Genomic DNA, 72089 nt, shown 5'->3' with positions numbered 1-72089 from the left:
TGCTCACGCCATTTACCCCTTCCTTATCCCCATTAGAGTCCCCAGAGTCTCTATCCCATGGAGTGAATTACTCATATGGATTGTCAGTTTCTCCTGATTTCTTTTCTTCTTTGTGGACACGTATCCCCATAGAGTATTACCCTTTTTGCATGCCTACATTTGCATCATGAGGTCTCTTAGGTACCAAAATTCGTCTCTTTGTTATTATTTAAGCCCATTCTACCTCGTCGAGACGAAGATTTTAACCTTCACTTCTCCGGCTAGAATGATCTTAAATAGGGGCATCTGTAAGACCCTAATTTTGACCCTAAGATCCCTCATGGCATCATAGCATTGCATTTACATAACCTCAAGGATCATAAGCATCTTGGTTCCCTTTGCCTTTGGATGGGACCTCTTGTGAGTTGGTTTGAGATCACCAAGCATGCTTGAATTATATATTATTGCTTTTATCATTTTTATTCACTAACCAAAAGCATAAAAATATGTCACTAATATCTTTTGTTTGTAGCTTGAACAGTCACAAGGTCAAAAGCTTCTAGGAGATCCTTTGTGCAATGATATGGTCAAGAGGAGATGAAAATAAGCATGGTAATGGTTCCCAAAGCTCTCATCCATCAAATATGCCTCCAAGTACCTCAATTCATCATGTTGATCAAAATAAGTCAAGGGGTTTGAGGTTTGTTTCCCAAGGAAACCCTAATTCATCTGTGCACTAACTGTGCCTTACCCATGAAGCAACCTCAGCCCATGGTCAAATACAATAAAGGGAAGTTCTTTAATTCATCATTTCATGAATATTTGAACTTATTTGAGTGTACTCAATCATCAATTCATCAAGATATGAGTTGTGGACTTGAGAAGTTGATCAGTCAATTCATTTGATCATCTTGAAATGCACTGAGACCTAACTTTTTATGTGTTAATCAAATGGAGATGACCCTAAGAGAAAAAAATGTTATTAAGGACAATATGAAAAACTTTCATGTTCATAAAAATTTTATTTGAAGCTTGGAAAGTCATCTTCCATTCCAAAACATTATAGGTCATTTTGACTGGAACCCTAATTTTAGGTCAACTTCCCAAGAACATAACTCATTCATTTTTTATGATTTTGAGGTGGGACCAAATTAATTGGAAATCTTAATATGTCTACTTCAAATGTTATGTTGGACAAAATTTCATAATCCCAAAATAAATACATGTGATAATGCAAAACATTATAGGTCACCTTGGACCAAATGCATTGAAATGTGAAAAAGTCCAACTTCAAGTGCCCATAACTTCTTCATAAAAAATTCAAATGATGCAAAATTCAAGTTCAAATTGATTGTCTTGAAAAGATATACAACTTTGATGTTGGAGTTTTTTCCATTTGAAGCTTTCATCATCAAAACAGAAGGGCTTGAAGTTGTTTCATTTAGACAAAATTCTCAAAGGCATATTTTGTACATTGAACTTCATGGCCTGTTTTCATAAAATTCCACACTCCAAATGAGTTTTTGTCCAACATAACATTTGTTCCTTATGTCCTTTCCAACCATTACCCATATGCCTATGTTTCCCTTTTGCAAAAGGGATTTTCAAAGACTTGAAGTTTTGTGACCATTTATGCATTTCATGATGAATCTTCATGCACAAGCCAATGCCTTTCAATTTACACGTCCAAAGTTGATTCATTTGAGTTCAGCATGCAAAACCATTTGATTTTGGGCCTCACATGCGCCTGTACAGGCCCATGCATGGAGGACCCAATTCTCATGCACACGGATTCATCACACTCTCCTTGCAGCTTCAACTATAAATAGAATGCATTGCTCCACTTGAAAGGTAACCTGAAGGCGCCTGAAATGCTGCAAGATTGAATCCATAGCCATACCTAAAGGAACAACTCCATTTTTCTCCAAATTTTCAGATCTGAAATTCAATTGCATTTGATTGAATTTTAAGATCTAAAGTTCCTAGACCTTCATCATTTGATCCATTAAAACTTCTGTTTGCAAAAGGAACCAAAGAGAGTGACTAAATTCTTCACAATCCAAAGGTTTTCCTCGACTGAAGTTTGCTTCGAATCTCATTATACTTTGCTCCATATGCCTTGATCTTGTGTTGTCTGAAGTCCTCTCTAAAGAGGCATCATTATTGTGTGTTTAATTGTTGGAATCGAGCAAGTTCAGTTGAACACCACCAAACTTCCATCTCTGATTTCTCTCTTAATAGGAATCTAGAATGGAATTGAGTGGCATAGGAGTGATGTACATCACTTCACCTTTCGAATGGTGCCTGGATCGTGCATTTTAGTTAACATTTGAAGCTTTGCATTTTTTGGTCTCCACCAGAGCTCACCGGAGAAGACGGTGGCGCTGGCCACCGTCTGTTTGCCAGATTCAATCTGAGCCACACAATGCATTTTCCAGATTTAATCTCCATGCTCCATTGTTATGACTTTTTCTTGGTATCCATGTGGTTGCATTGACTGTGGACTACACTAGGCGCGCACTTGTGGATCCTTGGATCTGTCAGCTCAATTAATGAGCTAAGATCCAAGAGCTCGTGCTTTTTCCATTTTTTTAATTCTGATTTTATTTTCTATTTCATTTTTAAATTACATTTCATTTTCTAAAATCCATATCTCTTTTATTATTGGTCCAAAAAACATGGGACCAATTGCATTATTTCTCTTTTAATTTCTAGTTTCTAAAAATGATTTTTAATATTTTTTATTTTATCATTTGCTATTTTTTAATAATTTTCTCTTTTCTGGTTATTTTTAATTCAATTTTAAATAGTTTTTGTTATTCAAAAAATACAAAAATATTTTCCTAACTTCTTTGAATGATGATGGATCTATGGAAAATAATCTCATCAATTTATTAATTGATTTGAGATTTATTTGAGATTTTAGTTCAATTAGGTTATTTTTATTCATTTTTAATTGATTAAAAATAGTTTCTGACTTTTAAAAATGCTGAAATTTTTTGTCAAACTTTGTTTGACCTTGTTGAACTTGGGATAATTCACTTGGACTTTTCAAAGTTGATTTGAAGTCTGACCTTTCTTTAATATTTTAATTCAAGTTTATTTTCAAATATTAAAAATGCAAAAAATATTTTGTTTATTTCTTGACTTCCAATCTTCATCTCACTTCTGTTTTTTATTGTTTGACTTTGATATTCCCTATCTTTGGTCAATATTTGTGGATTGGTACATTCCATTTCATTTAATGCACTTTATTTTTTCTTCATTTCCATTATCCATCTTCTTCTTCTTCTTCTTTTCTCTTTGATCAATGAGTTAAAGGTTGATAGTTAGCATTGATTAGGGAGGTTTAATCTTCCTTGATTCAAATCTAATTCATCTTGATCAATTGATCAAGTGAATGGCTTTGCATTAAGGATATATTGCTTCTTAAATCATGCAAAGGACTTAAACCAATACAAGATCATTTCTCATCTTCTTTTTTGGCATGGCAAGTTGTTGGAACTTCGTTCACTAATCAAGACTTCTAACTTGTGTTGTTGCCTACATTATTATCGAACGGCCTCAGATAGTTGTGACTTCTACATAAGTTCAATTACGATTGCTTAACATAGCGCTAAATTTTCCTTATGGCACACTAACCACTAACACTAATCACTAACTATTAACATTTGCTTTTTGCTCTTTACATTTATGCAATTTATTATTCTTGTACGTATTATTCATTTGCTTTTCCCTTTGCTCACTTGAGCACATGTTTATGTTAATGCAATTTGCCTTTTGCTCACTTGAGCACATAATTGTGTATATATCATTGTGTTTATGTTTTGTTTTGATTGTTGTGGACCAAATGCAAAGAAATGGACAAATGGACTTAGACTTAGGACTTTTCCTATGCAAATTTGGAGTTAAAGAGCAACTAGGCCTCATGCCTTTAGAATGCTATAAAAGTCAAAGAGCAACTAGACAATTGAGCCTTTAGAATGCTATGAATGTTGAAGAGGACTTTGAAAGGACAAATCTCTAAACTCCTTCTTGTTTATTCTTTGTTTGTTTGATAGAACTTTTTGATATGTGTGTTCTTGTGCTAGGAATTCCGACATTGAGCCAAATTGAGGAACCATTGCCATAAGCTTCTAAGAGAGAGAGATCTAAGAACCATTGAGGAAGTCTCCAAGAGCTTGTTTGATTGTGTTGCTTGCTTAAGCTTACTATTGTTTTGCTTGCATATTCCAAAGGATGGGAGCTACTTGGATCATCAATATGATCTCAAGAGAGGAACTCCATTTGTGGTTTTGTTTCTTACCCCTTATCTCTTGTATGATTAGGACTTTAGTCATTCTTCTTCTTCCCTCCACTCTAACCCAAGCCAAAACATTTGTGCAAACATTTAACACTTGTTTTCAAACATTAGAAACCTAAGCCTTATGCTTTTGATTTTCAAACTTTTTCATAACACTTATTTTGAATTGAACTTCTAAGCCAACTTTGACCATATTTTGTATATACTTTTCATTGGTAAATATAACCCATTCAAATACTTTATGGTTTCAATGGCCACTCTCTTAAGCAAAAAATTTCATAACCTTTAGCTATTAGGTTTGAGTTATCCTTGAGGTAGATGTAATACTCACATATATCCTTAGTGATGGACAATGAGTCTTCCATGCTTATTATAGGGTTAACCCCTCACTAGCATGTCGAAGTTATCCTCACATGGTGGATTTGTGGTTTTAGGTTGAGTTTTCTCTCTTGGATAACAAAAGACCTTAAGACCAATCAATTCACCAACTTGTTTTGAGATTTTTACACCGAACTACGAGGTTTTGATCCTAATCTTTTTAAGATGGTACGTAGGCAATGGGTTTCATCCATTCAAACACAAAAAAATGTAAATAAACTTGTATATTCTTTCCTCATCTCTTTAATCATGTTTGCAAAAAATAATTTTTCACAAAATACCAACCTTACAACAAATATGAGAAGGGCTCCCTAGGAGTACCTATGATGTTTTGGGTGCTTAAAACCTTCCCATTGCATAACCAACCCCCTTACCCAGATCTCTGACATTTTTACTAGTTTTTGATTCAATAAAACTTTTAGGTTTTTGTTCGCTCTCTAACCATTCCTTTGGATAAATAGAAGTGCGGTGGCGACTCGACTTGTATGGTTTACCTTAGATTTAGTCAATATCTCTAATGGTAACGAATACCCCGCTACACAAATATAAAAGTGTTCAACATAAAAGTTTTTCCCCTTGATGTCACCTTTCCAAAAAGTCTAAGATCACTTCATTTGGACAAGAATTGAGGGACTTGCGTATGGGTTCTTTACATGGTCTCATTTGGTAAGATCAATGTCTAATTTCCATTTCCATAATGCATGATTACATGATATTATTTCAGGTTGATTAGCATACAATGTTGGACCTTTTGGAATCATTCAATGGGCCTTGTACACACTCATGCAACCATGCAACCAAGGTTGCTATTTTTGACAAATTTTGAAAGTGTGTGAAAAGCAATACAAGAGCCTATATATACATGCCTTCCTGCTCATAATCAAGGACCCTTGGTCCAAGCTTTGAACTGCAAATACCCTCACCTCTATTAAAGGATAATCTTGAAGTTTTTCATTTGAAAATCGAGTTTCCATTTCATTTCCTGCAAGCAATCAGAAGCAAGCCAAGCCAATTGTGATCCAGATCGAGCTTCATCACTGCCCAATAGAAGGTGAATCTTCTCATTTTTCTCTTATTTAATTCTCCCTCAATTCTCAACTATTTTGATTAATTTTTGGTTGGATGAAGTCCTACCAATGTATGCAACAAGATTGAGTTGCTTTGAGGTTAAATCGAAGCAACTCAGATCACGCACCTCAAATTTCAAATCCATGTATCTTTCAATATACTTGGAATTGGAAGAAATTGAAGCCAAATTCGAGCTCCTGAGCATTTTACCTTTAAAATAGTGTCCTCACTTTTCATTTTCTGATTGGTTGAGGGTGGACCAGTCCGGTGAGGTCCATCGAACAAGACAATCGGAGTTAGGGCTTCAATGATGTGTTGACAAGGTTTTAACCCTTGGATCTTGTGTCCACGTTTTAATCTTGACCGCTCCTTCTAATTACCACTTGTGCAATGCATTGTCTGCAATGCACCATGAAACGCGCACGCCTGACCATCAGATCTGCCACCTGAATTAATGAGGGAGATATGATGGCCCTCGATTTTTCTAATTTCTATTTTAATTCTGATTTTTGATTTAATTCCTTTATTTTATTTAATTTATATTAATTTCATTTTTAATCCAAAAAATATGGGACTTTCACCAAAAATCTTTAAATATTTTTCTATTTCATATTTTGAATTAAAATTATTTTTTGGATTAATTTTGATATTTTTCATGAATTAAATGTTTTTGCACATATTTTTAATTATTTTAAAATACTTATGACTTTCCAAAAATCATGAAATTTTTGTCTAAGGTCCTTTGCCCTTGTTTGACTTAAGATAAATCTCTTGGTCATTTATTTGGTGTTTTGAAGGGATTTGGGGTTTTGTTCATTTAATAATGCATTTTAATTCACTTTTAATTTAATTTTTAATTGATTAAATGTTTAAAAATTATGTTGAACCATTTTTATGGTCTTGTGATGTTTGACCTTCTGTTTGGGCCTCTGTCATGGTTGATTTGACTTTTGTATGATCAATACCATTGGATTTAGAGGATTGATGAAATGTATATTTCATCTCCCAAAATGAATGGATGGTATTGATTAGATGAAATTCCTCTCATGATCAATTTATATTTCTATTTCCCTTTCCCTCTTCATCTTCATCCCTATTCTTCCCCAATCCATCTTGGACCAATAATTTCTCTAATGTCTAAATGCTAGTTGATTCATCAATGACCCTGTGTCAGATGAATCAACACAAGTCTGACTAAGATAGGTATGTATTTCCCATTTCTTTTAGTGTGTGGTATACTTTAGGAGTTTGGTTCCTTGTACCAAATATCTAACATGCTTTAACACACATATTTTTATTACCCGACCTCAGATAGTTGTGACTTCTACATAAGTCCAATTACGATTGCTTAACATAGAGCTAAATTTGACCCTTAAGGCATAGAATTCTAGTAAGTGAGATTGTAAGTCTCCAATTGTTCATGGCATTGTGTGGGAACTTGAGCTTTTTTCCATTCATGAGAGCTAATGGCATACCTGTTGATTTATCCAAGTTAGAGCTCTTCTCATGGATGATGTATTGGTTCAAGGATTCATACTTGTGAATGGATGGTTGAATGTTCTCCAAAGAATGACTTAATAAATTAAAACTCACCACTAACATTTGACTAACCATTGAATAAATTCTTAAGTAATGTTGTTTTATTTTCAAGTCATTTATTTTATGCAATTTAAATTTCAGTACCTTTATCATTCATTGCCATTTATATCTCATGCAATTTACAAGTCCTTTTCACTTTGCCCATTTGAGCCATATCCTGTGATTGTATATATTTTGTTTGCTTTGTTTTGATTTTTTTTATGGTCTTAGGACCTTAAAACACCTAATAACAACAAAAAAAAATGTAAAAAATATCTTGGTGGACTATTGGATTTGATTTGAACTTTTGGACTTAGAATTAGGCAACATTTCTTGTGCTAAAGGACTTGGCCAATGCCAACATCTGAGCTTGAGCTATCTTTGACTATGCATTCATCTGATGCAAGACCCTCGGTCCCTTTGACTCATCTGTTACTCTGTCTTATATTATTATTATTGCCTATGTCTGATGTTTGTTCTGAGTTGATCAAGGGAATATTTCATCTGATATATTGGAAGATACTGAAGACTGCTAGCTATTGGAAGGCTTGCTTGGGTATTATGGTTACATTTATTTGATGTCTTGGTCTTCATATGATGCTTGGATATTGTTCATTGCTTATTGCTTATTGTCTGCTAAAGTCCAAAGGAAATGGGTTTCTATATGACATTCTTGTTTGTTGGATTACATCTCATTGGTTAGATCTTTTCAACTTTTAACTTTTAATTTTGTCTAGGGTAGTCTCTTAATATCCTCCCACTTCTTAAATTTCAAAATCTCTCTCTCTTTTCAAAAACTCTATTTGCTTGTGATTTAAAACCTATACATGTTTGAATGATTAGAAACTTTGGCCTTATGCCATTGAGTTTTCAAACTTTTTCTTATATCAAACTTGTAAATAAACTTAACCATATTGTCTTTAATTTAAAAAAAAAGGACAAAAAGAACTAACAACCTCATTCAAGTCTTTGGCCTTTTGTTCCTTTTCTTTTAAACTTTTAATTAAAATCAGTTCACCAACTTCTTCGAAATTTTTACCACGAACTACAAGATTTTGATCCCTCATTTTTATGTTGGTACGTAGGCATAAGACCGAAGGTCTTGTCAAACACAAAAATATAATTAATGAATTCTTTTCTCATCCCTTCACTCTATATTTTGTCAAACATCATTTATACCAAAAAAACATATACACAAAAAAAGGGCTCCCTAGGAGTACCTAGGACACTTTGGGTGATAATACCTTCCCTTCGAGTAACCAACCCCCTTACCTGTAATCTCTGGCATTTGATTAGTTTTGATTTAAAAACTTCTTATCTTTGGGTTTTGTTCGTACTTTTACCTTTCCCTTTGGAAACAATAAAAGCGCGCTGGCGACTCTGGTTTTGCTGACGTCAAGTTTATCCATAGCTCGATGATCACGAATTTACCGCTACAAACGTATATGAAAATTAAACCTTTTTTAGCAAATTTCCACTTATCCATAAACAAAGTAATGCACTAGAAATGTATGAACCAAATGAGGCTTATAATGACTCTAAACCAACCATGAATCAAAGACACGTGTTATGATCAAATGCTAATATGAGTAAATAATAATTCAAGTATGACTCAAACTATGCTCAATATAAGACCAAGTGGGAGCACAATGATATGAGGACTTAATGAGCAAAGCTAACACAAGGCCTAGACATGAATAACCATGGCCAAGGACATAATGGTTTCCTATGAATGCACATGAGAATCCAGATCAAAGTAGATAGTATTATGCAATGAAATAGGTTTAAATGAATGCATAGTAGGAGAATATTGAAGTATGATGTCTGTCGTATGTTGAACTGGCTGGTAGGGGACATCTTCCCGTAATGGCTGGTGGTGAACTGGTGTATGAGCTTCCTCGTCGGTTCTTGATAACTGGCGATGGAGGCTCAGGGTAGAACCATATACCATTTTAAGGTTGCATCCTTGAAGGTGATAAAAAACAATTTACACTTCAGGGAGTCAAGCATTCCAATGATGGCCATCTATGTGTTGATGGAGTCAACATGTTCATAGGGATCACTGCACCCGTCAAACTTGGCCAAAGAGGGAGGTTTGAATCATTCAGGGATAAACACTTACAATATTTCATCCAAGAGGTTATGGGGATCCAACACTTCCATATCATCTAGGGGATTGGACTCTTACTGGAACTGTTTGATATTGTTGATGTTATTCTCTAGTGTTTGATTGTGATAAAATAATTTGTCCATGGCGACACACATCTCTATTAGGGCATTGACATCACTGCTACCACTGTTATCCCTTGAAATAGGGGATTGAGCTCTCCTGTTAACCATGTCTAAGGATGGATAGGTATATAAGTGGAGGGTATCATTGAGTATGCTAACTATAATGAAGAAGGTGTGACCCATGTTAGTTTTACTAGGGCCTCATGGTACGCGTCACTCTACTGGTAAAAAAAATACATGTGTTCATGGTATCCCTACAAGGGTAGGGAATACTCATAGGATTTAGTAGGTTTATAATAGTTTATGGTGTTAGGGCTTGCCCACGGAGAAGAGAAACACTATAAGGTGGTTTTACGGTGTTTATGGTGGTATGAGATGCCAACTCATGTGAGGTGAGATGCTTTGTGTCTTATGCGATATATGGTTCATTTATGATTTTTCCTTTCTCTTGTTAGAGGAAAAGATATTTATGGAGGCCATTGAGCTTAAAACTTAGGAAACCCTAAGAGGTGGTCACTGCTCCCTTTTGACTGAGGGAGGTTGTTAACTACCTATTCTTTAGGAAGTCGTGGTATGACTCAGTTTGCATAAATAATAGAAGGATATTTGCATTTTGCATGTGTATTATTAGGAGGGAAGGTCCCCCATACTATAAGGGTAGTTCCCAAGCATCACCTAATGGGGTGAGAACCCTTGCGTCGCCCTTATTGGTGACTTTCACAAATATAACATTACACACTCCCCCAAGCATGAGGCTTGTAAATGGAAAAATGTTTTAATGTTTCTTTCGGATTGCGTCCCGCAGTCTAGGGCGAGACTTTCGATAAGAGGTATGTTTAATATTTTGGGGTGCGTCCTCTTTAAATGGGAGGGGATTCCCTCAAGTAAATGTGGATTTTTTTAAATGGGAGGTGAGCCCCTCAGCTGAAGGAAACCTTTTTAATATGAGGCAAGTCCCTTAGCTTGGGGTGAGTCCCTCAATTGAAGGTGACCTTTTTAATGGGAGACGAGTCCCTTAGCTTAGGGAAAGTCCCTCAGCTGAATGAGGCCTTTTAATGGGAGGAGATTCCCTCGACTTGGGGTGAGTCCCTCAGCTGAATGAGGTATTTTTAATGGGAGATGAGTCCATCATCTTTGAGAAAGTCCCTTAGGGGAAGACAACATTTTTAATTGGAGGCAAGTCCCTCGACTCGGGGAGAGTCCCTTAGCTTAAGACGACCTTTTAAATGGGAGGTGAGTCCATCATCTCAGGGCAAGTCCCTCAGCTGAAGGAAACCTTTTTAATGGGATGCGCAACTTGGCGCCAGTCCCTCAATTGACGGCGACCTTTTTAATGGGAGGTGAGTTCCTCAAATTAGGGCGAGTCCTTCAACTATCCTTTTTAATATGAGGTGATTCCCTTCTTGTTTTATTGGTGTAAGTCCCCTAATTGGGGGTGAGCCGCCTTCCCTTGCTAGATGTCTCTTAATTAATCAGGATGTTAGCTAGGAATGTCGGTCAATCATTCAGATGATAATGCTTACTTCTATTTAATGTAAATAATGATGACATATTTTTTGAGACGTTAAAAGCCAATGCCATGTGTTATAACTATGCCGAGCCTTTTAAAATTATGAGGGGAGTCTAAAAAGGTTAGTGATTTTAACTCCCTTGTAAATTCTTCTCCTTTCACTTTTTTTTCTCTATTTTGTTCTAAAAACTTCTACAAGCTCATTCAAACTGCATAGTTTCCCTACAGACCATCGAATCTTCGTTTACAACCTTCTCATGTATGTATTCCTTCTTTTATACCTTCCCTCTAGAGTATTTATGAGTAGGGATTATAAATAAATTTTTGAGATAAGCTTTAGCTTGACATAAAGTTGTAAGATTTGAGGATTACAATCATCCCCTTTGACGATTATGACGGTGGTGGTGATTTCTTTTTTTTTCTTCTTCTATTTTCCTAAGAACAAAAAGTTAATGGTTCCCCCCTCCGTTGTGACAAAGGACGCCAAGGACATTGGGCCTTACTATACTTTATATGAACAAATCCTTTTTTCTTAATAGAAGTGGGGATTTCTTCCTCAAAAGACAAAGAGATTGTTATACTAGAGGATTTTTCATCATCGAAGAGAGTGACCATACCGGTCTCTTATGATCCTCCTTCCCCAATTTTTACTTCTACCTCCCATTTTTAAGGATATGAGGGTTCTCCTTCCCCCTTTTCCCTTTCCCCGTGAAGGTCTTAAAGGTCCTTAATATTGCAACCTCCCAATTGTTTCCTAACAATTAGGGTTTTACTAGGGCTTTTAAGATGGTTTGTGAGAAGCTGAAGATTTCTCTTATTGTACGGGTTTTTTTCTTCTTATTTTATGCTACCAGACCTATGAAAGGTGGTTATGCGTCTTTAGGTAGTCTTCCAGGAAGGGATCCTTTTACATTTCACTCCAACCAGTACAAAAATTGGAGAGACAAATTCGCCCGCGTGAGAGGGCAAAAGGGTTTTCTCGTAGTGTTGGGGATGATGACGCCCCCCTCTTTCCCTTATCCTGAATGGATGATCCTGTTGAAATCACATGATATGAAAATAAATATCTTACCTTTGAATATGTGAGGATTGTTAGCCTCCTCGGAAAGTTTGAGTTTATGGAATCATGCACAATATTCAAATTGTGGCTAAAGGGCGATGATCACCTCGCTGATTACTTAGGTTAGTTTTGAATGACCTGACCATTCTATGGGTATTTTTAAATAACGTATGTGAAATTTATGCATTTTTTTGCAGATCATATGGTGCAGATCTCTATAGAGGAAAAGAGAAAAATATGCGAGAAGATCCAGGTTGCTCGTGGGGAGACTGATAGCCTCTAGAGTCACCTAGAAGGCTTTATCATCAAATGGAGAAAAGGGCAAGCTGAGGAACCAACTCCTAATTTTCCCAATCTGAAGGCCTAGAGGCCGAAAGAGGGCTCTTCTAAATCTGTTGGTATCATCTCACCTGCTCAAAGAGAGGCGATGATTCAAACGCCACCTGAAGGAGAAACTCTCCCACCTCCTCCTACTTTGTGGAGTGACACTGACTTCAATACACTCCAATTCGTGAGTTCTCATCTTGATTTCTCTAAAGAACTTCCCATTGACTACCGGGGCCTATAATTTAAGTCACTCCTATAATTATAGCCACAAAGGATAACCTTTTGCTGAGGGTGTTGATTTTGGAGGATGTCGACTAGTGGAGGTGAGATGAGATTGGGATGGACATGGAGGTGAAGCTTAAGAAGTATAAATATGGTTATATCGAAATTCGGAGGTTGCAGGAGGCCTTGTAGAAAGACAAGGATACATGTGAGGAAAAGCTGGGAATATGAAGGCAACAGTTTCAGAGGTCGTCGCTAAGGAGAAATCCTTGCAAGAGTATCTAAATTTGCTCTCTTTATATATCAAGATGGTTCAATGATCAATATGTTCTTTGTGATATCAAATGTCAAGCTACTTCAATGATGACAACATCTTAAGGCAAACGACATTTAGGGAAGTCTTTGGTGACAATTGTCCAACAATCTCTGGTGATGACATCTGATCAATAAGCTATGTAAAACCTCATCAACTATAAAAGAAAAGTTCCAATTGAATTTTTAAATCATTGATGAATCTGGCAAAGTGACTTGAAGCTCCCAAGATGTGAAAGAGAGGAAGTGTAAAATCTCTCTTAGCGCATGTCTAAGTGATCAGTTTAATGTAAAGGTATAAAAGTAATTCTCAAGATACTAAGGCAACTTTCAATCACACACACAAAGATATTTTAAAGCCTATCTTATTCCACAAAAAAACCTATAAAACTTTGTATACACGTACTTAATTGATTAAGGATTTGTTCAATCAATTAAGAGTGTTTTTTACACTAGTTAACCAATTACCATGTTAAGGTTAATCGTTTAACACATTTGTAATGCCTCCAACCGATTAGAGAAGTCTTTCATCAATTAATGACAATGTAATTAGTAAACTTTTCATATTTGGCTTGACTAATCAATTAACAACTATGGTTAATCAATTAGAACATTAAAGAGGCCCACAAATCATTTCCTTTTTGAGCCAAATATTTTTCTATATAAAGAGGACTTCTCATTTCGTTTCACACAAAAATTCAAATTTAAAGCCTCTCTTTCACTTTATACCCTATTTTTCTACTTTTTATATTCTTTCATCAAAGTTATCTTAGTGTCGAAAGAGTGAAACATATATATGATAATTTTATTGCAGTGGTGATGTGCTAACATTCTATTTTTACTCAATAAGATATTTTCTTTTGTGTAATATTTTTGTAAGATTTGTTATTTGATTCTCGAGTTTAACCATTTAAAATCTCAGTTTGGTTCATGAGCCCAACCTAGTAAAAACTCAATTTGGTTCTTGAACTCAGTCTGGTAAAAACTCTATTTGGTTTTTGAGATTATCTTGTTAACATCTCTGTTTGATTATTGAGTTTAACATGTCAAAAATATGTTTTGATCTAGAGCTCATCTTGGTAAAAGCTCTATTTGCTTTGTGAGATTAAGACGTTAAAATCTATGTTTGGTTTGAAGATTAACCTGTGTAAAATCTCGTGTTTGGTTGTAAGAAGGTTCATGGGCACATCCAGTTAAAAAGTATAAAACAGTTTAATATAAACTCTAGGGAACGAGAGTATGTCAAGTGCTTTAGACCTAACATATAAATCTTTAGTGAACTTCTCCTATCTCTTATCTCTCTATCTTTTTGTGCTTTGTTTCTTTCCGTTGTATTTCTTTCTCTTCATCTCTCTGATATTCCTCTATTTAATTATTCAGTTGCTTAATCTCTGTATATTTTATAAAATTAACTTAAATATTTTTATAAATCAAAGTTTTTGTAATTGAATTTAAATTTTTAACCATCACAATTCATCCCTCATCTCGTGTTTGGAGTCACCTGATCAATATGAACGAATGATTAATTGTCAATTAAATGAGAAATATAATTGTATCCTTTTTTTACAACAATTCATTCATAGACGTGTTTTATTATGCATACTATTTTGATTGTCTTGAATTTAGCTGTTGAGAAAGACATGGAAGTTACAGAAAAACATGTTAAATGGAAACCATGAGTTATGCGATCATATTTGGATGTTTCTCTTACATTTTTTATGGCAAACAAAATGCTACGTTGGAGAGAGATGATAAATGTATATCTTATTTGTTTATCACTATTATATTCACACTTTTACTAACTTACTAGTACACGAAGAAATGCAGAAAACCCTTAATTCATGCTTATTTGAGAAATTGTCTTGAAAAGATGGATTGATCTCGTTTTATTTCATTTTGATCATTTTAGGTTAAAGGATTGGAAAATGGTACACAAATGATCAAATACTGAGTTGAAAAAGGAGAATGGCCCAAAGACTTAAGAGCCAAAGCTAAACAAAACCTAACTCGATAGGTGGATTATATATTGAGCCGCAAACCTGAGCTAACAGCGAACAAATGGAATCAAACACAAATTTGCTAGGTAAATGGATACTCGACTAGCAAATCGAGAACATTGAGTAGAGTTTAAAAATAAAGCAAACTCGATGAACGGACATCCAACTCGAACATTAAATTCAAGGAGGCTTCCAAAGGAGGTATGAAGAAGATATTGACGATAAGTTATCATAACCATTTTAAAGGGGAAGCCTATCCGTTTACACAAACACCATTCGATTAGAAAAATAACTCGTCTCCATCAATCGGACGACCATAATAGACAACTAAATCTTTATATTTTCCACGGAAACATTTGAAAAATATTGAATAATAAACAAATGAGACGATTTCGATCTCTTCTCTCTCAACCAGAATCAAAAGTCATATTAATTCGATAATATTAAAACTCCTAAAAGAGTATTTGTTTGTTCATTATAACCTATTTCGATTTCGAATCATAATCTCTACAACTATACGTATATTATAACATTTCGATTTCGAACTATAATCTCTACCATTGAACGCGCGTGAGAGAATCACTATTTAAAAAAGAATAGTATAGTATCTAAGTGAAGGTTCAAAATGTCTTTAAGATTTTATCCTAAAACCCCATTTCATGGGAAGGAGGGTTTTTGAGCCGTAACCGCTACCCAATAACTGTGCCAACTTCGTCCCTCTGCTCTCATCGCATAAACTCAACCCACTCTTCTTCTTAAACCGCCGCCACTATATATTCCAAGTTTCAATTCTATTCTTATGTTATGAATTTTGCGTCTCTTAAACCTTTTTCTTCTTTTATTTTCGTTTTTATCCATTTTCCTCTATGGTTATTGTTCCGCACAATTTAATGTTAACCACCACCACCACCACCACCGTTAATTCCTTCAATAGGAGACATGATTCTCTGATTATCCCTTCTCAAAATCGTTATCTTGTTAAAAAAACTCGTTTGAGCATTTCATCAAACATGTGGCGGAACGTTGGGAAACAAGCTTGTAAAGGGTTGTTTCGTACGAGTGTTCGCCGTCCACCATGCCCACCAGTTGCTCTTTCTCGAAATTCAGTTTTTCCTGTTAAGCAGGATAAATCTGGGAATGTTCATAGGGCTAGGTTTCAGTTAGATGAAAATTTTGTTGGTTGTTGTTGTTCTAATAATTCTCTGTGTCAATTTGATGCTAAAGGTTATTCTAGTGTTGCTGAGGCTGATGTTGAGGAAGACCGCAGTTTTGATGCTAGTTTTCAATTTGATGCTAAAGGGTATTCTAGTTTTGTTGAGGTGGTTTCTTCGACCATAGTGAAGGAAGATTCTGTTCCGGTTGATGTTGAAATTAGAGAACTGTTGGAGGAGGTGAAGAGAGAAGAGAAGAGAAAGATAGCTGAGTTTAGGTTAAAAAGTGAGGCGATTTTTTCTTCGAACTATTCGGAGGAAGGCGATGCGGAGGAAGGTTTAGTCGGGGTTGATGAAGTTAAAGAGTTGTTGGATGAGATGAGGAGAGAAGAGAAAAGACAGTCGGATGAGTTGAAGAGGGGAGAGAAAAGACATTTGAATTTGAAAAATGGCATGAAAGAGAGGAAATACAATGAGTTAAAGAAAAGACAAGTGAAGATTGAGACTGAAGTTTGGCAAGAAGCTGCAAAGGAGTATCAGGAGTTATTGGCTGATATGTGTCGACAGAAGTTGGCGCCTAATTTGCCTTATATGAAGTCATTATTTCTTGGTTGGTTTGAGCCTCTAAAGAATGAAATTGAGAAGGAGCAAGAGATCTACCGGAGCGGGAAGAAGAAGACAGCTTACTCCCCTTTCTTTGTTCAGTTGCCATCCGAGAAGATGGCTGTAATTACTATGCATAAGATCATGGGGTTGTTGATGTCAGGAACTGAGAAAGGAGCTGTTGGCACTGCTAAGATTATCCAGACAGTCTGCATTTTAGGTGATGCCATTGAGCAAGAGGTGAGAATGGGAAGTTGCATTTCCTGTTTTGTTTTTGTGTTTGTTTTGTTTGGACTTCAGGTAATATTAGTAGCACAAATATGTTTATTGAAATAGTTCAAATTATTCAGTTTCATATTATTTAGACCTAGAAAGACCCTTCGAAAACTCATGAGTATAAGAGGTTTTGATGGAGAGGAGATGTTAGTATCTTGACTAGGCAAAGATCTACATAGTGACCTATAATGTTGAACGGATTTATGGCTTTCATTCTGTCTTTTATTTTAAGTTTTTTATATCATTATTTTACAATGAGTTTTGGTGACCTACAAATCACATTCACATACCGACATGTGTGAGTGACTACATAGTACTGCAATTTTAAGGTTTGACGAGCTTGAAGAAGTGGCTTTTCTAACAACAAAAAATTCTTCATTTTAAGTCCATTTATTCTGAACAATTAACTTTCGTATAAATGACATTACATGTATATAGTATCCTAATCCACTTTCTTGCTTTGAGTGTAACCTTATATCCTGCTTATTATTATTGTTACACCATAGGTTAGAATACACAAGTTCTTGGAAAAGAGTAGTAAGAAAAAACGTGGTAAAGGCAAGAAAAATGAAGTAGTTGAGTACACTGAAGAAATCAAGGAAGGGGAGAAACTGCGGAAAAAAGTCATTGATTTGATGAAAAAGCAAAAGCTTGCTGCAGTGAGAGGAATTGTGAAGGACCTCGATGATACAAAACCGTGGGGAGTAGCTATGAGGACAAAGGTCTATACAATCTCTTTTACACTCTTGAAATGTTTGTTTTGCAATTTATTTGTTTCCTAATAATAATAATAATAATAATAATAAGAGGGTATCCTCTTCCAAATTGCACAGGTAGCCAGCCGTTTAGTTGAACTTTTGATGCAAACGGCATTTATACAACCGCCATCAGACCAGTTGGAGGATGGTGCACTTGATATCCGTCCCGCATTTACGCATTCATTTAGAACAACGACAAGAGAGTCAACGTGAGCTTTGATATCTCCCTCTCCGTAATTTAAAATATATATTTCAGCAGTCTATTTTATTGTTGTTTTGATTTTTATTTTATTTCCTCAGGAAATCAGGCAGAAAATTTGGTGTCATTGAATGTGACCCCTTAATTCTTAAAGGACTTGAGCGAACGGTAAGTATGTTCTGTTGCCTTCTATTCTTTTTTGTTGAAATTCAAATTGAATTGTTCACCATTAGAGTATCCTAATATAAATTCGAGAGCACAAGTTTAATAATGTGAAATTTACTGCACTATGTAATATTATAAAAATATAAATAACATAATATTATAATATATATAATATGATATGACTTGAGTTTTAATGCACAACATTATATATTATGTATAATGAAAAGTTTAACTATGCATATAGAGAGAGGAGATAGAGATAAGAAAAAAATAATTACTAAATTGGAAAAAATGAAGTTTTTTTGGTTTAGTACTTTACCCATGGGATAACTTTTGAATCAAACATGAACCGAAAACAATTACTTATGTGTTGTCATTGCAAAAGTTCTGTCCTCTTTATTTGTTCTTATTTGAACTTATGTTGAATTGTTTATGTTTTGAATTCTCATATGCTGAGTTATTTGGCTATGAATTTAGAGGTCACAATCCTACAATTTTGTATTATGATCTTTCTCCGAGTTATGATGCTCTGTTAGACACAACACTGAAATCAACACATGACACCAGTGATAACTTGAGAACATGTAATAATTGAATATAAACTTCTTGTGCGGTCACCGGATCGATGTCCAACCACACTTTCAACCTGAAGTTTTAGTGCTATAAAGGAGTAACCTGCTCTTGCTCTTTCTCTAGTCTTTCTCCATATCTCTCAGATAGAATGATACCAATTTTAAGAGGGTTATTAGCTTATCCTTTTTAGGGTATTAAAAGCACCTCTAATGTAATGCTCATTTCAATTTCAATTAGCTCTGAATATATATGAATGCATCCTACATTATTTATATATTTTATGTTAAAAGTCACATCTCCTATTCATCGGTTCTACAAATTTTTTATTTGTTTTCTTCTTTTTTTCTACAGGCAAGAAATATGGTCATACCTTATATGCCTATGTTGATTCCACCAGTCAAATGGACAGGGTATGATAACTTTAACACATTTTAGTGCTGTCTTGCTAACCTTCTGCTTATTAGTTTTATGATTACAAATGATTTAAAACTTTTCTTTAACCTTTTTTGTTATAAATTGGGGCTAGGCGGTAAAATCAACCAATGTAATCATTTGAAAAAACAGCACATTATTCCTTTAATAGGCTATTTTTGGGCGTGTTTGGTTTGGTTTTAGATGAATGAACTTATCTTTAAGGCACCCTCTTGCCAACTTTTGAATAACAATCACTAGGTAACGTGGGCATTAATCTCCGTCCAATAAATATTTTGTGCTACATTAGACCAAAATAGATTAGTGTTATAAAACTGGCCTGGTGATAGGGTCCATAATGTTGATGTTGGGCTGGGTCCATTTAGGCCCACTAATTGGGAAGTTTAGTCTAGGAGAAAGGTTAGTGGGGACAAATACTTACTTAGGGAGTGCTATATATTCACGTGGGTAGTGGTATTGAGGGGGAGGTAATTGTTTTGTTTCATTTAGGAGTTATTACTCAGGTAGGAGCAGTTTGCTCTGGTGGTTAATATTGTATTTCCTTTTCCATTTCTTCAATTCAATAAAAAAACTATCCCGTTTGCTATCAATTTCTTGGGTCTCTATCATTGGTCCGACCTACCAGATTCATCGAGAGGAGCTAGTGAATGTGTGATTAATGCCACCAAAAATGCAGGGAAGAATGGATGAATTGGAGAATCGAGTTCTGTCTATAGAAGAAGCGTTTGAGGCGAGAGTGTCGACATTAGAGGAAACGTTTCGCCAAACGCTTGCTGATTTTCGTCTCACTTTGGTGGAAGAATTCACGAAGATTCTATGTGAGCCTGAAAAAACACCATCATCATCTGTTGGGGAGGAAACGGTGTCGGAGTATCGGATGGCGGTGAAGAAGGTGGAGTTACCTTCATTTGACGGTGAGGATCCTGTTGGATGGATCACGCGTGCAGAAACGTATTTCGATGTACAAGGAACGGCAGAGAAAGTGAAGGTTCGATTGGCTAAGATAAGCATGGAAGGAGAAACAATCCACTGATACAAATCTCTTGCTAGAAACAGATGAAAATCTGACATGGGAGAAACTGAAACAAGCATTGATCGATAGGTACGGAGGGAGACACAGTGATAATCCATTTAACTAAAGGATTTGCAGCAAGAAGGAAGCGTCAAAGACTACATCAGTGCGTTCGAGTACATTTCTTCTCAAGTGAGAAGGTTGCCGGAGTACTTAGGGTATTTTCTCGGAGGACTCAAACCAGAGCTCCGATTGAAGGTGAATCCCCCATTCATGGTTGCAGGCAATGAAATTAGCGTGTGATGTGGAAGATGAATTACGTGGGAAGTTGCTGCCTCGAAACAGCAAAGGTCGTTTTGCGTAAGTGGGTGATAGAATTAGGTAAAAAGAGAGAATGAAAAGAAACTCTCATTGTATTATGTGATCAACAGTAATACAAGAGGCTACAATATATATCCATGTAATCCAAAACAGAAAGGTGTGAGGCGCATAACAAGCTAACAGCACACCACTAACAAAGCTGACAGCTCAGCAAAACAGAATAGAAAAATAAAATGAAGGGCATATTAGTAAACTACTCTATTAGTCCCCCTTAGAAGCTGATGGCAGACTGGTCAAAGTAGCCTTATCATACACACGCAACTTGGAACGAAGAGGAACAAACTTGGCAGCAGAGAGGGGCTTAGTGAGAATGTCAGCCCATTGATCTTGAGCTGGTACATGAACAACAGTCAGACTTTTGCTGAGTACTTTCTCTCGCAGAAAGAAAATATCAAGCTCCATATGCTTAGTCCTGTTGTGAAGAATAGGATTGTGAGCCAAAGTAACAGTGCTCAAGTTATCACACAAGATCTTGGGAACTTGAGAGGAATAATGGAGTTCCTTAAGCAAGGACTGAATCCAAATGAGTTCAGCAGCTAGCTGAGCCATACTGCGATATTCCGCCTCAGCACTGGACCTTGCAACAACCTGTTGCTTTTTGGACCACCAGGAAACAACATTAGGCCCAAGATATATGCAGGCCCCTGAAGTAGATCTCCGGTCATCAGGGTCTGATGCCCAGTCTGCATCACAGAACCCTAGCAACTGCATTGGTTGCTGAATAGGAGCAGGCTGAAGGAGAAGACCATGGTGCAGAGTACCACTTAGGTACCTTAAAATTCTTTTAACAGCCTTCCAATGATCCTCTAAAGGATTGGACAAAAACTGACAGACTTTGTTGACTGAAAAAGAGATCTCTGGCCTAGTTAAGGTAGCATATTGAAGGGCACCAACCACAGACCGAAACTGAGTAGGGTCATCAACCGCAGCAGACCCAACCTTGGACAATTTGCTGCTAGAGATCATGGGAGTAGGCATGCCATTGGCATTCAACATATTAAGCCTTGAAAGCAAATCTGTGATGTACTTAGTCTGAGATAAGAGAAGAGAACCATTAGGGAGATGAGTCACTTGAATCCCTAGAAAATAATCAAGGTGTCCCAGCTGTTTGAGAGAGAAAGAATTATTGAGATGCTTGATCAAGGAAGCTATAAAAGGAGCAGAACTACCCGTGATGATTATATCATCTACATAGACCAGAATTAGAATCTGAAGTTTACCTTGATGCAACAAAAACAAGCTAGGATCACATCTACTAGCCTTAAACCCGAGTTGAACCAAGGCACACTTTAGCTTATCAAACCAGGCCCTAGGAGCCTGTTTTAAACCATAAATAGCCTTATTTAACTTGCAAACAAGAGTGCTGTCAGCAACTTCAAAGCCAGGGGGCTGTTGCATAAAGACTTCTTCTTCAAGAGTGCCATTGAGGAAGGCATTGTTAACATCAATCTGCTGCAATGGCCACCTGTTTGTAACAGCAATAGAAAGAACAATTCTCACAGTGACAGGTTTAATGACAGGAGAGAAAGTCTCTTGAAAATCATTACCAGCCTTTTGATGGAACCCTTTAGCCACTAATTTGGCTTTATACCTGTTTATGGAACCATCAGGATTCTCCTTAGTCCTGAACACCCACTTACATCCAATAGGCTTCCTTCCAGCAGGAGCTTTCACCAAAGTCCAGGTCTGATTTCTCAGCAGTGCCTGATGTTCTTCCTTCATGGCCTGAAACCAGTTAGGAGCAGCCAAGGCTTGTTCAACAGATGTAGGTTCAAGGTGGGCTATTAATAGAGTAGGGTGAAGTCTAGGAAGGGTGATTCCTCTTTTGGCTCTAGTTTGCATAGGGTGAATGTTTTGAGGGTGAATGGAAGGTAAAGCTGTGGCAGCAGGGTGGGAAATAGGACTAGGGCCAGGGGAGGGACCAACTGAAGGAGAGGAATATGAAGAGGAGGGAGAAAGAGTGCTAGCTTCAGCTGGATCAGAGAGAATGAGGGCAGGAGAGGAAGAAGGAGAAGAGATAATGGGAATGGCAGTGAGAGGTTGAGGGATAGGTTGCTGACCGGAAGAATAAGAGTAGTTAGAGGGAGCAGCAGAGGAAGAGGAAGAAGAGATTGGAGAAATATTAGGAATAGTGGGACTGCTAAGTTGAGGAAAAGCAGAATTTGAGGAAGAAGAAGGCATAGAAGACAGATTAGAAGTAGAGGGAGTAGAGGGAACAGGAGGAAAACTGAGAGAGGGAGAGGAAGAGGATGGAGTGTTAGGAAGAGAGACAGATTTTGAAGAAGAAACCAAGGTGGAATAAGGAAAATTTGCTTCATTAAAAACAACATCCTTGGAAATAAAAATGCGACCATCTGAAGCAAGGCATTTATAGCCTTTGTGAGAGGTAGAGTATCCAAGGAAAATGCACAGTTGAGATCTAAAATCAAGTTTATGAGAATTATAGGGACGAAGGAAAGGATAACAAGCACAGCCAAAGACTTTAAGGGTAGTATAGTCAGGGTTTTTGTGAAGTAATTTAAAATAAGGTGAGACATTGTCAAGTATAGGTGTAGGAAGTCTGTTAATGAGATATGCAGCTGTGACAAATGCATGATCCCAGAATTTTAAGGGAAGGGTGGACTGAGCAAGGAGTGTGAGGCCAATCTCAACAATGTGCCTGTGCTTACGTTCAACAAGGCCATTTTGGTGATGTGTATGGGGACAAGTGAATCTGTGAACAATCCCTAAATCTGTGAGATATTTGGTAAGAGGCCTAAACTCACCTCCCCCATCAGTTTGGACACATTTAATGGGACAATTGAACTGAAGTTCAACCATTTTCTTAAACTGAAGAAACTGAACCATGGTGTCAGACTTAAGTTTGAGAGGAAAAACCCAAACAAACCTAGAGAAGGCATCAATACAGGTTAGGAAATAGGTATAACCACTGGAAGATTGCATAGGGGCAGGACCCCAGAGATCACATACAACCAGCTCAAAAGGATGAGAGTAAACTGTGGTAGATAAAGAAGAAGGAAGTCTATGAGACTTGCCAATGCAGCAAGCATGACATAACTCAGCAGGGGGTTTAGATGGAAAGGACTGATTACACAGTTTGAAGATTTCAGTGAGGGCATGATGATTGGGGTGTCCCAGCCTAGTATGCCAAAGCACATATTTATTGGATGCAATAGAATTTGCAGCATTAAAGTGAGAGGAAGGTAAAACAGTACTGACAGAGTTTAGAGAAGGATTGAAAAGGGTACTTGTAACATTATAATTGCAAGATTCATTACAAGAAGACAAAGGATTTATAGGATGATTTGCAACAGATTCAGTACACTGAGATATAGAATCTATAACATCTGTCCTATAGGAACCATTACAATTGTATGCTGCAGGATAACTATGACTAGAACTATAAGAGGAAGAAGACTTGGACAACGGAGGAGCAGCTGGATTGGAGAATTTATAGAGGCCATCAGCACCAACAAGACCACTGAGTAAGACTTCAGAAGTAGCCTGAGATTTGACAACACAAAACTTAGGATGAAATTCAAAAAATACAGAATTATCTTGAGCAAATTTGCTCACACTCATAAGGTTTTTGGTGATGTGAGGGACATGTAAGAGATTGTTAAGAGTGAGAGATAGATGAGGTTTGTGAGGTAAGGGAAAAGACATAGAACCTACAGAGTTGATGGACAAACCTTGGCCGTTACCTATGAAAACTTGTTCAGTTCCAGGCACGGAGGCAGAGTCAGACACATTAGAGGCATCAGGAGTAACATGATGAGAAGCTCCTGAGTCAGGATACCACCACTGGTTTGCACTGCTAGCTTCAGTACCTGCATAAAAGGCTTGTGGTGCAGAAGATCTGGGAGGTGCAGCTCTGGGAGAAGCATAAGCAAGCGGCACAGGATAAACAGCACGAGGAGCCACGTGAAAAGGATTGAAGGGAGCTCGATGATGTGGATAACTAGCACCACTGGAATTGGCATAACGATGGTAGCATACAGAAGCATCATGACCAGGTTTGTGACAAATCTGACATGGTGATTTCCCAAAACGACCTCCTCCACGTCCAAAACGACCACCACCGCGACCAGAACGACCACCACGTGCACCATAGGAATGATTTTCAGCATTAGCGGTGACGTGACTCGTTCCTTGAGGAAACGCCTCGGAGACGACTTGATCAGAAGCGCCTGGAGTAGGAGAAGGTGTTGCTTGAGTGAGATTGACCGTCGCCGTCGCAGGTTCTGTAATCGCAGCTTTGCGATGCTTCTCCAATCGCGACTCATGAGCAAGCAAGGAAGACTCCAACTCTTCCAAGGAGCTAACGTCATCTTTGCTGTTGACGGCGGCGACAATAGAATCATAATCCTCAGGTAACGAATCGAGAACAATCTCAATTAGGTTACGAAGAGGAACGGGATCACCGATGGAGGTTAGCGACTCACTGATGTCACGAGAACGCGTCATAAGCTCAGTAATCGTTAGTGAACCCTTCGTAAGACGCCGGAGTTCTGAACGAAGTTGACGAGCCTTGGTGGAGAGAAGAACATCAAAGTAGCGATGAACTTCTGTCCACACCTGCCACGCATGCTTGCAGTCAACGAGCTTAGGAAGGAGAGCATCGGAGATAGTAGAGAGAAGCCAGGTGCAGATGAGAGCATCCTGCTGTTCCCACTCAAGAAACGCACTGTGAGATGCAGGATCTGAGGGAGACGGTGACGGAATCACCGGAACAGTGACAAAGCGTTGAAGACGATGACCACGGACGACGCCATCAATCTGCTGCTTCCACTGTTTGAAGTTCTTGTCGTCAAGCTTAACAGAAATTAGGTGAGAAAGTTTCACCTGAGAGGAAGGGAATAAAGATTCCATGGATCGGAAAAAAAATTTAAGCTCTGTATACCATGATAGAATTAGGTAAAAAGAGAGAATGAAAAGAAACTCTCATTGTATTATGTGATCAACAGTAATACAAGAGGCTACAATATATATCCATGTAATCCAAAACAGAAAGGTGTGAGGCGCATAACAAGCTAACAGCACACCACTAACAAAGCTGACAGCTCAGCAAAACAGAATAGAAAAATAAAATGAAGGGCATATTAGTAAACTACTCTATTAGTGGGAAGAGAAATAAATAATGGGCTTAAGTTTAAAACTCAATATGGGTCGAATGGTGACTTGGGCCCAACAAAAGAGAAATCTGGATATGATCTATTGCTGGGAACTCAATTGCAAACGGGTCAATCCAATTTGAATCCTAATCAGAATTCCGCAATGCGAACGAGCAGAGAGGGTACACGACGAGACAACCATGGTGATCGGAACAGGGGTGTCAAGCATCTACCATATTCTGAATTAATGGATCGCAAGGCAAGAGGACTTTGTTTCTGTTGTGGAGAGCACTATACTCCTCTCCATCAATGTGCAGAGAAACAATGGAGGTTGGTGATCATGGGTGATGATGAAGTTGTCAACGACAACGGTGAAGTTATGGCAATCGAACTGCAAGGAGAATTGGAAGCAACAGTGGACTGTAAGATGATGGCGGTGTGCAATCCCGAACTGGGAGGTAGAATTCAAATTCCTTTTTCTGCTCCATTGCAACTTGTCGGAATGGTGAAAGGGGTGGCTGTGACGGTTATGATTGATACCTGAGCTAGTCATAATTTCATCTCTCCTCAAATGACAACATCGTTACAGCTATATGTAGATCAAAGTAAGGGAGCATGTGTTGAATTGGGGAATGGTAAGCGTACTACTGCTGTGGGAAAAAGTGAAGGAATGGAAATTCAGGTTGAGAAGTTTTCTATTAGGGTGGAAGCTTATGTCTTAGAATTAGAAGACATTGATATTGTTTTGGGAGTGAATTGACTGCAAGGATTAGGTAAGGTGAACTTTGATTGGAAAGAAAGAGCCATTAGCTTTTCTTGGAAAGGTGAAGCAAAGAAATTGCAGGAAACTAAATTTAAGAATGATCAACTTGAAAGAGAAGACACAAATGGACAAAGGCTATTATCAACCCTCTGTACAACATTATGCAGACAAAAGGATATGCAGGAAAAGAACTGAAGGAAAACCTTATTATGCTGCCACAACTTAACATAGCCACCATGAGTATTGTACAGCCAAGAAAAGTCACAAGGTGGGAGGGAAGCAAGGAAATTATCAGCTGGGAAAGTGAAAATCAGTTGCTGAATCATTGTCCTTATGATAGCCTTGAGGACAAGGCTCATTTTGTAGGAGAGGGTAGTGATAGGGTCCATAATGTTGATGTTGGGCTGGGTCCATTTAGGCCCACTAATTGGGAAGTTTAGTCTAGGAGAAAGGTTAGTGGGGACAAGTAGTAACTTAGGGAGTGCTATATATGCACGTGGGCAGTGGTATTGAGGGGGAGGTAATTGTTTTATTTCATTTAGGAGTTATTACTCTGGTAGGAGCAGTTTGCTCTGGTGGTTACTATTGTATTTCCTTTTCCATTTCTTCAATTCAATAAAAAACTATCCCATTTGCTATATCAATTTCTTGGGTCTCTATCACCTGGTCATCCATGTCATCTCTGATCAGCCGTGCTATTGAGTCGGTGTTGACATCACAAAACTGGCTTTGAATCAGTGTGAACTGATGTAACTCGACGACCCAATTCACTGATGAACTCAGCAATTGCCCAGAGGCAGTCATTGGCAGAGTTTAGAAAACGCATCAGTAATATACAAATGTAAAAATGTATATTGCCATGCTTTATCCAGCCCAACATACTTGTTTTCTTCTACTTAACTATCGTATCAACCAAGTATACAACTTCCTTTTTGAAATTGGCTTCAAAATTAAAAAAAGGATTTTCTTCATACACTCACTATCAACAATCAATCATACAATTCAATATTTACAAAATGATATATTACTGTTTTTCTTCTTTTGGATGAATGGATAATGTGGTTTGAGTTCTCAATTTTCTTTATGGCGTATTTTCACAGTTATGACAAAGGTGGGCACTTGTTTTTACCCTCCTATGTCATGCGTACACATGGTGCCAAGCAACAACGTGAGGCTGTTAAGAGAGCCCCTAGGAATCAACTAGAGCCTGTATTTGAGGTCTGAATTTATTATAATTATCATGCATTTTGGGTTATGTTATATTATATTATATTCTCATCCTATGTACATCTAAAACTCTTGGGATTAGGCTCTTGATACTCTAGGGAATACAAAATGGAGGATAAATGGTAAGGTGCTCAGTGTTGTCGACAAGATATGGGCTAACGGAGGCCGTCTTGCTGGTTTGGTGGACCGCACTGATGTAAGATCAACTGTACAGTTGCTTTTTTCTATTTGTTCGTATTGATATTTTATTGTTTGTTGTTAGCTTATTTTACCTTTTTGTGTGTAAAAAATAATATTCAAGATTTAAGAATCATTAATTTTGCATTATATGCTTCAAGAAACATGGTTGATTATGGTTTGAAATGATGCTCAACTTTATATTGCAGCTTGATTTACCTGAGGAGCCAGAAACTGACAACGAAGCAGAGAAAAAGAAGTGGAAATGGAAGGTCAAATCCGTGAAGAAAGAGAACAGGGAGAGATATTCACAGCGTTGTGACATAGAACTTAAACTAGCCGTATGCTTCCTTGACCATTATGTGCATTAGTTTGAAGTCCTATTTTTTTTTACTAACCCATTCATTTATATTTATGGTTGCAGGTAGCACGTAAAATGAGGGATGAAGAGTGTTTTTACTACCCACACAACGTTGATTTTCGAGGCCGCGCATATCCCATGCATCCACACTTAAATCATCTTGGTTCAGATGTATGTCGAGGGATATTGGAATTTGCAGAAGGACGTCCTCTTGGAAAGTCTGGTCTGCAATGGCTGAAGATACACTCGGCAAATCTATATGCTGGCGGTGTTGATAAACTATCTAATGAAGGTCGCATAGCGTTTGTTGAAAATCATCTTGATGAGATATTTGATTCTGCTGATAACCCTACGGAAGGGAAACGGTGGTGGTTGAATGCAGAAGATCCATTCCAGTTCTTAGCTGCATGCATAACTCTAACCGAGGCTTTAAGAAGTTCTTCACCAGAAGCATTTATATCACATATTCCAGTACATCAGGTATTTTCACGATGTGAATGAACTTTGACATATCAAAATATGTTAGGGTGCTCATAATTCTGCTTCAATTGAGTTTTTGAGGTTATGATTTAGCTATCCCTTATATGAATCGAGTTGAAACTACCACTGAAGTACTTCTGCTGAAACAGACACCACACATGCACACTTACTCTCACCAAACCCACAATATTATAAAAGAAACAGTTCTCAGTGTTTCGATAGCATTTTTCTTTACGTGTCATGCCCTCAATGCTTTGTATAAAAGTCACTAGCTTATTCTCTTCCTAACGTCTTTGTTGTCTGATATCCAAAACCAATTAGTCATGTAATGTCATATTTGTCATTGTCAGGTTCATTGTTATCATCATTTCCGTTTGTAACATATCATCATGTTTATTAATTAATCACTGTTTGTACTTCTATTATTTTTTTCATAGGATGGCTCTTGCAATGGCTTACAACATTATGCTGCTTTAGGGAGAGACAAGGTAAATAGCTTTGTCAATTAATTTCCCGGTTTCCTTTTCCTAATTTGAGTTTCAACTTATTTAGTCCCCTAGGTATTAGAGATCAAGTTAGGGTTAGGGAATGAATATCACTCCTGAATATTGTTGTCTCTTTGAGGCTCCACCCGGGGTGCTTTTTGGTTTTATATAGACACAAATACAATAGTCTGAAATAAATATCAATTTTGACATCACAAACTTACAAATGCCGCGAGCCTTTGTCGAGCAGCAATTGAGAAAATCATCATGTTAATACTCAGCTTCTCACACTTGTGAAATCACACCAACTCTCTTGAATCCCACAATATTTAAAGAAGTGATGTTTGTCAGAGGTGTGGCAGACATTTGTCAGAGTAGTGATCGGTGGATGCAATAGTCAGAATGGTGGCCAGCTGCCGTGGTGGTCGAAGTGTGACCGACAATTGTCAGAGTGGTGGGCAGCAGTCAGACATGGATGCAACAGTCATAGTATGATCGGCGGTAACAAGAGTGGTGGCTGGCATCTGGTGCTGGTGTTAGCATTAAATAAAAAACAAGAATTATATTTAAGTGGATCTCTTAAAATCAAGGACAAAATTAATATAATCTCATTTTACTGGGGAAGTTTCGTTTTCAAATTTAACTTTTAAAATAAAAAAATCAGAAACTTAGAACCACCTCCAACAACTCCTAAGATTTTGATGGTTGTTGAAAATGATTTTGGCGAGTAATCCCATTACACTTTGTACATTTGCACTCAGGTATTACTCTATTCACGTGCTTTCACCAACAGCTTAAGCTTTCGAGATAACATTTCATGACATGGTCCAAGACTGGTCTTGTCAAAAGTAGCTCCAAGGATGAAAAATGTTCTTTTGTTGTCATGTCTCGATTTTATGAGTGGAAATGTAGGAGTATTGTGTTTTGTAAGAACTAATATTTCAAAAAATAAATGCTCTCTATGTTCCCTCAGTATCTTCATCTCCTATGATGTTTCTGGTTCCTTTCACTTAGCCTACCTCCTATTCTACTTTTGAGCAAAAACTATATTGCAGATGGGAGATGTCTATTTAGTATTTATGTATTTATTTATTTTATTTAGTTAGGAGCCGCAGCTGTCAATCTAGTTGCAGGAGAGAAGCCAGCTGATGTCTACTCGGGTATAGCAGCTAGGTAAGTATTTTGTGTATCTTGTTTCATATGCATTCGGTTTTTTTTCTACTAAAATCTCTTTTATAAAAAAGTTTAGGAGGATTATGAAGCAATTGTTTTTCCTGATATGTTATTCGGTTTATTATTTATCTATATTATTCTGATATTTAAAAGCTTTTTTTTTCCCGCTAATTTTATTTTAAATCGCCTTTTAACTTTAATTGTGAGAGATTTCTCATCATAAAATAACAATTTTATGCAGGGTATTAGAAATCATGCAAAAGGATGCTCAGAAAGATCCGGCAAATTTTTCTGATGCTCGTCATGCAAAGACTTTAGTTAACCAGGTTATCTGCGATTCCTTTGTTTGATTTGGTTCATATTTCTGCAAGGAGAGATTGGGGACTTATAGCTGTTGAAACTTGATTAAATAAATTATATTTCACTTGTAATGGTAAACCCGGATGAAAATAATTTGTTCACTGGCTAATTCTAGTTAATGCTTGTTTTTTTGGTACCCATTCCTCATCTCAAAACTGATTTTGAGCTGATTGAACTTTATCTAGGTGGATAGAAAATTGGTTAAGCAGACAGTTATGACATCAGTTTACGGTGTCACTTATATTGGAGCAAGGGAACAGATAAAGAGGAGGTTGAAAGAAAGAGATATTTTTTCAGATGATTCAGAGCTTTTTGGTGCTGCTTGTTATGCTGCAAAGGTTAGAGGGTTAAAATGGCTGTGTACTTTGTCCATCTTAAGTATGTAGTGTTTTCTTCATTTTTATTTTCCTTTTCAGGTGACCTTAACTGCCTTAGAAGAGATGTTTCAAGGTGCACGAAGTATCATGAACTGGCTTGGCGATTGTGCAAAAGTATGTTACAATGCTCCTTTTACTGTCAAACTTAGAAATGGAAAGGAAGATTATAACATGCTTATCTTTTGGGAGAAAGGGGTTAATTAATTGTATTATGGTATGATTTTGACTAAGACAATTGTACTAGGTAATTGCAGCTGAAAATCAACCAGTGCATTGGACCACTCCTCTTGGACTTCCTGTGGTGCAACCTTACCGTAAACTAGGAAGACATATTGTAAGTGCAACAAAATTTTCTTGGAATTATAGCTTAAGTACTTCTTTCGAGGGTTCTCGTGATTTTTTGTCTATCTATATGTTAAACTTTTTATTTATTATTGTTATGTGTTGCAGATCAAAACATCACTTCAGATATTAACATTGCAACGAGAAACAGACAAGGTAATGGTTAAATTTGTGGCTGTATAGAAATTGTTGTAGAAGTATCAAACATTTGCAAACATCTCTAGCACAGTTTATAGTGGAAAACATTTTGGTACTATGATTTGATTTGTTTTTTCCTGATCTAAATTTTATATTTCAAATATTCCAGGTCCTGGCCAAACGGCAGAGAACCGCATTTCCACCAAATTTTGTTCACTCACTCGATGGTTCTCATATGATGATGACCGCAGTTGCCTGCAAAAAGGCAGGCTTAAATTTTGCAGGTATTTTCCTCTTAGGTTTTTTTGTTGGTGTTGGTATTTAAACCCTACTGGGCAATGGTGGAGACCATGTTTTCTCATTCACAAATCGCGAAAAATAGCGGATCTTTCAAATTCGTCTTTGCTATAGTGCTGCTATTCTACAACTTTTGTAACATGATTAGCACTGATCGATTTAAATGTATGCTTGCAGGGGTTCATGATTCATATTGGACGCATGCGTGTGATGTTGATGAAATGAACAGAATACTGAGAGAGAAGTTTGTAGAACTCTATGAGACCCCTATTCTCGAAAACGTATGTGGTTTAATTGCTCTTTCTTTATATCCAATGATTGTTTTTTCAACATTATTTTTCATCTCTTGTTTTTTAATTTGTGAACAGTTATTGGAGAGCTTTCAAGAATCTTTCCCATCTTTAACATTTCCGCCCTTACCTGAACGCGGAGAATTTGATTTGAGAGAAGTTTTAGAGTCTCCATATTTCTTCAACTGATACGGATCTACTGTCTTGTCTAAGCTTGGATCGGATCTAGTGTTTTAGCCCTTACTGACAATAGCTGTTTGTGTGCGAGTGCTCGGCACGATGACGATATCTTCCATAAATATTCATTGTAGAAGCTATTTCAGTGGCTGTATATATCTTCAAGGGCATGCAGGGTTTTTTGAAGAGGACTCTTAAGTGATGAAAATAACTTCATACTTTTTGATGTGTAGATGATGATTTGTTTATGAGGAGGGTATACACTTGAAAGCTAGTGTGCAACAATCTGGATTCAGAAGCAGAGTCTAAGTTAATATTTGCTTTCTCAGTCTGCACTGTGAACAATAGATTTCATTTTTTAGTTTTTCATTTATTTATAAGAATCTGGGAAACTTTTCATAATTTGAGTAGCAATTATGTTACCAAATTCAACTCTTTAGTTAGTCGCCATGCAAATTATGCCATGGATAGCTGCTGAGAATTCTACCCTATACAAGCTTTTCTCTTGTAAATAATATAGGACATGTTTGAATTAGTGTACCCATATGAATTATATAGTAAATAGTTCTTTTCACATTCCTCTTTGCCATTGGGTTTGATGAAATGTAGCCGTGTTAAATTTTGGGGAGAATTTGGGTGTCTAATCTTTGTGATCTTTGCTGTCTCAGAAAATTTAGTCTCCACTTACAAATTGTACTTACTAAAAAAAAGGATATGGATTCTCTCCTCCCCTTTCTCTCATGCTTTTATTATACTCAAATCCTAGTCTTTTATTATTTTATTTATTTATCTCTTATACATCATTTTTTTTTGGTTGAAATCTGCTCAGAGTCTCACATCGGATAATATATGGTTTGAGCATGCGTTTATAAGTGGGGGCAGTCCTCACCCCACCAATCGATTTTGTAGGGTTGAGTTAGGTCCAACCACAAAAATTGGAGAGATCCAAATTCAAAAAACTGTCATCTTATGATGGTGGGTTCTATCTCTACCAAACTCTTAATACATTGCCTTAAAACTTCTAAATTTTCAATTAATAAATAAAATTTAAAATATATATTTTAATAAGGATGTATGATTATGACATATCTTGATATCCTTAAATTAGTCTTTATTTTTAATGTTGAGCTCAAGATGAACCAAAATAAATTATAGGATTTTTTAATGTGTCCTGTATGCTTCTTACATGTGAAAATATTAAAATATTTTTTTAAATTTTTGAAGATGCATATTCGGATGCATTCCAACACACTCAAAACACGCCATAATGAGTGCCCCTATAAATTGAATTATTTTTATTCCGGAGATGCATCTCCGGAATATTTCAAGAAAAATATATTGATAAGTGATCAGTTCATTAGAAATTCCGGAGCCATATCTCTGAAAGTTTGGACGGGATTTTAAATATTATGTTAGCTTTGCATGTCAGATATTTTCGGAGATACATCTCCGAAATAATATTATGTCACATTTGCATGTTAGATATTTCCAGAGATACAACTCCAGAATAATCTGATAAAAGAAACAGCTGCATGATCACACGACAATTGTTTTCATTGTTGTTTTCCAACACAAACCCTTATCATAACCCCCTCCATTTTTAATCCATTTTTTTTCACTAATCTCCAATCTTGTAGTTCATCACATCGAATGGAGAAAAAATAGATATAATTTTAGGTAAAAATTCTTTATTTTACACTGCATTGCTCATATTAATCATGCATTTTGTCTGAAAAAATGAGCATTTTGTCTGAAAATGTATCTCCGGAACGAGTATGAACTTTTTGGGAGATGCATTTCCTGAACTAGTATGTGTTCATTTTTTCAGTTCTGTTTTCAGCATTAGCGATTATTTAGTGTTTTGTGGTAATTGTTTTCATTAGATATTGTGCATCTTGATATTTTCCCAAAACAAGTTGTTTCTCTGAATGTCCAAGGTGTTGTTGTGAATGCGGTAGATGTTGGGAACCAATTTAAAAACAAGCAAGAGTTTGAATCTCGTGATCAAATGCTTCAATGGATTCGTATGGAGGCCTATAAACTTGGATTTGGTGTCGTTTTGGAAGGTCCGATAATGGTTCGGATAGAAGATGCACTTTTGTGACAATGACGTACGAAAGAAGCGGGAAATATAAAACTCCACTTCATATTTTTAAAAGAGAAGACACCGGTTCAAGAAAATGTGAGTGTCCGTTTAAGGCGCGTGGTTACATGTTGGTAAAAAAAACTGGAGATTTAATGTCATATGTGGTTTGCATAACCATGATTTGTGTGAAAAATTAGCCGGTCATTCTAGTGTGTATCGACTCATGCCAGGAGAGAAGGAATGCGTTGCTGACATGACATTGAATTTGGTTCAACCGAAAAATATACTTCCAACATTGAAACGAAAAAGACCCAAAAATATATCAAATATCAAGAAAGTGTATAATATTCAGTATCAAACTAACAAGGTGCTTAAGGGGGGCAAAACTAAAATGCAACAACTCTTGAAATTGTTGGATTATAACAGATACGTGTTTAGGTACCGAACATGCGATGATGTAGTTACTGTTAGATATATATTTCAGGGTCATCCTGATTTCATAAAATTGTTCAACAAGTTTGCTATTGTGCTCATACTTGATTTAACCAACAAGACCAATAAGTATAGACTTCCATTATTGGAGATTGTTGGTGTTACCTCAACTAAGAAGACATATTCTGTTGAGTTTGCATTTTTTGAGTGTGAAAAAAAGGACAATTTTACTTGGGCCTTAGAGGTGTGCCGGACACTGTTGAAGGACCAAGTGGAGATGCCTGATGACTTCTCAACAAGTGTACCGATAATGTCGCAGTAATAAAAACATCGAACTCAGAAGGGTTGTGTTTGAACAAGTCAACAATTGTGCAATGTAAAGGAAAAAAACAGTAAATGGGGGGGGGGGGGGGGGATGGGAGTTCAGGTTTTTAGATGGAAACCAAATTACGAGTTTAAGCAGAAGTAATAAAGACGGTTAGGTTGTGCATTAGAATCCCCTTGTCCCCTCTTGTTGATGTATGATGCCTTATATGAATGGTCTTGTCCTTATAATCTCACGACGAATTAACAAAACCATTATAGTCAGTCCCCCACGAAATAACTCACTAACCACTACTCAGAGCTTTCTATCCCTTGTTCTCCAGCGTAAGCAGGGTTAGGCGATGTATAGAACGTTAATTCCCCATGCCACTACTCGGGGTCTCCTATCCCTATTCAACCAACGTAAGTAGAATAATTGTCCTAGATCCAACACATAAGCTAAGGGTCAGTAATCCCTATCTAATATCAAATTAACAGAGTATCTCAAATAAAAAGCATTAAGAATAAGCAAAAACTGCATAAAACTATAATTCAAAGGATTCATACAAAGTCAAACCAACATATAATGCCAACAAGATTGAATAAGGTTCATCATCACACAACCTAACCTAGAGGAGCTTTAACTACACATAATGAAAATTACAATACCAATTGAATAAAGAACAATATCATATGAATTCTCTTGAAGGATTGGCTTCCAATGCTCTCAAAGTCACCCTTTGATGTTGTAGAATCGTGCTTTAAGTGCAAGAATTAGTAACCCTTGCCAAACTGCTGAAAATCCCCTTAAAAAGCACTTAGAACGCGTAAAAAAAAGCCCCAAAAACACCCATCACGCGCATTATATAAGCATCGCGCACGTGGTGTAACCTTTTCATCTCTATCGCGCACGCGATGATGCATCCAACAATGCACATGATTAATCCAGTAGTTGCGTCAAAAATCACCCCTTTTCACCAGAATTTCCACTAAGTCCCATTCTTCCATACTTGGTTATTTTTCACTCATTCTTAGGTCTTATTTATTTTTGCTCATCTTTCGCTCGTTTTACATGAATTCATCACCTTATTATATTCAAAACTTTCATCATAATACCAAACTTGAATCTTCACTTGTCCTCAAGCAACTCACCTGCAACTGCATATTTCAATAGACAATAAGTAGTACAATAACAATTAAACATCACCTTATTTTGTCGCTACCTGACCATTGTTCCAGCTTCCAACTTCTATTCGAAAAATTCAGAAAATGTCCTCAACATTGACGAGTACTCAACCTATCTCTCAGCTCACTTTGCTCGCTCAATGGATAAGGTTATCACTCAATCAACATGCAAAATAAATTATACATTAGCTTGATCATGTTTTAATATAGTTTATCATAGAAATCATAACACACACATAAGAAGTCTTTTCAGGTTGTAACTTGACTTATGTTCAGGTAGAGTATTTGTAAGAAAGTAGGTTTAAACCTTTGGAGTTAGGTACCTAGTTCTCCTTCTATTGTCATACAGTTTCGCTCATTCTTGTTGGTACTAGAGTTTCTGTCATGCTTTTTGATTTTTCTCTTTTCTTTTTGAATAAGTAACTTTTTCCACTTCTTATTTTCTAAATATTTTTGAAATTTTGACCACTTAGCTCTAGTACCCCAACCCCAAACTTAGAACTTTGCTCATTTCCAAGAGTAACCCCAAACTTAATCTTTTTCATTCAACTTTCAGAACCAAAATTCTACCTAAATCCAAAGAGAAGGTGGAAAGAAAGAATCTTTCAAGTCAAATGGTTAAGAGTTATATGCCACGTCACCGAAAGAAAGGCTTAGGCTCAAAGTGGCTAGCAAATGATGTTCCTAATACTACAAGGTGGCTACAAAGGCTCAAAGTTATAAACAAAGAACTTGCCTCAATGTGTGTCAATCAAACTAGAAAAATTAATTAGAAATATATCAAACTAGATAAAATAAAATTGTACAGATACACTATAAGAAAGAAAAAGTGAACAATGAGAATATTTTGGTTCAAACCTTACAAGATGAGGTATATGAAGTTTGAGTACAAGTCCATTGATTCTTTTCTCTTCCTTTGCCTTCAAGTTGTCAATTGCTTTCATTATGATCAAGTCCCCTTTCTTTTTTCTTGGATCATTTGTTCAATTCTAAAGTTAGAACTTGCAATCTGAAAAAACATAAGCAACTACAACTTTTTTTTGTTAAGGACATATAAATCTTCATGGAAAAATTTATTCTTGAGTAGCTACTTCCTCTTAGGTTGGCCATGAATAGAAATAAAAGAAATTATGCAAAACAAAAATTGACGGGTTGCCTCTCATCCAACGCTTCTTTTACGTCAATAGCTTGGCATTTGATTCTCACAACACATCAGACACAAGGGATACCCTTACGCCGGTAAAAAATCCTTTTTCCACCCTCTTGTGAACTTCACTACCTTTCTCTTTCAATTGATAACATGTCTCATGATTCTCCCTATAGTGTGTCCATTGATAGGCATGGAATACCACTTTCTCCTTATTAAACTTCAAAATTAACTCACCGGTCTCCACATCTATTTTTGCCTTCCCGGTTGTCAATAATGGGCGCCCAAGAATCACGAACCCTTTTGAATTATTTTTCATGTCGATTACCACAAAGTCTGCAGGGAAGGTCAATCCATCAACATGAACTAGCACATCTTGTAAAATACCAAGTGGACGAGTCATAAATGAGTCGACCAAAGTTAGTGTCATGTTGCTTGGTACTATCTCTCCTATCTCAAATTCCTTAAGTTTGCTCAGCGGTATGACATTAATGCTTGATCTTAAGTCACATAAAATGTGTGGGGTTTTCATCCCCCAGTGGTGCAAGTAATGTTGAACTCTCCGGGATCATTCATCTTTGGTAGAACTTCCTCCCGTTCTATCATCTCCTCTTTTTTAGCCATGTTAACCTGTTCTCAATTCGGCTTCTATTTTCCACCTTTAAGCAATACATGCATAAACTTCGCAAACTTGATAATTAATTCTAAAATTTCATGAAAATAGAGACTTACCTAAAGTTGTTTTAATATTTCTTTAAATTTCTCAAACATTCTGGCATCATCCTCTTTTACCGGTTTCTTCTTAATGATGGGATATGGTAGTTTCAGGTAATCTGGTAAATATGGGTTTGATTCACTCAGAATTTGATCTTTGGTTATCTTCCATGGAGAATTTTTATCAATGAAGTAATCAAGGGAGACTCCTCTTTCCTCTTCGTCACCTTGATTTCTATTTTCCTCCTTTTCACTTTCACCTACCTTTTCCTTAATTTCGTCCTCTTGAACTTTTTCTACTTTCACCTTTCTAGTAACCAACCCAAAATCCACTTCCACAACTTTGCAAGTTTCACTCCTGGGGTTATCAACGGTGTTCCTGGTGAATCTTCCACTTGAGCTAGGTAAAACTGCTATTTGTCTAGATAGTTGACCAATCTGAGTCTCCAAATTCTTGATTGACGCATCATGGTTTCTGGCTAAGATTTCATGGTTCCTCTTTTCTTGCTCTAAACCAATCTGAGTGGCCTTGATGAAAATTTGTAAAGTCTCTTCCAACTGTGAATGCTTCTTTTGGAAGTTGTAAGCTTAATGATTTTATTGTATATCTTGGTTACCATTTTGGTTTTGGTTGTTGCTCCAATGAAAACTCAGATGATCCTTTCACCCCGTATTGTAAGTATTGGAATAGGGGTTGTTTTTCGGAAAATTTGCAAATTGGGCCTCTTCACTTACCCCTTCCAACAAACACCTTCCATTTTTATGTCCTCCACAAAAGTCACACTTAAGTGCTTGTACCTGGCTCACATTAGCTTTATTTAAGCAACCTTTAGCTAACTGCTTGTTTAACAATTCAATCTGAGCTAATAATGCAGTATGAGTATTAACAGTTAACATACCTTTGGGTGCGCCACTAGTTTCTAGATTAACCGACCTTTCACTTTTAGAACAGTACTCATTCATGCACATATTTTCAATGAGGTCATTTACCCGTGGTTCGGTCATTTGTCTAATGGTGCATTTCGCAGAAGCATCTAGCAACATACATGTCTGACTCTTGAGGCCTTTAATGAAATTTTGCATATGCTCCATATTATTTATATTATGATCAGGCCATTTGCATAGTAGTAACTTTAATCTCTCCCAAGAGTCATATAGTGACTCGGTGTCTTGTTGCTCAAAGTTGACAATCTCAACTCTCCTCTCAGTAAACTGGCTAGTGGTAAAAAACCTTTCCAAGAACTTATCCTCTAACTCCTTCCATGTTCGAATGTGTCATATCCCAATTTTGTCCGGGCATATTTAAATTTTCGTAGAATTAATTTCATTTTTAATTTAGCATCATATGCACAGCATGACATACATTTCATCACGAGAATACCTTACCTTAGTTTCTTATCACCAATATGTCATTTCCGTACTACATAGAAACATGCATTTCATGAAACTCATTTTTGTCCAGTATGATTTATTATACAAATACGAGGAAAAGGACATGATGAAGGGATGTTACATAGGGTGGAATACTAGGTTGAAGCAAGACCATTCATACATAGAAAATCCAAAGTGTAAGTTCATTTCAAGCACTAAATGTTATTCATTACATATAAGTGTCCATACATGAGAAAAATAAAAAAAAAATGAACTTTCAACCAAGGGTTAACTTTGATCAAAGGTAGACTCTTTTAGTCAAAATTCAACCAAAGTCAACTTAATTATGTTACAACTCAAGAACCATAATTCCTCTTCTCACCCCTTCATAATCCGTCCTTGGTCCACTAGTATTTCACGTTGGAACTAAATGTTGGGGATTTCAAAATAAACATGGGATTTCAAAATAAACATGGGTCACTTACCAAATCATCCTTTCATTTACAAATACAGCATACATAAAAACCATTACAAAATGTGGTCACTTTTGTCTATTTCCATGAGTACATAATCTACAAGAAAGTTGCCAAAGTGCGGCCAGAGTGAACAAATAAGGAGCAGGCCGCTCTTTCCATGGATTTCAGAATACAACATTGTATGGGTTAAGAGTATCTGTTTGGAATCACATCGGTTTGGATTTCAAAATTCAGGGTGTAACGAACATATTTGTTTCAAGTGTCATTATTGGAAACACATCATGGCGTCGATTACAAACAATCCTATGATCTAAGTTACATTAGAGTCAAGCCAAATTAAAGAAATAGGCTTCCAAAAAAATCTAACAAGCAACATTCCATGTCCGGATAAGCACAGTCCAGCCTACATTACCATCCAAGACAGATGCATTAAACCTGCAGCATGCCATGGCCTTCCACACCGTAAAGCCCACGTCCTGCAAAACGGTGATCATCAAACTGCAGCATGAGCAGCATATTCAACCAGAAACCAATTCACATGTTGACACATAATGACCAGGTACCTTACCTAAGCATCATGACAACACATACAAAACCACACCCAAGGTCAATCACAAAGTTCATCTCAACAAATATTTGTTTCACCTGCGACACCATCATTTCCTTGTCATTTCCTTCGACTTGATGGTACAGTTATTTCCTAAAGACAGAAAGTTTGGTTGAAAAGAGGCCTCAAGTAGTATTGTGCCAGCACGAGTCACACAAGTCAGTACAAATCTTAAGCAACCTAGAAGCCTGCATTCTCACAACAGAAACATAAATCAGCAGCATATCGTGGCATCTAAACCGATGCATCATCATCTGTAATATCATATCTGTTGCAGGAAATAAAGCGACACCTGAAGTGAAGCCCACGAGCTACCTTAGCAGCAAAATGTTATAAGGCTAAACCATATCCAATGCAACTCGAAGATAAAGGCATTTGAGTTCAACCGTATCCCCACATGACTCCCCAAAGCTCCAAAGCTGTGACCAAAACCACGATGACTGAAACAACCAAAACATGAATCAGCAGCAAACCATGGCATCTAAATCAGTATCATACCTGCTGCACGTCAAAAGGGGAAATGAAGGCAATTGAAGTGTATGTTGCTGTCAATCCTTTGCAAAGCCAGCTACCAAAACCAGACATGACGAAATCCAAGCTGCATAAGCTGCAATGATCTGCAAAACCCTGAAAACGCAGTAGAAGAACATAGCATTTACAGCAAAACATTACACGACCAAAATTTGTTCCCAAACCACCAATATGAATTGAATGCGCATACACCAGGATCATACAAACCAACACATTATTCAGTTCCATAATACCAAAGAACCGATGTACAAATAATGCAAGACCAAAATCTAGCCAAAGCACAAACCGCTTTGACTAAGGCAATACATCAAAAACTCGTCGCTTACCGGATGTGTAGTATGCACCTAACGTACTCCTGCAATCAACAGATCACAGGCACAACGTGACCACAAAGAAAGGAAAAATCAAAACAAAATGCTTGTATGAAAGGCAAGCCAAGAAGGGGAAAGCTGAAAGAATGATAGCTAACAAATATCACCACAATCCAAATCAAATAGTTTTCCTCATAGTCCTCACGTCAGCAAAAATCAGAAGAACACCTGGAAGTGTTTCAAACCAGAAATAATTAGAGTGATGCCTCAGTTAAAGTTGAGTTTGACATAAATCAAAATTTCTACCACAAGCAAAATACCTGTCTTACAGCAGTAATAATCCCAGAGAAACTCAAGAAAATGGCCATGCATCATGGAGTGATTTCACTACCAACAAACTCGCCTTGCCACCTGCATCAAATTAGGGACCACACCAAATCTAGATGAGATTTTTATTCCAACGGAAAAATCTTGGATTTTGGCCAGCTCACAGGTGAGAGACTTGGTAATCCAGAGCTCTATATAAGGACTATCCATTTCCGAATAAGGGTGAAATGAAAAAGATCACACGTTTTAGTTATGTTGCTGGTTATAATAATAGTAGCAGGTTTTTATCTTTAGTGATTGTAAATGACATTGTCTAGTGAATGTTCCCAAGGTCTACATATCCCTAGTACAACTGGCCGCCACTGGGGAACCATGAAGGTGGAGCGGCTGTTGATTTGGTTTCTACCATCACTTTCGTTATGGGCTTCGCATATAGGGTTATGGGCGGTTTGATAGAAGGAATGAGTTTTGGGCTTTAGGTTTTATGGCCTGCACAATTCTTAATTATTTAATCATCCATGTTCTATATATTGTTTAGGAAATTGCTTAGGATGCTCATGGGTAATAATAAGTAGCGTAGATAACTATTATTTTTCTTAACTTGTTTTAATTATGTTTTACTGTTTATGCTTGGAATAATGCAATTAATTAAATAGGAGATTAATCATTAGTGTTAGCAAATGAACTTTTTTTATAAAAAAATCAAATCTTGGTCCAATGCCAAGTATTCCTATCTAAACTCGGTTAATTCTCCAAATTCAACTTCAAATCATTTTCCAAAATCAATATGACTTCCAAAAGATATTTTTGTGAACTTTGGATGAAAAAGAATATAGGAAGCGTTCGCTTCACTATTTTTTAAGCACTTGAATAATTGGCGTACGCCATATTGCTCGAGTTCTTGTCACCCGATTAAACCTTAATCATACGATTTCAAATCACTTTTTTCAAATCAAATATAAGTATTAAATTCAAATTATTTTAAGACCATGATTATACACATTCAAATCACATCTTCTAAATCAACTACAAATCCTAAACCCTTTTAATTCTAAATTTCCGATAGTAAAAGGATAGGAGGCGTACGCCTCACTATCTTTCGATTATTCAAATAATTGGCGTACGCCACATTGCTCGAATCTTCGTCATCAAATTAAAACACAATCGAATAAATTCAAACTATTTTCGCAAATCGAATACAATATCTAAAAACATATCTTTCTTAAATTAAACTTCGGATGACAACAGATGGGAGGCGTTCGCCTCACCATCTCTCAATTATTTGAATAATTGACGTACTCCACATTGCTCAAATTATCGACTTCCGATTAAAATACTTTAAATAAACTTGGATAAAGGAATAGGTGGCGCACACCTCATTATTCTTTGAATAAGCAAGTAGGAGGCGTACGCCTCACTACCGTGCATATTCGACATCCGCAAACAAACTTTCGAAAATAATTCGAATGAAAAATGAGTAGAAGGCGGTCGCCTTATTATTCCTCGAAAGAATTGGACGATTGGTGTACATCACATTGCTCAAACTTTCGTCGTTCTTCAAAACATCTCAAACAAATCAAAACTAACTTCTCGCCCCCGAGCGACCGAAACCAGTCAAACCCAAACACATCAATTCAACTTGTCACCCCCGCGTGATCAAAACTCTTTCAAAAAGAACACTATTTAAACTTTTCTAATGCGCACAACAAACCAATGCTTAAGCCTCCGCCGAGAGTGGACAAGCCAACGTTTAGCCTTTAGAACGCGATCTAAATAGCTGTTCGGTAAAAGACACCAACCAACCGTAGTTGCCCGAACTACGAATGCTCTGATTTCCTTATTGCACCATAAGGATACGTAGGCAGGAGATTGTTGTATCTTCGCGAGCACACTAATAAAAAAACCTCCCTTTTCCCATTTTGAGGTCTTCGTCCATATCTATTATCAATTCTAATCACTCGAAGAAAGCGAATAACAGTTAACTAACATTCAAATAGCAAATTAGACTAAAAGGTTCCCGTTGAGTACAACGTACGTGAGGGGTGCTAATACCTTCCCCTTGCGTAATCGACTCCCGAACCCGAATATGGTTGCGACGACCATTATTCCATTTTCTAAAAGGTTTTATCGATATTTTCCTATTCCTTCATTGGAATAAATAAAGTTCGGTGGCGACTCTGTTCGAACATAAATATTTCCGCGACCATCGCGAGGAATCGTATTTTTCGAGATGCGACAGATGGCGACTCTTCTAGGGACCCTGCTCCAAGCAAGAGAGAGTCAAGCCTAATTTAGTCTAATTTGCAATGAATGTTAAAATTACTGTTTTTCTTCATTATTTGCTTCTGTATATCTTGATGTGTTATTTATGCTATGTAATTTATTCTGCTATTATGTTGGGTGATCTATGGTGTTTAACACATGTTGTGAGATAAGCTTCGTACCCGAGCTTTGAGAAGAACTTAGAACCCGGAGTTGTGTAGTATTGAACCGAGGGGTGTACACCTCATTGGGACAATACGAGAACTCCACCTAGAGTAGATCTGTTCAGAATTTCCATCATAATATGGTTAGCCCATTATTGCGAGGAAACGTTGAACATGGTCAATAACTTTGGGAACCTCATCTTAAACCGAAGTCCGTCTTCATGATTGGCGATCGTGTAGTATTGAACCGAAGGGTCTACACTCTGTTCGAACAATACGAGGATCCCACTTAGAGTAGACTGATTCAGAATTTCCATTTCGATGTGGCTAGCCCATTATTGTGATGGAAGACTGAACTTGGTCCATGACTCTAAGTTCTTATCATGAAAATGAACAACCTTATGAGCCATCCTTTTGTGTGTGGGGTAGAGAACATAGAACCTCCGTATAGGGTGTACCATATGATACTCATGATATCCTGGATCCTAATTATACCTTCATTACATTCTCTTTGCATACAAATATAAAATTTCATGCATTCGCATTTCATCAGCATGGATTGCATATCATTTTCCAATACAAAAAAACTCATCCCGTCCTTTTGCCAATTACCAGCAGGCTGATTTCCTGACACTCGTACTAAACCTTTGCGAGCTACTAAAAGACAAGGGATCATTGAGAACATAATCAAGTTGAGTTGAAAATGGATATGAACAACATGAAAGGAAAGGTAGACCAGATGTTAGAGGCTAAGCTAGCCCAATCAAAGAACAATTTTTAACATGGTGTCATAGAGAATGTTGGTTCCTCATCAGGCTTTACTATAATTACCAACCCAATGTATGACCCTCTGTCTGACTATAATCCTCCACAAGTGAACATTCCTACTCAACCCCAGTTGATGCCATTGACCAATCCTGATGTTGAAAGGCTTCATGCCCTTGAGGAGAGAGTCCGAGCAATGGATGTAAATGACAAATTTAGGCTTGATATGTGCTTAGTACCAGGCCTAATAATCCCCCCGAAATTCAAATTACCCAACTTCGAGAAGTACAAAAGGGATAGTTGTCCAAGGCACCATTTGGTGATGTTCTTCCGAAAAATGGCATCACATACTCACGATGACAAGCTGATGATTCACTATTTTCAAGACAGTTTGATTGGAGCATCATTGAATTGGTATATGAAATTGAAAAGAAGCCATATTCAGTCATGGGAAGACTTAGCCAATGCTTTTTTGAAGTAGTACAATTACAACTTGGACATGGCTCCAGACCGAAGGCAGCTGCAAAGCTTATCCCAAAAGAGCAAAGAATCTTCCAAAGGATATGCACAACGATGGAGAGAATTGGCAGCCCAAGTGCAACCACCACTCTTGGATAAGGAATTGGTTGACTTGTTTATGGATACCTTACAAAGTCCTTACTTTGAAAGGATGGTAGGCAATGTGTTATCAAACTTCGCCCACTTAGTGACAATTGGAGAACGCATCGAGAGTGCCTTAAAAAACGGAAGAATCCAAGGCGCCTTGAGCAAGCAAGCTAGCGAGACAGAATCCCTCAGCAATTCCCAAAAGGAAGAAGAGGATGAAACCAATGCAGTCATAACAGATGTCAGGCAATCAGCAACGCCGAGAGCACCATACCAGCAACCATGGTTTGCTCCTTATGCAAATCAACAATCTCGTGGTCGAGGATATCAAAATCAGCCTTCGAACCAATCTAGGCCTCGAAACAATCTGGAAAGAAGGAATGCTCCTCTCAATCCAATTCATATGTCATACAATCAACTTCTGCCATATCTGATTCAAAGTTCATTAGTGGATCCTAAGTCTCTCAGGCCATTGCCAGAACCATACCCACCTGGATATGACCCTGATGTGCAATGTGGATATCATGTCGGGTCAATAGGGCACTCGACTGAAGACTGCAACGCTTTCAAAGCCAAGGTTCAACAGTTGATTGACAAAAATTACATATCCTTTCCAGGCGGACACCTGTTGGTGCACGTCAACCTCTCGCCTGAATAAATTCGAAGACTTCAAGGGAGTATCTCATAAGGCTAATGGTTCAGACAGGAAGACATCCTTAACATTAGCAATCATTGGACTGATTTGTTTTCATTTGCATTTGTAATTTCTTTGTTGATTAAATGCTACTTGCTTTTAAATTTTGCTGTCTTTAATGGTAATATTAATGAAGTAATGACGCATGTTTTGAACAAATTATCTCGCATTCGCTCATTTTTTCTTCTCTTATAAAAAATAAAATAAAAAATACATTCATGTTCTCCACCTCACCTTGTTTATCAAACTGTTGTTTTAGCAAAATTGGAGGGAGGATGACGAAAATAAAATACCCATAATTGTTGACTATATGCTTTCAGATAAGATCCTGCTGATGATGTACAAGCATTGTTTCAAATTCCCAAACACTGGAGAGATAAGGAGTTAATCCCTAGTCAACCACTTCGAGCCTAGAAGTAGGTGTTTCTTTCGGATGAACAAACCCTTATGTTTAACCCGGGGAAGGGTAGTGTTCAGTTAATCTGACTACGCATTCAAATTTCAAGATGAAACATCCTGTCTATGGATCAACTACATGCCATTCTTCGCACACATCCTAAAGGTGTCGAAGGAACCCTGAAAAATCCAAAAGTTATGACGGTTGTTCTTCAATGACCATTGACTTGGCAGTCACAACCTATCAAAAATAAAATCAAAGAAAAGCCCGCTAAGTCGAACACCCAAGAAGGCATAATGACCAATCTTTATCCCTTCCAATAAGAGAGAAACCAAAAAACCATAACTTTACCTAGTCGTTTAAGACACCATCAGGCTTGCACATCGAAGCCGTTTCGTAGAAGCCTGCAAGATGGGCTCATGGATCTCTGATAGAGTTCTGGTTGAACAAATTGTATCTTAGACCTGAAAACCCATAATTCTTAGGCAGAAACAACATTTTTGGTTTTAAAGGTTGTTTTAGAAAATTTTCCTTTCTGACATGCTTCACAAAGAGCATCCGAAGAAAGCTTCAGCTTAGGTAGGCCTCTGACTAGCTCAAGTTTATTTAGCTGAGAAATCCTCCTTAAGCTGATGTGACCTAAGCGTCTATGCCACACCCATTGCTCTTCATTGATGGATATTAAGCATTTTACATTTTAATTTTTTAAATCTGAAAGCTTTATTTTATAAATGTTGTTCTTCCTCTTTCCAGTGAAAAGGACCGTGCCATTTTTCTGATTAACAACTTTGCATGTTTTTTGATTAAAAATTATATCATAACCATTATCACTTAATTGACTTATGGATAATAATTTATGCATTAATCCCTCAACACAAATAACATCATAAATAGAGGGAAGAGATTTGTTACCAACAGTTTCAGATCCTCTTATTTTTCCTTTCTGATTTCCTCCACACCTACGAAGCCAGCATCTTTAAGATCCAGGTTTTGGAACATATGCTTTCTTCCCGCCATATGTCGCGAGCATCCAGAGTCCAGGTACCATGATTTGTGTTTTAACTCTACTGCACATGATATCTACAATATACATTATTTTATCTTTTGGTACCCAAAATCTTTTGGGTCCTTTAGGATTAGTTCTCCCAGAGTTTCTAAAAAATTTGGGTTTTCTAGCATTATTAAACTTATGTGTTTGTGCAGGTGTATAATGATAAGAAAAAGGAGATTTAGATTTGTTCTTTATAGAAGGTTTTAAATCATCTTCATCAGGTTCATAACCAATCCCTCTTTTCTTATTATGACTAACACCATAGATCATAGAAGCCATTTTGCTTCTTTTAAGTCCGTTGTTCAGAAATTTCTGAAAATATTTTTCATATTTGTATATGATAGTGTTAGAAGTAGGTGGAGCTTTAGAAAGAGTTTCTTCAAGTTTTGAACATTTATTGATGGAAAATTCATTTTATTTTTCAAGAATGAAATTATTTTCTTTAAGTTCAAAAACTTCTTTCTCAAGCTTATCACACTCTTCAACAATTTCTTCATGAACCCTTTTTAGGTTCTTGAATTTCTATCGAAGCTTCTGATACAGGCTCAGAGATTCTGATAAACAAGCTTCCAGATCAGAACGAGAAAAGTCAGAGAATACCTCTTCAAAGTCAAAATCTCTTTTAGATGAACTTTCAGAGGTAGTGACCATGAATGCTACATTTGCTTGCTCCTCTTCAGAATCAGGTTCTGAAGCTTCAGATTCAGAGTCGTCCCATGTTTCCATGAGTCCTTTCTTATTTGCTTTGAAATATTTCTTCTTGAAGCTTTCCTTTATAGAGCTATCCTGCTTTAGGTTTGGACATTCATTTCTGTAGTGTCCAGGCTCTTTGCATTCATAACATGCCACTTCCTTGTTGGGTCTGCCTCTGGAGGTTGAATCTGGACGTTCTCCCTTCTGCCTGGGCCTTTTGAAGTTGTCTTGTATCTTTCTCTAGAGCTGTTTGATTCTTATGGAGATAAGAGATAGTTCTTCTTCATCATCAAAATCTTCATTCTCAAAGTCATTGTCTTCTTCTTAAACTTGAAAGGCTTTGTTCCTTTATGGATTTCTTCTTTCTGATCTAGACTTTAGAGCAACATATTTTCTTTTCTTCCGAGGTTCATCTTCTTCTAGCTCTATTTCATGACTTCTGAGAGAGATGATAAGTTCTTCAAGACTTATGTTGTTCAGATCCTTAGATAACTTCAAAGCAGTAACCATAGGTCTCCACTTCTTGGGAAGACTTCTGATTATCTTTTTGACATGATCTACTGTAGTGTATCCTTTATCAAAAACCTTGAGTCATGCAACTAAGGTTTGGAACCTTGAGAACATTACTTCAACAACTTCATCATCTTCCATTATGAAGGCTTCATATTTCTGGATTAAGGCCAGAGCCTTAGTCTCTTTAACTTGATTATTTCCTTTGTGAGTCATCTTCAAGGAATCAAAGATTTCTTTGGCTGTTTCCCTGTTGATGATCTTCTCGTATTCATTATAGGAAATTGCGTTTAACATAATGGTTCTTGCTTTATGGTGATTCTTGAAATCACGCTTCTGATCATCACTCATTCTTCTTCTTGGAATAGAGATACCAATTGCAGAAATGGGTGGTTCATAACCATTTGTGACAATATCCCAGAGACCAGCGTCGTAGCCTAAGAAGAAACTTTCAATTTTGTCCTTCCAGTAGTCAAATTTTTCTCCATAAAAAACTGGAGGTTTTGTGATGTAGCTATCTCTTTCATTTGTGTTAGCCATGAAGTTTTCCTCACCTTGGGTCTCTCTACACGGTTAAGTGTTTGATTAAAAAAAGTTAATAACAGAGCCTAAGCTCTGATACCAATTGAAGGTAGAGAAAAACAAGAAATGGGGGTTTGAATTGTTTTCACAGTAAATAATTTTTTTTTGCAACACCATACACACAAAAATAGATGCTAACAACATAAAGTTTATCCTGGTTCGCTTGAAAATCAAAGCTACTCCAGTCCACCCGGCCAAGGTGATTTCTCCTTTAATAAGGACTTAATCCAATAATCTTAATAGATTACAAAAACGTCTAAGAGTTTAACAATCTCTTATCCCTCTCAACTATGAAGACTTAAATAAGTCACTTGAGGAATATCAACAAATTTGAGAGTTAGAAGAGTTTTATCTTAATGCTTTTAGATAAGTAGTATGAAGACAAGTTAAGAACAATGAGACAATGACCACACAATATGGGCAACAACTCTTGTGTGATTACTGAATATTACAAAGAGAGATATGAATATATGTTGTGGATTGGGAGTTGTAGATCGATGTGTTGTGTATTGAGGTGTATTCAACATTTTGTGATGAGGCCTTTATATAGTACTTTGGGATGATACCGTTGGAGGGAAATCATTGGAGATTTCTTGCCAACTATGGGAATTAAAGGTATTAACTTCCTTGTCCTTTCCATAGAAGTCTTGGAACATAGTCCATAATTTCCTTAAAGAGAATTTACCATACTTAGAATGCTTCTTAATTAAGTTTTTTGATCTAGTGATGTCAGATAAAGTGTTGAGCATGAATCAGAGTGAGCATAGTCAGAGTCTTTGAGCATAGTCTTTCAGTCTTCAGATATTCTCTTGAATAGTCTTCATATGTTATCTTGAATAGTCTTAAGATGTTATCTTGAATAGTCTTACGATGTAGAGTTAAACTGTCTTCAGATTTTGTATGTGATTGCTTCTTTGAAGTGTTCTTATTCAGAGTCAAATATGTTTTCTTCGTGCTGGTTCAACTTTTCTAGACTACGTCAGATGCCAAATATTAGTTTCATCATATTCATTTTACCTTAGAAACCTGCACACTTAGAGAAAATTATTAGGGTACCAAATTTTCATTCTTTGTTATCATCAAAACTTAGAGACATATTGCAGAATCAAAATCTTATTCTAACAGGCTTCTTAGCCCACCATGAGACTAGATTAGGACCAAGAAAGATGCATACCTTTGAAGTTGACCTTTTGTCATCTAGGTCAGAGGCCCAAGAAAGATGCATACCTTTGAAGTTGACCTTTTGTCATCTAGGTCAGAGGCCCAAGCAAAATCACAAAAGCCTGTGATGGTGATAGGAGTGGTGTTATCAGCTGATGCAAGGAAAAAACCATGATTGATGATGTTAATTCTTTGTATTTAAGATTGGAAATAATTTGGGTAAAACTAACTTAGCTGCAATATGTTGAACAAGATGTCCTAACATGTGGATTCAACATCTGGTCTGGAACATGGTTTACTCTTGGTAACAGTTGATTGTTTAACTGATTATAGAATATTATAGGAATATTAAGTAATCCCATGTGGCGTCCAAGATTGAGGAATTAGAGATTCTATTTGAATTTTAAACTTATTATGTTTTCTAAATGTTGAGACATTTTAGGAAACTTTTGATTGTTAACCTAACGTTGTGCAGTTGTTTCACTGCGTGTATAAGGTCCAAATCCAGTTCAATTTGTGGCTATATATAGACTGCCTCAAACCTAATTGAACAACAAAGAAAATAAGGTGTTAGTGTGGTTGTAGGGTTTGAGTGTTCTTGTTATTTGTGATCCTCTCTAATATCATCTTGATATATGAGTAGGAGTGTGTATATTGAGTTGTAAGGTTTGTCAAACTCTCATAAGCTTTTAAGCATTGAGTGATTGTGTGTCTGTGAAATGTGACTTCAAAATCTTTTGTAATTGTTTGAATTATCACTGTTATGATTGAAAGGGAAGTGAGAAGGGTCTCATACCTAGGAGTGTCTTAGGTAGAAGTTAAGCATGGCTAGTGATTATGGTGTAGACTGTAAATTGGAGATATTTTGCAGAAGGTCTACAAACTGATATTATTTAGTGGATTTCCTCCCTGACTTGTTAGCCCCTAGATGTAGGTGGTGTTGTACATCGAAATGGGTTAACAACTCAGTGTGTTCAGTTATTTTATGTTCTCATATCTGTATGTTATCTTGTTATTGTGTTTTGATCAGATATCAGTGTCTCGATATCTCTTAGGACATCTGATATCTGCATACCAGAATTTCAATTGGTATCAGAGTAGGAATCCTGCTCTGTGTCTGGGTGATATTCAGGGAAGATACTTTATGGTACAATGGACAAGGAAGGAGGATTTGTGAGTAAACCATCCATTCTTGATGGAACCAACTATGACTACTGGAAAGCTCGTATAATGGCTTTTATCAAATCCATGGAAAACAGGCTTAGAAATTTATGGTCAAGGGATGGGATCCACCAATGACTAGAGATAAAGATGGTAAGATTACTGATATGCTGAAGGCTGATGAAGACTGGGATGATGAAGATAATAAATTAGCTCAGGGAAACTCCAAAGCATTGAATGCCCTATTCAATAGAGTGGACAAGAACATATTCAGCCTAATAAACAATTGTACTGTTGCTAAAGATGCTTGGGAGATCTTGAAGACTGCTCATGAAGGAACCTCTAAGGCGAAGATGTCAAGACTTCAACTTCTTACCACCAAGTTTGAGAACTTAAGAATGAAGGAGGATGAGAGCATTCATGACTTTCACATGAATATCATTGAGATAGACAATGCCTTAAATGCCCTGGGGGAGTAGATGTCTGAAGCTAAGTTGGTCAGAAAAATCCGCAACTCTCTTCCAAAGAGATTTGACATGAAGGTAACTGCCATTGAAGAAGCTCAAGATATAAACAACATGAAAGTTGATGAACTGATGGGATCTCTTCAGACCTTTGAATTAGGAATCAATGAAAAATCTAAAAAGAAGAAAAGCATAATCTTTGTTTCTAATATTGAAGACTTTGAAGATGAATGTGACTTGGATACAGATGAAAGGATATCTAATGCTATTGTATTACATGGAAGATAATTCAACAAAGTGATGAAGAAGATGGACTGGAAGACAAGATCTAATGTCAAGAACAAGTCATTCTACATCAACAAAAATCAGGATTTTGGCAGAAGGCACAAAACTGAAGAAAAGACTAACCAAGGAAAAGGAAACCAATGTCATGGATGTGAAGGGTTTGGTTACATAAGAGATAAGTGTCCCACGTATCTCAAGAAACAAAAGAAGGGGTCTGTGTGTTTCTTGGTCAGAAGATGATCCTGAAAGTGATCCTGAAGTGGAACCTGCCAAACAGGTTACTGCCCTAACTCGAATTTATGATTCTGATGAAGATTCTGATTGTGAGGAACTCACCTTTGAGGAACTTGCTGAATCTTACAAGGAGTTATGCCTTAGAAGTGAATCAGTCTGTAAACTAGGAGAAGATCAAAAGAAAGTTATTGCTCAACTACAGGAAGAGAAAGTGGAGCATCTATCTATCATTTCTGAATTGAAGGAGGAAGTTGTATTTCTCAATTCAAAACTTGACAATATGACTAAGTTTGTAAGAATGCTTAACAATAGTTCTGATGTGCTGGATGAAATTCTTCAAACTGGTAAGAATGCTGGAAATTTTTAAGGTCTTGGTTATGATAATAAAGTTGTGATGAAAAAAGGAAAATGGTCTGTAATGAACTTTGTTCAACCTAAAAGAAAACATGAACAACATATGTCAAATCAAATGCCCCAACATCAGCAAGGACATCAAGATGTTTACGTAGGAAGCAAGACCCAACGATGGAAGTATCATCATTGTGGGAAGTTTGGTCACATAAAACCATATTGCTACAAACTATATGGCTATCCCAAACCTGCTTCGCAACCCAGAAGAAAGCAAACTATGGTTAAAACAAAGAAAAGATGGATTCCCAGAAATGGTATGTCAGGAGTCATAGCTCACACCTCCCTCAGAGCCTCTGCTAGAGAGGATTGGTATTTCGATAATGGATGCTCTAGACACATGACTTGTGTCAAGAAACTTTTGGTGAATATTAAGTGATATTCTACTAGCTATGTCACCTTTGGAGATGGATTAAAAGAAGAAATAAAGGGTGTTGGAAAGTTGGACTATCTGGGACTGCCTAATCTTGATGATGTGTTATTTGTTAAAGGGATGACTGCTAATTTGATAAGTATTAGTTAACTATGTGATCAAGGTATCAAACTTAACTTCAGTAAATATGAATGTATGGTAACAAATGAAAATAATGAAGTTACCATGAAGGGAGCTAGATCAAAATATAACTACTATCTGTGGACTCCTAAATAAACATATTGCCTCTCCACATGCTTATTGTCAAAAGATGATGAGACAAAGCTATGGAATCAAAAGCTTGGTCACTTACATCTGAAAGGTATGAAGAAAGTTGTGTCAAAGGAAGCAGTTAGAGGAATTCCCAAACTGAAAATTGATGAAGGAAGAATCTGTGGTGAATGTCAAATATGGAAGCAAACAAAGGTGTCACACAAGAAGCTCCAACATCTGACCACTTCAAAAGTTTTGGAGATACTTCATATGGACTTGATGGGACCTATGTAGGTTTAAAGTCTAGGAGGAAAGAGTCATGCCTATGTTGTTATTGATGACTTCTCAAGGTTCACCTGGGTGAACTTCATTAAAGAAAAGTCATAAGTGTTTGAAGTGTTTAAAGAACTCTGTCAAAAGATTCAAAGAGAGAAGGATAGTTGCATTGTTAGAATTAGAAGTGACCATGGGAAGGAATTTGAAAATAGCAAGTTTGAGTAACTCCGCACCTCTGAAGGAATTAGTTACGAGTTCTCTTCACCCATCAACCCTCAACAAAATGGTGTGGTTGAGTGCAAGAATAGGACTATTCAAGAATATGCTAGGGTCATGCTTCATGCTAAGAAACTACCATATCATTTTTGGGCTGAGGCCATGAACACTTCCTGCTATATCCTTAATAGAGTGACTATCAGATCTGGCACATCAGCTACACTTTATGAACTATGGAAAGGAAGAAAGCCAACTGTGAAACATTTCCATGTATTTGGAAGTAAATGTTATATTCTGGAAGATCGTGAGCAGAGGAGAAAAATGGATCCTAAAAATGATGAGGGAATTTTTCTGGGGTACTCTACTAACAGTAGCGCATACAGAGTATTCAACTCCATAACCAAGGTAATGATGGAATCCATAAACATTGTTGTGGATGACTCAACTAACGAAGCTGATGTCACAAATGATGTTGAAACATTAATGAATGATGTTCCAGAAGATGTTGCCGACTCAAGTGCTAATACTGAACCTACAGAGACTAAGTCAACTGATAAAGGGCATTCCATCAAAATTCAAAAGGATCATCCTAAGGAGCTTATTATAGGAAATCTAAATGAAGGGATAATTACCAAATAAAGGGAAGTTGTGCCAAATGCCTATTTTGTTTCTAAATTTGAACCCAAGAATATCAAGGAGGCCTTGACTGATGAGTTCTGGATTAATGCTATACAAGATGAACTTGGCCAATTCAAAAGAATTAAGGTGTGGGATTTGGTTCTGAGACCTGAAGAAACAAATTTTATTGGCACTGGATGACTGTATTAGAACAAGTCAAATGAACAAGGGGTTGTCACCAGAAACAAAGCCATACTTGTTGCTCAAGGATACACCCAAATGGAAGGAGTGGACTTTGATGAAACCTTTTTTCCAATGGCTCACCTGGAGTCTATCAGATTGTTACTTGGAATGACATGCCTTTTAAAGTTCAAGTTGTTCCAAATGGATGTTAAAAGTGATTTTCTAAATGGCTATTTAAATGAAGATGTGTATGTTGAACAACCAAAAGGATTTGTTTATCCTACCTTCCGAAGTCATATGCTTAAACTAAAGAAGGCATTGTATGGTTTAAAACAAGCTCCAAGAGCTTGGTATGAAAGGTTGACCGAGTTTCTCATCAACCATGGATATAGAAAGGGTGGAATTGATAAGACTCTCTTTGTCAAAGAGAAGGATGGAAAACTTATGATAACTCAGATCTATGTGGATGATACTGTTTTTGGAGGGATGTCAGATGAGATGGTCCAATATTTTGTCAAGCAAATGCAATCTGAGTTTGAAATGAGTTTGGTAGGTGAACTAGCATACTTTCTTGGACTCCAAGTCAAACAGATGGAAGACTCCATTTTTCTGTGTCAAAGCAAATATCCAAAGAGTATTGTGAAGAAATTTGGATTGGAGAATTCTAGTCACAAAAGAACTCCTGCACCTACTCACTTGAAGTTATCTAAAGATGAAAAGGGCATAAGTGTTTATCAGAGTTTATATAGAAGCATGATTGGTAGCCTTCTATACCTTACAACAAGCAGACCAGATATAACTTTTGATGTTGGAGTTTGTGCTAGATATCAAGAAGAACCCAAAGTGAGTCACATCAATCAAGTAAAAAGGATTCTAAAGTATATGAATGGCACAAGTGATTATGGAATATAGTATTCTCATGATTTAAATTCCATGTTAGTGGGGTATTGTGATGCTGATTAGGTAGGTAGTACTGATGATAGGAAGAGTACCTCTGGAGGATGTTTCTTTTTGGGAAACAATTTGATTTCATGGTTTAGCAAGAAACATAATTGTGTATCCCTATCTAATGATGAAGTTGAGTACATAGCAGCAGGCAACAACTACTCTCAACTAATGTGGATGAAATAAATGTTGATTGAATACAATGTCACACAAGATGTCATACATTATTCTGTGACAACTTGAGTGCTATTAATATCTCCAAAAATCTTATCTAACACAGTAGGACTAAACATATTGACATAAGGCATCATTTTGTTAGATACCTTGTTGAAGGCAAAGTCATAACACTTGAGCATGTTAGCACGGAGAATCAACTTGCATACATTTTTACCAAAGCCTTGGATGCAGTTCAATTTGAAAAATTAAGAGGAAAACTTAGGATTTGTGTTAATGAGCATTTATAGTAATTACAACTATTTAAGTGTGTCATACAAGATTTTAACGATCATCATTACACTAGACACACTTACCTAAACCCTTTATCTTATTGTGTATCCTTTTGGACAAAAATATGCTACCTATTCCATTCAAACACTTCATTGCTATCTAGGTATCTGTGGTCACCCTCTCTCGAGAGTCTTTCCCAATTCCATTTGCATCAAGTGTTACCTAAAATATCGAAACAATCTTCACCCACGCACATGCATGTCCCAACTAAAACCAGTGGATCATCTTCCCCAACTGTTAGGGCAAATGAACCATTCCAAATGATTAACCTAGATGATCTGGTCTTGGATGTTTCTCCCTTATCCATGATTCATCCACCCCCTCATAAGAAAGCTACGTCTTCTGTGTCAAAGAATGTCAAGACTTCTGGTAATTCTTCTAAACCTATAATCCCTAGTAAATATAAAACTACTATTGAAGAATGGTCTAGGTCTAAAGGGTCTGAGATGAGAAACCCTATTATGCATGTTGGCGGCACTGAGAATCCAACGGAAGCTGAAAGGAGTGCCATTGATAAGGAACTCGGGAAGTTTGTTACATCTGTTTTGAAGGAAGTGAACTCAGATGTTTTCCTAGATGTTCAAACATCTTTGGCAAAAAAAAACCAGCCCTGACAATGATTCTAGTGAAAAAGCTGAGGAAAGTGTTTTAAACATGATGCTCTTGAAAGAAGGAGTAAGAAGAAGCTGATGAGTGTGTCCCTAAGCATACTCCTCATGAAAGAAGAAGTAAAAAGAAAGCTGATCATGTTGTCAATGTTGATGAACTAACTTCTGATGAAGAACCTCTTACCAATATTGTAACTCCTGGTATAGCTAAGAGACTATAGAGACGAAAAGGAAAGGCAATGGTGTTTGAAGATTCTCCCTCCAAGGAGATGAAAAGAAAATATGGTGGTTTGAAAAGCACTCCCTCTGGAACCTCCATAGGAAAATCTCATGTTGGTACTACTAGATCATGGAGTAAATTTGTTACCCCTACTAGGGAGAGGAAAGTTGTCTCTTCTATTGATTTTGAGTTTCATTTTGAAAAGGATGTCCAGGACATCGCACCTGTAAAAAGATCTGCTACAAAGAAGTCCCATGATGTTATGCCCGAGGCTCTACTGGACAATGTTTCTCTACATTATGTGAAGAATGCTGAAAGATAGAAGTATGTTATTCAAAGGAGGGTAGCTCTGGACAGGGAATTAGGTAAGGGTTCCCTAAAATGTAAGGAGGTTTTAGAGCTTATAGAAGATGATGGGTTGATGAAGACTGTCACAAAATTTGGCCCTTGCTATGAAAGTCTAGTCAAGGAGTTTGTGGTGACTATTCCTGATGGGTGTGATGATGTGAAAAATGCTGACTATAGGAAGGTGTATGTTTGAGGAAATGTCGTGACATTTTCTCCAACTGTGATTAACAAATTTCAGGGAGAATAGAAGAACCTCAGGTTGAGCTAGAGGTTATAGATGACCAGGTGTGTAAGGAGATAACTGCCAAACAGGTTAGACACTGGCCAAACAAAGGGAAATTGTCTGCTGGAAAGCTGAGTGTCAAATATGATATCCTTCATAGGATTGGAATTGCCAATTGGGTTTCCACTAATCATACCTAAACCATCTCTATTGGTCTTGGGAAGTTTAGTTATGCTATTGGGACAAGAAGTGCGTTTGACTTTGGAAAGTACATCTTTGAATAAGTTTTGAAACAAGCCTTTTGTACTGCTGTGAAAATGCCTATCTGCTTTCCATCTCTCATCTGTGGGATAATCCTGAACTAACATCCTGGTATTTTACTTCCTATTGATAGTGTGAAGAAAAATGATTCTCCTTTATCACTCCACTACAAACTTTTTGCTGGAACACATGTCCCAGATATTATCATGACATCTTCTCAGGTACCTGGCCCTACCACCTCCAAGAAGGGTGTTATTGTACAACTGAAGGAGACTTGTAAGAGTTGGAGGACTCCATCAGGTCTAGCACTGCTACTATGATCAAACTTGAGAAATTGATGAAGGCTTTGATGGAAGAAGAGAAGAAGGAAGCTGAACAGGGTGGTGATGCCAATGAAGGAACTAATGTTGATGACTCTGCTGATGGGGATGATGCTGAAACTAATAAAAGAAAAAAGATGAATAAGAAGGGTATGAAACTACTGACTCAGATAGTCAGGAAGATATCTGATTGCAGTTTTGTTTTGTTTATTATTTGGTTGTGTTTTGTGGTCTCTGACCAGGATTTATTGCACCCTTAGGTGCCCCTTTGTGTGTGATAATTAAATTTATGAATGTGGTTTCTCTATTTTACTTAGATGCTCACCTTTGTCATATTATGGATAAAAAAGGGGAGTATTGTCTGTGTTCTCTAACCACTTACTGCCTGGCTGTGTTTAAGGAGGAAGGAGTTCCTGTTTTGGAACTTTCTGGGTTGTTGTGTTGTGATGTCAAGCATGATGTTATGACATCAACTTGATTGAGGAATTGTTTTTGAGTGGAGTTTTTTTTTCTACTGAATATACCTCTAATGTGTGTTGTTAAACATGTCTTGTTTGCTTTTGATGATTCCTTGAGGGGGAGTCCTGGTTATGTGTGACAGGGGGAGTATAAAATATGTCTGGTGTGATTTCTTGATTACCTCTCTGATGTGTGTGTTTGATTTGTTTTCAAACCTATGTAGTTCTGATTGTAACCTGGAATGTGGTGCTTGTGTGCAAGGGATATTTGGTTGTTTTATCCAAAATTTTGCAAATGGGGAATTGCTAATTCTTTGTATTTATGATTGACAATAAATTTGGTAAAACTAACTTAGTTTCAACATGTTGAACAAGATGTCCTAACATGTGAATTCGACATCTTGTCTAGAACAGGGTTTACTCTTGGTAACAGTTGATTGTTTAACTGATTATAGAATATTCTAGGAATATTAAGTAATCCCATGCGGCGTCCAAGATTGAGGAATCAGAGATTCTATTTGAATTTTAAACTTATTATGTTTTTTAAATGTTGGGACATTTTAGGAAACTTTTGATTGTTAACCTAACGTTGTGTAGTTGTTTCACTACGTGTACAAGGCCCAAATCCAGTTCAATCTGTGGCTATATATAGAATTCCTTAAACCTAATTGAACAACAAAGAAAAGAAGGGGTTAGTGTGGTTTAGGTTTTGAGTGTTCTTATTAATTGTGAGCCTCTATAGTACCATATTGATATATGAGTAGGACTATGTCTATTGAGTTGTAAGGTTTGTCAAACACTCATAAGATTTTAAGCATTGAGTGTTTGTGTGTCTGTGAAGTGTGACTTCAGAATCTTTTATAATTGTTTGAATTATCACTGTTGTGATTGAAAGGGAAGTGAGAAGGGTCTCATACCTAGGAGTGTCTTAGGTAGAAGTTAATCCCGGGTAGTGATTAGGGTGTAGACTGTAAATTGGAGATAGTTTGTAAAAGGTCTACAAACTGAGACTATTTAGTGGATTTCCTCCATGGCTTGGTAGCCCCTAGATGTAGGTGTTGTTGTACACCGAACTGGGTTAACAACTCTGTGTGTTCAGTTATTTTATGTTCTCCTAAGTTATCTTATTATTGTGTTTTCATCAGATATCAGTGTCTCGACATATCTTAGGACGTCTGATATCTGTATACCCGAATTTCAAATGATCCCTTGAAGATACCTCAAAATCCTCTTGACTACTTTCCAATGATCTTAAAGAGGGTTGAATATTAATTGGTACACTCTATTCACTATAAATGAAATCTCTGTCCTGGTGATCATTGCATATTACAGGGCATTAACTATGGATATGAACATGGTATGATCACTGACATTGGCTGAGACAACTCTAGACAACTTAGTACTAGAGGCCATAGGGGAATCAACTCGTTTTAAATTATACATTTGAGCTTCGCTTATTTTGTCCTTTATATATTTGCTTTGAGAGAGAATGCGAGATACATTAGGCAGGTGAAGAACCTCAATGCCTAAAAAATAATCAAGTTGTCCTAAGTCCTTTAGAGAGAAAGAGAGGTTGAGTTTAGTGATTAACTATTGAATAAAGACTTGTGATATGTCTGTGATGATAATATCATCTACATACATTGGCATAAGGGTGCATTTTGTAGGTCTGTGCAACATGAACAAAGAAGGATCACATTTACTTGCAGTAAAGTGAAGTGAAAGTAGGATCACCTTTCTTTCTTCTTCTTCTTCTTCCTTTCGTTATATAACACCAGTTTCCTCCAAATTCATCAACCTTCATTGTTAATAGATCGGTGAGTAAGTCATGTTTATGTTGATTTTCAAAAATAGAAAAGTTTTCCATTTCTTCTGCTACTCTAAAATGTTGTTTCATTTTCACTACCAACTTCAAATGGGTTTGCCATTTTCACTACCAGCTTTTGTGATTTGTCATATTTACTAAGATATTCTAATCTAAATTGTGTGTAATGACTCTATATCTGTGTAAAGAATTTGGTTGGTTTGAAATCAGTTTTTTCCTCTATGTCTATGTTGTAAACTTTGTTGTTTTAATTCTACCTCAAGGTCTGTCATGTTACATGTACCAATTTCTGATGTCAATGTTAGTTTCTTGCTAGTTGAATCTATGGTAGTAACCAAGGGACAACCTGCTCAAATTTATAATTGATAATTTATTTTTATTATGTTAGTTTTCAGGTTTCGAACCCATAACTTCTTGGTACTATTTTTTTTTACTTTGATGGATGACTCATTCAACATTCCGCCAGTATATGTAATATTGTCAAACAAAAATGTTAATGTGGTATTTGTATACTTGTATTTAATGATGGTTCAATTTTGATCATTTATATATTAATAATGATTAAATGACAAAGTAATTTATTAACAAGATTATTGATATTGCATGACTATTATCTTTTCACTTGATAGTAATTGTTGCACTAACTTCAATTGCAATTCATGAAACCGGATTGTAGGGTCTTTAACACATACATCAAGTATTAGTGTGATAAAAAAGGTATACTGTAACACTGGAAGTCAATATATATCAATTTCATTATTGAGCCTTGATAATATTACACGCGCATTAATCTTCCTGCATTCAGTTATACTTGTTCTTATATATATAATTGGGCCATTGACTGAATGTGGGTTTCCAATTTACATTTTCCATTTTGGATCCAATACATTGAAGATCATTTTCTCACAAACTATTGTAATATGGTATCATAGGGCTTCCCTTTCTTTTTCCACCGCAACCCCATTTTGTTTCACTTGCGTTTTCTTTACAACAATGAGTCCAACCTCATCTAAAAACAACGATCATCATCAAAACTAGAATAATGATCAACATCAAAACCCACCCAAATTCTTCAAAGACCCCTCTCAATACACAAGAAGTCAGTATTACCTCCATCAAAGTGAAAATCCCAGCGCCATTTTGGTTGTAAACTCGCTCATTATAACATCCTAAAACCCCAAATCATAAATAAAAAGAATAAATTCATACATTTTAGGATGCTACTCAAACATAACATGCATACTTTTCAATTAATCTCAAAACTAGCAGCAAAATTCAAAATAATTAACACAAACTTCATTTATCTCTTAAAAATTAAGTACTTAATGAAATCAACAAAGTCAACATCAGCTCAAAACAATATAAATGACATGTTCCCCGATGTTACAGATCAGAGAAATAGTTCCAACTAAATAATGATAAAACAATAAAGAAAATGAAAAGAGCTTCATAATCTTTTCCCGACTCACAACATCACTTACTCCTTCTGAGTATTTGTACCATAATGTACAAAATAATACAAAATAAACAACAAAGGAGTGAAAATACGCTGAAATATATTAACGGTGTGAAAGAATGCAAGGGAATCTTAAATCACATAATCAACAACACACATCCAATTTACATCATAACAAAACCATTCAATTCACATAGCCTTTATGTATGTAATGTGACTCACAACTCAACTTTATGCACGTGATGCCAATTTGGACAACAAAGGTTTGTTACTTATCTCGTCCACTAGACAATGGTTCCTCATTCGAACTGGGTCCCCACTTCTGAAACCCGGAAGATCACTGGTCCACACTTCTGAACCCGTGACTCGCCTCTTTCAACAGACTACCATACAATGATGCATGACATGCAAAGTAATACAATAATAACAAAACTTATGGTTCCACTTCTAACGATAAGCGACATACAATACAACATTCACATTAGTCCCCACTTCTAAAAAACTCATGCTCGTGACGTCTGTCACGCTCGTGACGATCGTTGCGCTGATGCATAACTAGAATATGCATTTTCACCATAGGAGCGCATTCGAAGCTCCGATTTTGACCCCTTGCACCCCAAATCGCCCAAAAAATAATAAATACATATTATACAATAATTAAACATCACATATGCATCGATTATCATCCAAATTCATCAATTAATCATGAATTCAAGGTTATGCTCATAACACAAAAACACATCAATGGCAACAACCACATTCATAATTCATATCAATACATCATGCATAATATTCAGTACATAACATAACATGATTTTACACATTAAATATGGAAATTGACATGGATTTCACATTATCATAACCAAACTCATAAAACATAAAAATGGAGAAAAACCTAGAGGAGGGTGAAGACCCATCTTTTTCCTTCATACAATAACATTTATATTAGAGTAGTCCCCCTCTACCTGGACTTTCAGTAGCAAAACAAGTTTGGTTATGGTGTTCTACTTATCCCTCAAACCCTTGTTTTCCTTTTCTCAAACTTGCCTCTTTTTCCCAATTGCATAGTTTCTACGTATCAGTAACTTTGGTTCCCCTCCCATATTCTATTTATTCTAACCTAAAATATAATTAATTCTCCTCTTCACACTTTTACCCCTCCGTTTATTTCTACTTTCGTCACTTTCCCTTATTTTCCCAATAATTCTACTTTCTGCCCAATATCACTATTTTCCTATTTTATTATTACTCTGTTATTTTAATGAAATAAAACTCTCCTAAATTCTAACAAGCCCCAACAATTGTGAAATAATGACATAACGGATGCTATCACCAAAATAAATAATTACAAGTATGTTAAATCACCCAAATAATTAAATAAAAGTAAAATAAAATTCAATTAAATAAATTAATCGAATTCGGACATTACAACTTTCCCCCACTTATAGAATTTTCATCCAAAAAAATTATCTGGATGAAACAACTCCGGATAAGATTCTCTCATCCTACTCTCTAGCTCACATGTCATGCTTCCCCCAACAGGTCCTCCCTATACAACCTTCACCAAGATGATCTCTTTACCTCTCAAGTGTTTCACTTCTCAATCCTCAATCCGCAAAGGTGATGTCTCAACAGTCAAGTTCTCTCTCACTTACACATCATCCGTTTGAATCACATGAGATAAATCTGGAACATACTTCCGAAGTTGAGACACATGAATCACACTATGAATATTCAAAAGATATTCTGGTAAAGGAAATATGTAGGCTACTTCTCCTACTCTCTTCAAAATCTGATAAGGACCAATGAAACGCAGTGTGAGCTTTCGATATTTCAATGAACGACCAACACCAGTCACTGGAGTGACTCATAAAAACACATGAACTCCATCTTGTAATTCAATTGCTTTCCTCCTCTTTTCATGATAAATCATCTATCTGCTATGCGAAGCTCTCATTTTCTCCTGAATCATCTTGATATTCTCAATCATCTACTGAACGATCTTTGGCCAAGTACCACACTTTCACGATAATCATACCAACACAAATGTGTCCTACACCATCTATCATACAACGCTTCTAAAAGGGCCATTCCAATTCCATAATGGAAATTGTTGTTGTAGGTAAACTTGATCAAAGGCAAGTAACTATTCCAATTACCTCTTAGCTTCAAAATGCAAGCTCTCAAAAAATCCTCCAAAGACTGGATAGTTCACTTTGTCCGACCGTTTGTCTGCAGATGATAAGTAGAACTCAATCGTAACCTGGTTCCCAAGGATTTTTGAAAACTATCCTAGAACCTAGAAGTGAACCTCAGATCTCTATCTGAATCAATACTTGAATGAATACCATGCAAATTGACAATTTAACCTTAGAGATCTTTATCAAAATGAAATGAGCCAATTTAGTCAGCCTATCTAGCACAACCCAAATCGAATCGCTTCCCTTAGAGATCTTAGGAAAACTCGTCATAAAATCCATAGAAATTCTATCCCACTTCTACTCAGGAATACTCAACGATTGTATCAATTCAGACGACTTCTGATGCTCGACCTTCGACTTATGACAAGTTAAACAAGAATAAACAAACTCAACAATATCCTTCTTCATGCTTGGCCACTAAACCTTCTTCTTTAGATCTTTATACATCTTAGTAGCTCTGAGATGAATACTGAAACCATTTATGTGACCTTCCTCAAGAATCTTCTTCTTAAGCTCTAGAAAATATGGTACACAAACTTTATCTTTGAGCCTCATACCATCATTCTCATCAATTCTGAAGTCCACCTCTTTACCTTGATCGATCAACACCAATCGATTAATCAATCTCGAGTCCAATTTCTGACCTTCTTTGATTTCTCCAAGAATACCACTAGTCATCTTTATCATACCCAACTTCACACTATTAGGAGTTATCTCTCACACCAAAGTAAGATATTTGAGTTGTTTAATCAAATCCAATTCTCGAACCATAAACGTCGACATATGCAAATACTTCCCACTCAAAGCATCTGCGACGACATTGACTTTACTAGGATGGTAACTGAAACCAAAATCATAATCCTTGAGAAATTCAAGTCATCTCCTGTGCCTCATATTCAGGTCCTTCTAATCGAATAAATACTTCAATCTCTTATGATCATTGAACACTTCAAATCTAGATCCAAATAAATAATGTCTCTAAACTTTAAGCACAAACACCACAATTGCCAACTCTGAATCTTGGGTAGGATAATTCCTCTCACGAACCATCAATTGTCTTGAAGCATAATCCATAACCTGCTCATTCTACATAAGTACACCACCAAAACCCATATTCGAAGCATCACAATACATGACAAAATATTCGCTTGGACTCAGCAAAATTAAAATTGGCGTTGATGTCAACTTCCTCTTTAGTTCTTGATAACTCTCTTCACATTGAACATCCCACATATAAGCTTGACCCTTCCGAGTCAACTGAGTCAAAGGAAAAGCTAACTTCAAAAAGCCTTCTACAAACCTTTTATAGTAACATACCAAACCCATAAAACTTCTAATTCTATAAGTGACTTTGGAGTCTCCCACTGCAACACGACATCGACCTTGGACGAATCAACTAATATACCACTACTAGAAATCCCATGACCAAGAAAAATCACTTCTTTCAATCATAAGTCACACTTGGACAACTTAGCATACAACTTCTTCTCTTACGACGTCTATAACACAACTCTCAAATGCTCTGCATGATCTTCATCTATTTTGGAATACACTAAAATATCGTCGGTGAACGCAACCACAAACTGATCCAAGTAAGGATGGAATATCTTATTCATATACTCCATGAACACACATGGCACATTAGACACAACAAATGGCATCACTAAATACTATAGTGACCATATCGAATTCTAAACGCAATCTTCAGAATATCTTTTGATTTCACACGAATATGATGATATCCCGATTGAAATCTATCTTATTGAACACACAAGCACCAACTAACAGATCCATCAGATCATCAATTCTCGGAAGAGGATATCTATTCTTAATAGTAACCTTATTTAGTTGTTTATAATCAACACATAAATTCATGCTACCATCTTTCTTCTTAACCAGCAACACCGACACTACCCACAACGAATCACTAGGTTGAACAAACTTCTTCTCAAGTAGATCTTCTAGATATTTCTTCAATGTACTCAACTCTAAAGCAAACATTCTATAAGGTTCCATCGACACAGGACTAGACCAGGTACTAAGTCTATGGGAAATTCAACCTCACGCTCCGACGGCAAATTACTAATGTCGTATGGAAACACATATGTAAAATCATGCACAACTGGTAGATCACCAATCACAACTTTTTCTTTCAGCCTTCAAATAAGCGAACATCATAAATACCCAAGCATCATCCTTCAAGGACTTCTCCACTTGGTTAACAAACATAAACTTCAAATCTTCACCTTCTTCAAACTCTGGAAACAACATGGACTTGTTGAAATAGTCGATACGAACACGGTTGAACTCCAACCAGTTCATTCCCAAGATAAAATCAAGTTGACTAAACAACAAGCAAACTAAGTCAATACCAAAGTCCTTACCATAAATAGTCAAAGTGAAATTCAAACAAACCCACAAAGTAGTCACCGAACCATTAGCTGGGTATCAATAACCATACTCCCAACCATAGAAGGCACTTCTAGATTCAACTCTGGAGCATAATCAAAAGATATGAACAAATGCGTTACACATGTGTCAATCATATCAATCATAGAAACACCATTGATAAATCATGTTCCTTGAATCAAGTTATCAGATCTAGTAGTCTCTACTCCACTCAAAGCAAAAGATTTTCCTCCAGACCGAGCTTTCTTTGGTTTCTGGCACATAGTACTAATGTGAGCTAGTTCTCTATATTTGAAGCAAGTCATAACATTTCTATTACAATCATCAATAGGGTGTCATGGCTTCCCTCAACATTTGCATGATGACCCATCCCTCAACAAATAAAACATTTGAAAGAAGCAGGAGTTCCTCCCCCACTTGTCTCTTTCCCACATGAAGCTTTCCACTTCCCTTTATCATATAGAGCTCTAGAAGGTTTTCCACGGTTTTGATCGCCATTTTTCTTTTCACTGATACTCTTTTATAGAGGAGATCTAGCACGATTATCTTCATTGTATATTCTTCACTTATTAACTAGCACAGAGAACTGACGAATCTCCTGATACCTGATGAATTGCTTTATCTCTAGACACAAGCCACTCTCAAACTTGATACGCTTGGAACCCTTAGCTCCTACCCCATTGTAATGCAAGTGGGATCTAGACAACTCCTCAAACTTTGCAACATAATCAACAACACTCATGTTTCCTTGTTTTAGCTCAAGGAACTCGATCTCCTTCTTACTACAGACATCAATAGGAAAGTACTTCTCAAGGAAATCAATTTTTAAAATTTCCCAATTGATCTCAGTACCTGCATCCTCAAGCCTCTGACGAGCATTGTCCCACCAATACTCGACTTCCTCTTCCAGCATATGAGTACCAAATAGGACCTTCTGCATATCGGTGCAAGATATCACCCCGAAGATCTTCTCAATCTCTTGCAACAAAACCTAAGCACCCTTTGGGTCATACCACCCCTTAAAACTTGGCGGGTTGTTCCTATAGAACTTTCTTAGCCCTTTAAACTCGTATACTGTCCCATTCTGATTCTATAGCTCCTGATTTTCCTGACACATCACATGAGCCATAGCCTCCAAGGCATCAACTATTGCGTAATGATTTCTTACATCCATTTCTCTACACACCAATAAGTAACCATTAGAAGAAACATTGCATCGACCTTATTTATAGACATGTCAAATACCAGGGAACATATAATATCATAAAACCTGGATGGATAGACCAACCTACTCTGATACACTATCTAACAACATAAAACCCTGACTCATAAATAAAAAGAATAAAATCATACATTTTAGGATGCTACTTAAGCATAACATGCATACTTTCCAATTAATCGCAAAACTCGCAGCAAAATTCAAAATAATTAACATAAACTTCAATTATCTCTTCAAAATAAAATACTGAATGAAATCAGCAAAGTCAACATCAACTCTAAAAAATATAAGTGATATGTTCTCGAATTTTATAGATTAGAGAAATAGTTCCAACTAAATGATGTTAAAACAATAAAGATAACAAAAAGAGAGCTTCATAGTCCTCTTCCAACTCACAACAACACTTACTTCTCCTCAGTATTTGACCATAATGTACAAAACGACAAAAAGCAAAAAACAAAGGGGTGAGAATATGCTCAAATATATTAACAGTGCAAAAGAATGCAAAGGTAGCTTAAATCACACAATCAACAACACATATCCAATTTATATCACAAAATAACCATTCAATTCACATAGCCTTTATGTATGCAATGTGACTCATAACTCGACTCTATGCGTGGTACCAATTTGGTCATTAGGGGTTTGTTACTGATCTCGTCCACTCAACAATTGTTTCTGATTCAAACCGGGTCCCCACTTCTGAAACCCGAGTCCCCACTTCTCAACCATTGACTTGCCTCTTTCAACGTACTGACACAAAATGATACATGGCATATAAAGAAATGCAACAACAACACTTGCAACCATTGCATGCGAAAACAACATCAAAACCCGAACTGATCGCTCAAAACCATTATCTGACGGCCATGACGACCATCACCCATCCCTTTATACCCCATCCTCACAAACTCGTCACCTCATGAATTCAAGGTTATACTCATAACACCAAAACACATCAATGGCAACAACCACATTCATAATTCATACCAACATATCATGCATAATATTCAACACATAACAAAGCATGATTTTACACATTAAACATAGAAATTAGCACAAATTTCACATAATTGTAATCAAACTCATAAAGCATAATAATGGGAAAAAAACCTATAAGAGGGTCAGGATCCCTCTCTACCCTTCATGCAATAATATCTATATTAGAGTAGTTCCCCTTACTTGAATTTCCAACAACAAAACACGTTTGATTGTGGTGTTCTTCTTCTCCCTCAAGCCATTATTCTCATTCTTTCACACTTTCCTCGTTTTCCTAATTGTACAATTTCTACATATCAGTAACTTTGGCTCCCTTCCCATATTCTATTTATTTTAACCTAAAATATAATTAATTCTTCTTTTCACACTTTTACCTCTCCACTTATTTTTACTTTCACCACTTTCCCTTATTTTTCTAATAATTCTATTTTCTGTCGTAATATTACTATTTCTTCTATTTTATGTTATTTTATTATTTTAATAAAATAAAACTCTACTAAATTCTAACAAACCCCAAGAATTGTCAAATAATCAAATAACACATGCTATCACCAAAATAAATAATTACAAGTATGTCAAATCATCCAAATAATTATATTAAAGTAAAATAAAATTCAATTAAATAAATTAATCGAATTTAGGGCGTTAGAATGATCGACATGAATTATCACAATTGGAGTCGATCAAAGAGACAAGCACTTTCCTCAAAGAACAAGTTTGCGTTTAACAATGGAACTCTTCAAAAAAAATTATTTTACGGACCCCAATTTCGACCTTTGGGAGCGATGCAACAACATGGTAATTTTGTGGATCACTCGAACTATTTCCCCAAATATCTTTTAGAGTACAATCTGCATAAAATTTGTCTTTGATCTTTGGAAATATCTTGAAGATCGATTAAGTAAAGGAAATTTGTTTAGGGTTTCTAATCTTCTCTATGACCTTCACTCAATTAGGCGAGAACAATCTACTTTATCCTATTTCACAAGTATAAATATATTATGGGATGAATTATATGATCTTAGACCTACACCAATTTGCTCATGTCTAGTTCCTGACACTTGTGCGCTCTCCAGCCCGGTCAGAAATTTCAAGAACATGGAGTACATCATTTGCTTCGTTAAAGATATCAATGGAAACGACACCAATGTTCACACTCAGATTCTTCTTATGAATCATCTCCCCTCCATTTCCAAGGTATACCCTTGTATCTCAACAGGACCCTCCCCTTATTGAAAAATCCATTGACTCAACTATTCTTGTTGTTAAAACCAACAATTCCGAAAACCCCTATTATCCATTTAAGGGTCGAGGCAAAGGATCCAAAACCCCTATGCTTTTCACCCATTGTAGCAAAACCAACCATACCATGGACCATTGTTATTTTAAACATGGTTCCCCATGATTACTGACCCAAAACCAACATCGAAAACCCTAAAACAAGTCAACCCTATCATATTAATTTCAGAAACTCCAACCCAACATCCAACACCAATAACAAAAATAATCATTCAAATGATATAAACCTTGCCCTATCCATAGAAGACTACCCATACCTAGTGAATCTTTTGAAGTCCTCAAGATAAGAGTCTTTCAATAATAACAGGCAACATGATCAAGACTCTAAAAATCACATTATTTCAAGCATCAATAAAACGAGTAATATCTTTCATTTACCTCACATTTGGATTTTAGATCCTGGTGCTAGTGATCACGTTTGTCATCATTGCAATTCCAATCCGGTTAGTTTTCCTGCTTCGATTTGATTCTGCGTGCAAAACTCGATTCATTTAGGACTTGGTTTCGATTCCGCCTCCTCCTGATTTTGCATGCACGAAGACGAATTGAATGTGAAGAAATACCAATAAGACATCTAGAGAAGGAGAAACCTGTATGCAAATGATGCATGAAATGCAATGCTTGATTGTTTTTATTTTCAAGGAACTTACTATTTTATTGGCAAATATATATATAATAATAATTGCACAATTTGATTGACCATAAAAATCTCTTTTATTTATATAACTGGAAGGATTACACTGAGTACAATTTCAGAAACTAAAAAATACAAAATACAAGAGAAAAGGAGACTAGTCATCCTAAGGATCCCTAACAACAATATTAGAAGATCGGGCCGCAGACGCGTACTTCCTTCGGATGCACCGAATCTCGGACTCAAAAGAAGTCTTCATCTGAGTCTTCTCGAGGACAAGCTGATCAACAATCTTCTTCCAAGCAATGGAAGGCTGAGACATACTAGAGGAATATGAAACCTCTGGCTCTCTCTGTCTCTTCATTATTCGGTCTTCAAGAAGCACAATAACTGCATCCTTGTCCTTAGACTCAAGCTGTAACTCCTCATGCTTTCTACTCAAAGCATGGAATCGCTCTTCCCACATATCCTTTTCTTCCGTTCGTTTAGAATGTGCACTAGATGGATTGGAAATGAAGAGGGGAGGCGCGATGGAGTTTGTGTTGTGTTGATGTTTGGAGATCCAGTTTGCTATGGATAAACCGATTCAGATGGTGTAGCTGGCTCCAGTTTGGGCTCAAGCCTAAACAATACTTTCCAACCTACACCTCCAATTCAATGGGCCTTTACCTCTCCATTATCCATTGATTAGGGCCTATTGATGTTTATTTATTTAATTAAACTCGTGCTTTTTTCATGATTAAGTAAATGTTCACTAGAAGAATTAGGTTAATTAGGATGATTAGTAGCTTTAGTTTGATTAGATTTTTAATTAGGGATTTAGGTTAATTAGAGTAAGTTTTTGGGATTTAATTAGAACTTTAGAATTGATTAGAAATATTAGTGACCAATTAGATTTAGATTAAAATTTTAGATAATTAGACTTTTGTAGAATTTTGAGATTTGATTAGAGATTTTAGGAACTAGATTTAAATAGAATTTTTAGAAATATTAAACCTTGATTAGTTAATTAGTTTTGATTTTAGAAATATTGGA

General features: G+C 36.6%; 2 protein-coding genes and 1 long non-coding RNA gene across 5 annotated transcripts; 2 read left to right on the top strand and 1 right to left on the bottom strand.

Annotated features, from left to right (window-relative positions):
* The first annotated feature begins 15583 nt into the window (after positions 1-15583).
* On the top strand, positions 15584-32853 carry LOC127128457 (DNA-directed RNA polymerase 2, chloroplastic/mitochondrial). Its single transcript, XM_051057808.1, has 19 exons — positions 15584-16960; positions 17503-17718; positions 17830-17963; positions 18055-18121; positions 19043-19101; positions 27494-27611; positions 27703-27816; positions 28007-28138; positions 28222-28638; positions 29076-29126; positions 30226-30296; positions 30538-30622; positions 30842-30994; positions 31073-31147; positions 31278-31367; positions 31484-31531; positions 31683-31797; positions 31988-32091; positions 32179-32853. Exons 1-19 carry the CDS (start codon positions 15833-15835, stop codon positions 32287-32289), a joined length of 3288 nt encoding a protein of 1095 aa, XP_050913765.1. The 5' UTR covers positions 15584-15832; the 3' UTR covers positions 32290-32853.
* A 1733-nt stretch (positions 32854-34586) lies between these two features.
* On the top strand, positions 34587-35117 carry LOC127131874 (uncharacterized). Its single transcript, XM_051060764.1, has one exon. It carries the CDS (start codon positions 34587-34589, stop codon positions 35115-35117), a length of 531 nt encoding a protein of 176 aa, XP_050916721.1.
* A 4879-nt stretch (positions 35118-39996) lies between these two features.
* LOC127128456 (uncharacterized) lies at positions 39997-42349 on the bottom strand. Of its 3 annotated transcripts, none has more exons than XR_007805906.1 (5): positions 41761-42349; positions 41097-41668; positions 40891-41017; positions 40560-40786; positions 39997-40467 (listed from the first exon to the last, which is right to left on the bottom strand). It is a non-coding gene; the product is annotated as an uncharacterized LOC127128456 (long non-coding RNA). The 3 variants fall into 3 exon arrangements; XR_007805905.1 differs by having other exon boundaries at positions 40891-41225; positions 41456-41668; XR_007805904.1 differs by having other exon boundaries at positions 40891-41668.
* Between the last annotated feature and the right edge of the window lie 29740 nt (positions 42350-72089).

This window comes from Lathyrus oleraceus, chromosome 3, assembly GCF_024323335.1.
Source record: "Lathyrus oleraceus cultivar Zhongwan6 chromosome 3, CAAS_Psat_ZW6_1.0, whole genome shotgun sequence".
In the NCBI taxonomy this organism is placed as follows: Eukaryota; Viridiplantae; Streptophyta; class Magnoliopsida; order Fabales; family Fabaceae; genus Lathyrus; species Lathyrus oleraceus.
The sequence above is the reverse complement of the archived record's forward strand: the minus strand, read 5'-3'. Positions and strand labels throughout refer to the sequence as shown.

Coding starts and splice junctions, on each gene's coding strand:
- LOC127128457 (XM_051057808.1), top strand. CDS start 15,833: ATGGTTATTGTTCCGCACAATTTAATGTTAACCACCACCACCACCACC. Junction 18,122..19,042: donor TTAAAGGACTTGAGCGAACG/GTAAGTATGTTC, acceptor TTTTTTCTACAG/GCAAGAAATATGGTCATACC. Junction 28,139..28,221: donor ACATAGAACTTAAACTAGCC/GTATGCTTCCTT, acceptor TTATGGTTGCAG/GTAGCACGTAAAATGAGGGA.
- LOC127131874 (XM_051060764.1), top strand. CDS start 34,587: ATGCCAGGAGAGAAGGAATGCGTTGCTGACATGACATTGAATTTGGTT.